The sequence below is a fragment of the Miscanthus floridulus genome, chromosome 1, assembly GCF_019320115.1.
Source record: "Miscanthus floridulus cultivar M001 chromosome 1, ASM1932011v1, whole genome shotgun sequence".
Taxonomy (NCBI): Eukaryota; Viridiplantae; Streptophyta; class Magnoliopsida; order Poales; family Poaceae; genus Miscanthus; species Miscanthus floridulus.
In genome coordinates, this window is record NC_089580.1 from 6,956,860 (window position 1) to 7,028,948 (window position 72,089).

The 72,089-nt window shown below is 45.1% G+C and overlaps 1 protein-coding gene across 1 annotated transcript in view; it reads right to left on the reverse strand.

Moving 5' to 3' along the window:
• LOC136536190 (zealexin A1 synthase-like) overlaps positions 1-2,018 on the reverse strand; it is a 3,274-nt gene extending 1,256 nt beyond the window's left edge. The window contains exon 1 of the mRNA XM_066528586.1: positions 1,055-2,018. Within this exon, the coding sequence (XP_066384683.1) occupies positions 1,055-1,969 (915 nt within the window). The 5' untranslated portion in view covers positions 1,970-2,018. The remainder of the gene's footprint in view (positions 1-1,054) is intronic.
• Between the last annotated feature and the right edge of the window lie 70,071 nt (positions 2,019-72,089).

A 72,089-nucleotide genomic window follows, 5' to 3' on the forward strand; every position in this document is an offset into this window, starting at 1 on the left:
AACACTAACTTAAAATAAACATACGTGTTGTGCATACACTTTCACTAAAGCACATACCTCAATTAACAGTATAATTGTAATTAAGCATCATAATTTTCGTTAAAATAATTACTAATATAATTTATTAATAAAAAAATTAACATCTTTGAGGAACGAAGGAGGTTGGATACACCAAAGCTGTCTTGTGGATATGACACCTCTGGTATTCAAGATCCTTTTATAGTAAACAATGATTACTGTATATCCTATTGAGGTTAGCATCTACTTCGTTAGCCTCTCCTAGATTTTACCTCAAACTCTATCGTCGATTTAATTTTGTGTGTCACGGTGCAACATATTAGTAAATACTCCCCATGTTCTGTTGTTCAATCTTTTATAGGTATTATTTTTTGCTATGCACTTAAATATAGATTATATCTAGCAAGCCAGAATGACTTATAACTTGAAATGAAGAGAGTAAGAATGGATTTTATTACGACCTAAATTCTTTTTTATAAAACTACAAAAAAAAGTTCTAACGAAAAGGTAAGCACAAGATATTTGACTTAACTTGATTGAGGATTAAAAAATATAGCAACTAACAAAATCAAAATTTAAAGTCAACAACTCAACACGTAGATCTACGATGTCTCGTCATATGGGCTCTGTTCGGCTGGTTGGAAAAACGGTTGATGCTGATACTGATGCTGATTTGTTGTGAGAGAAAAATACTGTTATTTCGTTGAAACGGTACGGCTAATAAGTTCAAGCGAACAGGGCCATGGTTTGCAATAAGAGACACCGAGATTTAAGCTATAGTTTTAACTAAATGTATGAAGCCAGATGGATGTGCCCCGCACAGGGAATGAATACGGATAGGAAAAAAAATTGTCTTCACAACCGTATAAAGATAAAGTATATCTATAATATTGTGGTAGAAAATAAATTAAAATAATAGCACAACATGACCTACTAATGTTTAGTATAAAATTTCATTTGCCTGACGCTAAATTAGAACAAATAGAACATTAAAGAACAAAGTATCATAGGCAATGGAGTTTTAAGCAGATCTTACGAAAATGACGGTGCTGACTATCTCGTTGGTGAGAGCAAACTGCAGGCCACCTTCTCTCTGCAGCCTCAGGAGGACGCCGAGGAGGTCCTCGTCTCGCTCTGGCGTCGGCATGGCTTCACGCTCCTGGATGATGCTCTGGATGATGCGGTACATGTTCCTCTGGCACCTCCTCGCGTCCTTCGCGGCGGCGCTGAACCTGCGTACCAGCCGCGAGGACGGGTACAGGTCCGCCAGGTTGAACCCACCGGCCAGCCGCACCACTTCATCCAGCTCGTGTATGTATTCATCCCGGTACTCACACCGGTTGCCGACGACCGTGCGCGCGGCGACGTCGTTTATCATGCGGCAGATCCCTTCGGTGAGGTTGACGGGCTGCTGGCCACCGCCGCTCTCGTCGGAGATGGAGCGGAGGAGGCGCGCCACCTCAGCTTCCCGGACGGGCCGGAACGAGAGCACGCGCCGCTGGCTGAAGATCTCGAGCGTGCACAGCTTGCGGAGCTCACGCCAGTGGGCGTTGTAGGGGGAGCAGATGATGTCCTTGCCGCCGCAGCTGATGGTCTCGAGGGTGACGCCCAGGTGGCGGTTGCAGAAGGCGAGGTCGTGGGTCCTCATCACCTCCCTGGCAGCCTCGGAGGAGGAGACCACCAGCGTGGGCACGGAGCCGAAACGGAGCATCATGAGGGACCCGTAGGTGCCGGACATCTCGCGCAGCGCCCGGTGAGGCAGGTCGCTGAAGCGCGACAGGAGGAGGTGGTGCAGGCTTCCGACGAGCGGCAGCTGCCATGGCCCTGGTGGCAGCCGAAGCGCTGATGGTGGCTGTGGCTTCGTGCGCGATGATGTGACGTAGCTCCGGATGAGCTTGAGAAGGATGGCGAGGAAGACGAAGGCCACAATATACAGGATCCTGATGTCCATTTTTTGCCAGGGGATGGGACAAGTTTGCAGCCAACTGCGTCTCGACGACATCTCCAGGAGATGACACACATATAAATAGATACAGACTTGTTATCGGACGCAAAATAAGAATTGTAGGTAGTATCACAATCATGTAGGTACTAGTACTCTTATATTTCAGGGTGTTCGCCTAGTACACAAAAGCACCGTATACCGACGGGTTCCGAATGATTTAATAGCATTCTATGAGAGAGAATGAGCTAAAATAAACCAAGACAAGAACAGCCGAAAAGACCTCTCCGTCTTTTATTAACTGTCGTTCTTGTTTTTCAAAAAAAAAATATTTATGATATATATAATAAATTTATTTGGATATATAAATATTACTATTTTTTTATAAATCTAGTTAAACTTACGGCAAGCAAACCAACAACCACAAATATTTAAGACAGAGTGTGTATTTTTCATTTGAAGTGTTGGCTATCCTTTGACCTTAGTGTCCCGAGGAGATATTTATTTTGCGCACGCTTCGCGCGAGCCTCCAAGATATTAACTCTGTATTTGTTTGTACATGCTGATGATAGCTATGGGCAACGGAACAGACGAGGGCGTGTTTGGTTACCTTCTGAGATGAGCCAGGCTGTACGTGGGCACCCAGGCTGCAGGTAGCCAGGCCAAGCGCATGCACAAGCCGGTGTTTGGCTATTCGTACTCACGGAGCCTGGCTGTTCGGAGTTTTTGTTTGGTTCACTGCATGCGAGCATCAGCTGTCTTACTGACATGTCCGGTCTGCATGCTTACTTGGCTCGCGCGAGCCTGGCCGCGGAGAAACGACGATTTTGGGCGTATGAGTTGAGCCTGGCTCACGAAGGGATCTTGCACCGCATGAGACAGGCCCAAACCTCCAACCAGCCAACCAAACGCTCGACTGCTGCATCCGTAGAGCCTGGCCGCGGCGTATGCAGGCAACCAAACGTGCCCGAAGTTGTGGTTAGATAATTGTGCAGAGCAGCATGTCTAGTAGAACCGTCCAAATTATAGCAATTCAGGTGCACCACACATTGTTCTTCCAACTTTAGACTGGTAATCCCGGTAGCCCATTAGGTGTCTTTAGGGATCCCAATCATCCGCTTTTTACAACTTATACCATTATTCACACATATAGGATTTAGAGCATCTCCAATAATATTACCTAAATCAGACTCCATACTTATCGATTTAGGTAGCCACCTATTTCAATACTACTTAGACTGTCTCCAACAATGGATACCTAAATCCAATACTCATTTACTGATTTGGGTCATGTACAGAGGAAAAAGGTTCGTACCCAAAAATAACAACTCCAACAGCGAAGGCAAATCAGCCCTCTTCTTCCTCGTTCTCTCCGTAGGTGGCCGGCATCTGCAGGTGGCGGTGGACCGGTGGTGGTGATGATAGTGGAGCAGCGGGTGTCCCTGTCCCTGCGCGCCGGCGGCAGCGTCCCCGACCACGGCGGAGAGGTCGAGCAGCGGGTCGCCCCCGCAACGGAGGCGCTCGAGCTCCGCCACGCCGAGCCCGCGCTGCGGCGGCTTCTTGGCTCCGACGACACCACCGCCCGCCTCCTGATGCTGCTGCTTCTTCTTCCCGGACCCGGAGAAGTCCCGGCGCAGACGCGGCCGCGGCGCCGAGCTCCGGCGAGACCAGCGCCGAGTCCGTCGCGGCTGTCGCAGCGGCCGACGCTGCCGCCGTCTCCAGAGCGCTCGACTTGAAGATGCCGACGCCGGAGTCGAAGGCCGCGAGGGAGGTGGCGTGCGTGTCCCCCCAGAGGAAGTAGGGCTTGGTCGCATGGGAGCTAGGAGGAAGCCAAGGAGTGCCTCCACCCACCGGCGCCATCCCTCCCCTTCTTCTTTGCTTCCTCTGGTTTCTCCTCCCTTCTCTCTCTCTTGTCTTGTTCTGCGTTGGGGCAGAGCACCGCCGGAGCCACCCTGCGTCGCGGTGTCCCTCCGCGCCCTGGCTGCCGCCTCCGCTCCGCCGGAGATTTGGGTTGAGGAGAGAGAAGACGGAGGGTGGACGCAAATTTGGGATTCCTCTCTCCATCTACGCAAAATAGGTTCTTGCTATGCCTGCTCTGTTGGACTTCGGATTTTTCGTGTTCGCGACGCATTTTGAGTTTGCGTCGGTGTATGGGTAGGTTGTTGGAGACAGTCTTATTTTTTTGTTGTTTGCACCAGGAACGCTACCTAAATCAGGCCACCTAAACTCACCTTAGCATGGAATGACATGTGGGCCCTGCTTGTCATCCTCTCCCTCATGTTGTCTTCTTGGCTAGCTCCGACACCAGTATAGGTGCTCCGGCCGCGGGGCACCGACGTGCGGAGAGAGGCCGGCATCCAGTCACAGGCATGGGGGAGGGAGGCCAGCATCTAGCCGCAGGCACCAGCGTCGGGAGGGAGGCCATCACACGCCCAAATGCAGAGTCGCGTTGCCCAGGGGCGGGTCCAATGGTGGGGCGGGGGGCGGGGGGCTCGAGCCCCCCTACCCATACCGAAGCAGTGGAACCCCCTATGGAGCCCCCATGAATTTTTAGGCAAAGTTGTATAGTGTAAATAGGGCTAAGACATAAGATCGAGCAACAGTTGGAGATATGTGTTGTTCAGCCCCCCCCCTGAAATTATTCCTGGATCTGCCGCTGGCGTTGCCGTATCGGACAAAGCAGAGTCCGCCGACAAACTCCGTGTCGGGCAGGGCCACGTCGGCAAGGAAGAAGGTGGTGCTGAGCAGGAGGAAGGCCGCCGGTGGACTCTGCACCGGGCAGGGCCGCCAGCGTCGAGCAGGCGGCACTAGGGCAGGGCCACCGCGTCGGGCACGGCCGCCGGTGTCGGGAAAGACCTTCGCACTGGCCAAGAAGCGTCGGCGTTGGGGTAGGGCCGCCGCGTCCGCCCATGAAGTGCCGGCGTGGGGCTTGCATGCTCGTGCACGGAGAAGGAAGAAGGGGAAAATTTTGGGTAGTGGAGTAGGCGGCCAACAGAAATGGGTAGTGAGAGGAGAAAATAGAAGGCCAACAAATCTAGGGTTTAGTAGGGGGCCTGCTAGAGCTGGTTTTTTTACCCTCACTATCCAAATTGAAAGCAGGGAGTTAAGTAGGGGGTGTTGCTAGAGATGCTCTTAACACGGGATGTCCCAGCTCAGGCATTAAAAAAAATTGCATAAACAATTATATGTTAGAGCAAAAGCAGAAGCATTACAAACTTAAATAATATATACCATTGTTTAGCCACTTCCAACTCAAAATTAAAACTTTTAAACTCACCAGGACACGTAGCACAACAACTAGCAATTAATTAAACAAGTACACTCTCCGTCCTAAAAAGAATACAATTCTAGATTTAGCATAAGTCAAACTTTCTTAAGAGTTTATTGAAAATAATATTAACATTTAAGTCTCCAAATAAATTTACTATAAAAATAAATATATTTCATAATTAATCTAGTAATACTTTTTTGGTAACATAAATGTTTGTATTTTTCGTATATATTTGGACAAAGTTAACACTGTTTTTTTGCGGAAAAAAAGTTAACACAGTTTGACTCTTGACAAATAAGAATTGTATTCTTTTGAAGACGGAGGAAGTATTGAAGAAAGAATTTTAGACCATATCGTATCCACATAACAATGTGAAACAAATGAAATTGTGTCCTTGACAAATGAGAATTGCATTCTTTTGGTCAAAGTTAACAATGTGAGGCATTCTTGTGAGGACAGAGAAAGAACTTTAGACCATATCTCGACCATGGCAACACAAGGAATGGTGTTGCTTCATGTGTGCACATGTAGTACAGGTAAAACTCCATGTAATTAACGAACAATGTGAAACAAATGAAACTGAGGTTAGATAACTATGCATGTGGGGCACAAACGTCCAAATTATACACGAATTGTCATTGTTCTTGAACTTCTGGCCAATATCCTTTACATAAATAATTCTACATTAGAGCAAAAGTGCCGAAACAATACAGACTTAAGTTATACAAACCATTGTTCAAGTACTTCTAAAAGTACCTAGGATGCCGCCTAGGGGGTGAATAGACGTTTCTGAAAATTAACACCTTTAAATACAAAAACAATTAGAAAAGGGAGTTTCCAATATGAAAACTTCAAATTAAGAGTAATACCACCCCTCACAAGTTAGTCACAGAGTAAACAATGTATAAAGAATATATCTAGAACTCACAACCCCGCAACACAAAGTTAGAACAGAGAATGAATATATTCAGCACAGGCAGGAAATACCGGACGTGTCCGGTAGGTATACCGGACGTGTCTGGTATACACGTGTTCTGCAGAACAGCCTGACACAGTGATCAATACCGGACGTGTCCGGTATACACGGTTTCAGTGGAACAACCCTAAACTTGCTCCTTTCAATTTCTACCTTCAAATCAAATTGCAGGTACCTACTAGATATGACAATATACACAGATAACCTACACAAGAGCAAGATCAACACAAATATCAAATGAAATATGAATTGAGACATGATATTTGTTTTACCGAAGTTCGGACTCGTTCGAGTCCTCCTCTCCGTTGAGGGGGCTACGGGCGACCCAACGAAGGTCAGCCCTAGAGGGTACCACGAAGTCACTCTAGCCGGAGTCTTTTCCAACTCCTTTTCCTCCTTCCACTAGTTGATTCCGAGGCGGCGAAATCGATCGTTACAAACTTTTCGAGGCACACCACAATCTCTTGGGTGCTCTCCGGCGATACCTAGCCGTCTAGGACCAAAGAGTCCAAGAGTAACAAATGCGAATCATGAAATAGACAATATCACACAACAATGAAATACTAAGGACAAAGAGGCTGCAAGCTGTCTCTGAAAGCTAAGATCACTCATCATCATCTTCATCTCCACCAACATCCTCATCATCTGAGTGTGGAACACTGGCAGGATGAGAACCACCCGCATCAGATGGGTCATAGCCACTAGACCCGTAGTAGTCGAAACCACCTGTGAGGTCACTCCACCAGTCTGAAGCATACTCGTCTGCTGCACTGGGACGTGGCTGAGAGTGAGTAGGCACACGAGCCTGTAGTGGTAAAGTGTCAGGGTGCTCTGGTGCCTGCTATTGTCGCTGAAGGAACTCAACAAACTTTGTGTCGTACCTGCCCTGCTGCTGCTCCTCAGTCTTAGGCTCACTAGCTGCCTCATCTGATAGTGGAGATCTAGGAGGATCAAGCTCAAGTCTAGCAGCAATCTGCTTCAGAGTCTAAGTGTCCTTCCTCCTAGCCTCCCTCTCCTTCTGCTGACAGGTCCGTATATCCTTGCACATCCCAAAGATAGCACTGAACATCTTGCAATAGGAGACGGAGGACTGCGGTGACGTGAAGAAGAATGTGAAGGAGCATGTGGTAGAGGGGAAGCTCGTCCTACTGCTGCACCACCTGTAGGCGCATCTGCCTCTGGTGGTGCTGCTGCTCCTCCTGGTCCTGCTGGAGGTACACCAATCTCAGGTAGATCTACAACAATCTTTAGGGCCTTATGTACCTTGTCATATTCAAAGGTATGCCCTATGACCTGCTCAATCATGTGCATGATGTAGGGAGCAAAACCACAGCCCTTGAGAGGCCTCTCGCCAACGCTCCTAATCTCGCACCATATAAAGTCAAAGACACTAAAGGGTCGTGCATCAGGTGCCATCCTGTGGAGCAGGTTCCTGGAATAATCTGCAATGTTTCCCTTATCTCCATCCTTGCAATCAATGGTCTTCCTGAACATCCTGTTTTGGTATCTGTAAGTAGGGTGAAGACCTAGAACCTTCCCCACTGCTCCTCTCTCACCCCCTGGTGGATACATATAGGTGAGCTACTCTGGAGGCAACACCTACTCTGTGTGGATCCTATCTTTCTGAAGATCATCATCTGAGAAGCCAAGTAGAGCTGCAAAAGCATCATAATCAACACTGTACCACTAGCCCTCAAGCATCCAGTGCATACGCCTCTCATCCTCCTCAACATATAGGGTGGCGTAGAACTGAGCTACCACTTCTATGTTCCAGTCATGCTAGAACTCTATGATCTCATATACCCCTGTATGCTCACAAATAGCAATAGCATGATCAATGGAGGACTTCTGCAAATATCTGATGTACTGCCAGTCAATCCACTGAGACCTAGCAATCACTGGGTTCCTGGTGAGGATCACACTAGTGTAGAAATCCATATGAAAGGCTATATGAAATCGATGATCAAACTAAATCCTAGACAAGCCCCTTGGATCAATTCTCCTCTCATCTATGGCTCTTCTGGTCAGACCTTTCCCTCGATAGTCAACTCTAGACACATAAGAGGGTACACTAGGTGGATGTGTCTCAAGTAATCCATAGTGCATACCCTGGCCTGGCTGGTGCTGAGCTAGAGGTACTGCCTACTCCTCCCCAATCTCCTACTCATCATCTGAGCTGCCACTATCTGAACCTCTGTCAGTGCTCTTCCTCTTCCTGGTACTAGGCTCCACTCTATACTCTTCTATATCTGTGTCAGAGGAAGAACTGTTGTCTCCCTCTTTGTACTGTGGAGCACCCCTAGTAGCCCTAGAGAGTCCCCTGCTGCTGCCCTGCTCCTGCTGACTATATCTGGGATGCATTTCTTGTCTTGCCTTCTTGTGTTTCTCTAGTGCTAGATCATGCCTATGCTTGGACCTAGGCTCCTGTCTTCCGCTCATGGCTGCTGTCCTGTATCCAAAGATTTACAAGGAATTTTAGATACATGCCCAAACGATAGCTTATTTTAGTTGAAATATAAAAATAAGAATAATCATCCTATGCTTTGCAATCACCTCAACCAAACTAGGTCACAAGGTTCACAAAACACAATAGACAATTAAACTTAGTCCTATGAATCAACCACTAAGAAGATTAAAACAAGGGAGCAAAACCTGCTCTGTTGTCCCATACCGGACACATCCGGTATGAGCGGACAGCAACCCTAACCGGGGTCCTTCGCTCAATCTTCAATCAATCCAATTTAAACTTTGGGCATTGCTTCTAGATAGGTAATGTAGCATCTTTACCGAAGGGATTTCAAAATCATGCCCTAACCGCTTAGATCGGATGAGGTCTGGGATTAGGGTACCTTGAGAGAGTGAATGAAGATACGATTGGAAATCCAAATCTAGGAGCCTTCGATCTTGATGCAAATCTCCTTCGATCCAATCTCCCTCTCTTCCTTTTCACGGTGGAAACTCGAAATCACCAATGAAGGTCGAGGAGAGGCGGCTGGGTTGGCTGGAAGGAGGAAAAACTAACTTGGCTGAAGGGGTATCGATCGTTTTATAACCCCGCTCATATTGCATACCGGACACGTCCGGTATTTGCGGGCTAGCTGTTCTTGTTCCAAATTTCATTCACTTAATTCCAATCCCCTTCTCTATCATTTCTTGATCCAAAAATATGTATATCCTTGATCCAAATAAGGTGAAATTACTTTTCTTATCCAAATGCCATGAGTATCACTACTCTTTTCCAATTATTTGGCATATATAGATTTTGATTACTTGAGAGAGATTGTGAGATATAGTAGATTGTGGACTTAAGAAAGCCATAACATGTGTAATTAGCCAATCAAACAATCAAGGAAAGCTATAATTATCACATGACAAGGCTAGGTCACAAAGACCAAGATTCAAATAGTTTTTCAAATTCACACCACCTACACATGCTAGTTATGGGTTTTGAAAAACATCTCTCCTATGTCACACAAATACGCATTCTCACATATAAAGGGCCTTAGATGCACTTACAATGCATGTATGTAAAAACATACCTTTGCCTTGAGCCCATAAGAATACCACTAAGTAGATACATAGCATGATAATCTTTATGTTGACCTTAATTGCCAAATAATCATGCTATATATGAAATCAATTTTTCATCCAAAGGACTACAAAGAATGGTAGATAAATTTGTTAGTCCACAAGGTACAAAATAAAAACTGAGCTCCCCCTAAATAAGTGCTTTAAGTAATTTAAATGACTTTCAACTAGCATTTTATTCTATTAAGAATTTGGGAGTCAATTTTCTATTTTGAACCGCAACCAAATAATTTGTCATATTTAAATTTAAGTTCAAGAGATGCTCACAGTTCACTTAGATTTGGTAAATCACAAGCTTATGAGTAAAATAATGATATATGAAAATATATGGATCAAAGACTCAGTTGCAATCCTATTAATGTTCTGGTTCCTGCAATATCGGATACGTCCGGTAGGCATACCGGACACGTCTGGAATATGTAGAACAGAAACACTTTATTTCTATCCCTGGCCACACCGGACATGTCCGATAGTAATACCAGACACGTCCGATAGGTGTAGGACAAAAATAAATAACCCGCTGCTTGTGATTCTTCGTTTTAACTATAGTATTTATTTTATGCCCTGCATCTCAACAAATAAATTATTCTACTAGAGAGCCATTAAAAGCATCATATGGCAAAATAAAATACTTTTCAATTGAATCTAATTAGCCACTTTCAATATTTCACAAATATGCCTATTAGTGAACTATTTAGCACAAAACGAACAAAGTGGCTATCCTATAAGGTTTAGGTACTTGTTACCAATGGTGAGGATGAACTAGATGATATATTCATTAAATTATCTTTGGGTTAACCATATAGGAGATTATGATGAGAATTGATCGATAGATTGAGTGAATATTTTCAATTTACTTGCTCAATCACCCCAAAGCCTTCATCTCATCACCAAGTACCTACATCATTAACCTAAGCACACTTTGGTACCCAACTCTTGTTGGGTCCTTTTGAGTTAGTCAACAAGTGCTTAGGCACCCAAATGACTTTAGCACTAGTTTGTGGTGAACACATCACCTTGCTAGTGCTAACTCCATTTGTGGTCATCCTAAGCATATCATTATAAACAAATATGTTCGGCTTAGGAGCGTTGCCATTTGGGCATTCATAGCTTAGATGTCCCTTTCTTCTACAAGCATAGCATATGCGGCCTTTGTTTGCTCTATGCTTGTTTTGCTTGTATGGACATCTATCAACCTTGTGGCCCATCTCATTGCATCCATAGCATCTTCTTATTGCAACTTGGGCTTCCTTTCTTACCACTTTGTACATTGGGCATTTCTTGATAGAATGCCCCAATTTCTTACTCATGAGACAAGTGCTTTGCCCATCACTTTTCTTTTGATTGGTCAACTTGTTTGAGGCCTTTTGTTCGGCCACTTCACACTTGTCAGCCCAACTCTTATGTGGACACATGGCCCACTCATGTCCATCTAATCCACAACCATAGCATAACCTTTTTCCATGTTTCTTGCTCTTGGTTGTGTTGGCCTTACTTGAAATGTGATTCTTTTGTTGGGTTTTGGAGGAAGCAAGGTTTGAACCCTTCTCAAGCTTCTTCACCATGTTATCACGGTTAACTTGAGAAGGTTGTGCTTTCTCCTTACCCTTCAACCAAATCACATCTTTCTTTAATCTTTTCACCTCTTTTTTGAGCTCTATGTTTTCTATGAGATTTAGCTCAATCGAAGATTGGCTTGCTTGAGGAGCACACTCATTAGTACAATAAATATTTAATTGAGATGGTGTACTAGTGAGTGAATGTGTAAGAGGTTGAGAAAATTTTACCGATGTAATCACAACCTCATGAGCTACCTCAAGCATGATGCTTGATTCTACTACTTCCTCATGAGAGCGCTTTAGATGAACATAGTTTGCTTATAGCACATTATATTTGCTTGATAGTTCATCTAGCCTTGCCTTGAGCTCTAAGTTTTCCTTCTCTAGTTGTGAAACACTAGAAGAGAAGTTAGTAACTAAAGCATGCTCAATTGACAATTTTTCATACCTTTCACTTAGATCCTTTAGTTCTTCCATCTTAGAGATGAGAAACAAATCTTGCTTTTGAAGTGATTGCTCTTGCTTCTCAATTTCGTCTTCAAGCTCATCATTCTTTTTAACTATCTTCATGATGATGAACTTGTCCTTGCGGTTGAGATGATCAAGGTTGTAGTTGTCTTCAACTTCAACATCACTCTCATCTTGATCATCTACTTGTGCTTTCTTCTTTTCTTGATCTTTCTTGTTACTCTTCTTCTTGCTTTTCTTGGCCATGAGACACAAGTGATGAGTATCATGAGATACTGAGGTTGACTCATCACTTGGTCACCACTGGGCTTGAGCATCGTTGCAAATAGCTGTTTGCTGCTCTGCTACCTCGACCATACCGGACACGTTCGATAGGCATACTGGATACGTTTGGTATGTGTAGGCAGATAGCAGGTCATGCGCTGCTTGCACTTCTTGCTCCGGCTCGGCGCTCTTGAGGTCTTGTGAGGCTTCTTCGCTGTATGAAAACACAATGGACATACTTTCCATTGACTCGATCTCAAGTGCATCATCACATTTAGATTTTCCATATAACTCAACAAGCCTAGTCCAAATGAGATGAGCACTCTCTGAATGTGGTTGTCCATTGAAGATTGTCTCATCTTGAACCTCTACACTCAATGTACTCAAAATGACATTAATAGTTTGAGCATTGAGTTGCACGCATATCTCTTCCTCTTTTGACAAATTTTTATAGTTGCTCCAATCAACTATAGGAAGAGATATGCTTGGATCCACAATATGCTCAACAAGAGGACTAATATCTCTAAAAGCATTGAGTACATGAATTGACTAAGGTAGAAAGTTTGAACCGTCATTTTAGAGAAGCACCGGCTCCAACACGATAGGCGTCGACATCTTTTTCTCACGGCGGTAAAGATTTAGGTGAGAACCTTGCTCCGATACCAATTGAAAGGACCTAGGATGCCGCCTATAGGAGGGTGAATAGGCGTTTCTGAAAACTAACACCTTTAAATGCGGAAACAATTAAAAAATAGAGTTCTAATATGGAAACTCCAAATTAAGAGTAATACCACCCCTCACAAGTTAGCCACAGAGTAAACAATGTATAAAGAATATATCTAGAAGTTACAACCCCACAACACAAAGTTAGAACAGAGAATGAATATATTCAACATAGGCAGGAAATACCGGACGTGTCTGGGATCTATACCGGACGTGTCCTATATACACGGTTTCAGTGGAACAGCCCTAAACTTGCTCCTTTCGATTTCTACCTTCAAATCAAATTATAGGTACCTACTAGATATGACAATATACCCAGATAACCTGCACAAGAGCAAGAGCAACATAAATATCAAATGAAATGCTAATTGAGACACGATATTTGTTTTACCAAAGTTCAGACTCGTTCGAGTCCTACTCTCCGTTGAGGGGGCTACGGGCGACCCAGCGAAGGTCAGCCCTAGAGGGTACCACGAAGGTCACTCTAGTTGGAGTCTTTTCCAACTCCTTTTCCTCCTTCCACTAGTTGATTCCGAGGCGGCAGAATCGACCATTACAAACTTTCTGAGACACACCACAATCTTTCGGGTGCTCTCCGACGATGTCTAGCCGTCTAGGACCGAAGAGTCCAAGAGTAACAACTGCGAATCATGAAATAGACAATATGCACAAGTGCTCAAGTGGTGGCTTGCTCTCTTTTTGAATTTCTCTTAGCCCACTAATTGATTTGGCAATTTGGATCACACACTCACTAAGAGAAGGTTTGAGAGAGTTGGCAAGGCTAAAAAACGTGTATTGCAACCAGCAGAATTAGCAGCCTCCAAAGGTGGAGGCTTGGGGGGTATTTATAGCCTCCTTGGAAAAACTAGTCGTTTTATAGCCGTTGCCACTGCGCCAACGGTAACTGAGTTAAGGTATGTGAGGTGTCGGAACTCCCGACGCATGCCGAAACTCCCGACCGTCAGAACTCCCGACCCTCAAGGTATTTGAAAACTAGCTGTTGGCCTCTGGCCATTCATACCGGACACGTCCGGTATGACCACCACAGTGAACTCTCTAAGTCAGTTAAGCGTGAGACGTTGGAACTCCCGACCATTGTCGGAACTCCCGACTCATGTCGGAAGTTCCGACGAACCAACCTGAGATCAACAATATTACCATTGTTGCCAGACCAGCAAAAAAACAGGTTAGCTCTTTTGTCTCTCAAACACTCAAAACTCACATTGGTTGACTTGAGCACTTATAAAACATTATCTATCAACATGATGCATCCCTCTTAATAGTATGGCATACCTATTAAACTCAAGGTCAAATGAAAAATAAATTTATACCGCTTGAGTTGATCTCTTTCGAATTGATGTCGTCTCTTTTAATCTTCATCAAGTGAGGGTGCCAACATGTCAACTTTGATCTTTATCATTTGAGCATAGCCATCTTGAGCGCGTGACTTGATTCCATTCATTAAATATGAATAATTCCAAATGCATCAAGTCACTTCCATCAAACACTCCAATAGTGATTTGATCCTCCACATTAACATGACCATCATAGCTTGATTAGTACCTCAACTAAATGCAAGTACTTTCTTCTTCACCCTAGCTAGGTTCTTCGGCTGCCAAGCCGTCGCTTGCCCTTCACCTTTACTTAGTACCTCGAAGCCTTTCTTTGTTATCTTTATCATCTCAAGCCATCAAGTCACATCTTATGTTGAGTCATCTATTCATTTGTATTGTTATCTTTTCATTTTATTTTAGCAAGCTTCAAATATGAGACCATTCCATATGCAATCCCTCATATCTCATCAACTAATTTTTACCAGGCTTACTTTCACATAGTATATGAAAATCCCACAATAAATAAGCCTTTGCATGAATTCTATTTGCATTATTGTCTTGTGCTTGAACTAGATTGTTTATACAACAACACATTATTTTGGCTTTCATTAAGTACCTGTGAGATAACCTATTACCTGTCCGCACTTAGCAAATGGGTTAGACCTTTAATCACGTTGTCATTCAATCATCCAAAACCCACTAAAGGGCTAGATGCACTTTCAACTTCCAAACTCAAATTTAACTTTTTAAACTCATATGAGTAGGGAGATAGCACAACAACAATTAATTGAAGAAAGAACTTCAAGACCATACCATACCATGTCCACAGACATGATCTCGACCATGGCAACACATCGCATGCAGGGTGTTTTTCCTCGTGTGTGTGCACGGTATGGGCAAAGCTCCACGTACAACATGCTCACGTGCAATAGGAGTACTTAACAAGACTTATCCAACTATATATTGAGTAACACATAATTAAGATTAATTACAAGGTTACGAAGGCTAAACAGAATTCAAGGTAAGCTGGCAACAAAAACTGAATCAAGATTTGTACTCCTTCAGTCCCCAAATAAATCAATGCCTAGAATCCGTGCAAGTCAAACTATCATAAGTTTGAATAACTTAATGAGCATATTATGAAAATATATTCTATGGTTTATCTAATGATATATTAATTTAATGTCATAAATCTTGATGGTTTTTTTTTAAAAAAATCGGCCAGAGTAAAAAAATTACTTAAGACAACTCTAGAAATCTATTTATTCAGGGACAAAAAAAGTAGAAAAGCTTACACTGCAGTATATCCTTACTTTCAAGTTTTAGCTGAACATTAATCTTCACCGTAAGCACACATTTGATTAACCATCCCAAGTCATATTGCATTCATCGTCTTCTTCATCTTTTTACTACGACTTATAAGTCGTAGTCAAATCCAAGAGGTGCGGCCATTCGAATTAATTTACATCGACTTGCGTGAGCCTAACCAATATGCACGTCAAAAGATGCATATGGCAACCTTTACCGCACCTACGTGATATCTCAAAGCTCAAAACTGGCTTGGTACCTAAAACTTTCCTTAGTTATCCTATTTTATAAAAGGCAAAATAGCCGAATTCGTCCCTGAACTATCGTGCTGGGCTCAATTTCGTCCCTCAACTACGAAAACGTCCGATTCAGTCCCTGAACCATCGTACTGGGCTCAATTTCGTCCCTCAACTACGAAAACGTCCGATTCAGTCCCTGAACTATCGTACTGGACTCAATTTCGTCCCTTAACTATAAAACCGTCCGATTCAGTCCCTGAACTATCGTGCTGGGCTCAATTTCAAATTTAACACAGTTGCTTTTTTATTTTTAAATCTAACCAGGTTAATATACTGCTAAAACTTGGTTTTTTTTTTCTGAGCATCTTAAAGACCTCAAATTAAAAAAACTTAAAACTAGAACGTTATAGATCTCATCAAGAACTACAATTTTCATATATAAAGTATCTCCATTTGACCACATATATGAGAGATACGATTTTATCGCGTACACGTGCTTATCGCATTGGAAAAATCGTATCTCTCGTATATGGGGTCAAATGGAGATACTTTATAAATAAAAATTGTAGTTCTCGATGAGATCTACAACGTTCTAGTTTTGAGTTTTTTTTTAATTTGAGGTCTTTAAGATGCTCAGAAAAAAAAACAAACCAAGTTTTAGCAGTATATTAACCGGTTAGATTTAAAAATAAAAAAGCAACTGTGTTGAATTTGAAATTGAGCCCAGCACAATAGTTCAGGGACTGAATCGGACGGTTTTATAGTTGGGGGACGAAATTGAGCCCAGCACGATAGTTCAGGGACTGAATCGGACGTTTTCGTAGTTGAGGGATGAAATTGAGCCTAGTACGATAGTTCAGGGACTGAATCGAACGTTTTCGTAGTTGAGGGACGAAATTGAGCCCAGCACGATAGTTCAGGGACGAATTCGGCTATTTAGCCTTTATAAAATAAATAAATAAATATACATTTCATCTACTATCTCTCCTATGAGGTAATAGGTGATCGTGACCATCTGATCGAAATAAATGGACGGGTTACAGTTATTTGAAATACCACGGCAAAGCCCAAATGTATAAGGCATGAATATATGCGTATGTTGCACGACGAAGAGTGCAAACCTTCATTCCAAACAACTTAGACATGTGCTGATTAGTTTAGCCATAAGATCATTATTAGTTTAGCTGTAAGATCATTATTTATACGTGCCTGCCCCGAGGGACGCTACCCAACCAGCAAGTTCTTCCGGACATCTCTCGCAGCGTGCCCGGCAGCCGGCAGGTGCACGTACCTACGCTGCCGATGATGGGCGGCAGCTGCCATAGCCCTGGCGGACAGCGGGGCACAGGCCAAACGCTGGGGGCTTTGTGCCGTGCGAACATGTTCGGTCCATGCTTGGCTGATGTTACTTTCCTCTGTTTATAGTAAATTTAATTATCTATTTTTTTTAATTTTAGATACTTTAATGTATATAATATTAATAAAGTATGTACACTAAAGAATCTTAAATGTGAAAACTAACGGACGCGGTCACCGTGACGTCGACGGAGTATTAATTGTTGCTAGGCAGCTAGCTATAGCTAGTGACGGGACAAATGTGCAGCCAACTACATGACGACAAAATCTCAAGGAGCTGACACAGATGCGTATATGGACTAGAGTTATCGGATTCTGAAAAATAATACGTACTCCATCAATAATGTAGGGAATGGTATATACTCTGTACTATAGTAGTACTGTATATATATATATATATATATATATATATATATATATATATATAATCAATGTGAAACCGAATAAATCTTCTCCATCGTTAACAAGGATCTTTTTCCATGGTTGTGTTTGATATTCCCACGCAACTACAGTACAGGTTATCACTGGCGTCGCTCCACGTCGCCTTCGTTCAAGATATATTAATTCTGTATTGTTTGTATATACGCTTATATAAGACAGCGATAGGCAACGGAACATATATATAGGAAGTACACACGAACAAAAGGCAATGCCACCGGTAGAGAAACAACCTTTCTTCCATAGCTTAGTGTCGCTTTCAAAATTGCACCCGTGAGTAGAGGGAGGACCGGACATTTAGTCTCGGTTTATAATATAAACTCGGACTAATTCCATCATTTAGTCCTGGTTGTAACGTTTATCGAGATGTGTCAGAGATGTGTCGGTGCGAAAAGCTTTAGTCTTGTTTTGAGACACGGACCCGAACTAAAAGTGTGACTTTTAGTCCGGTTTGGGACACGAACCCAGACCAAAGGTGCTTCCACAGTGAATTTAAAAGAAAAATGTATCTTATCTAAGGCCCCGTTTGGCTGCTGCGGGCGGCTCCGGCTCCTGCGCCGAAATCACTGTGTCATATATACGTATTTCACTGTTCATCGAAGCCGTTTTTCTCTCTCCTTTCCTCCCCTCTCACAGACGTCGTCGCAGCAGCCGGAGCCAGAAATTCGAGCTTCACCGGCTCCGGCTCCCGCAGCCTCCTGTCGGCCGCCCAGCGGCCGACACCCTGCTACAGTGCCGGAGCCGGAGCCCGCAGGAGCCCGGCCAAACGGGGCCTAAGTTAGATGTATGGTAGGAGGTAAGATAGTAACACGCGCAAGAGCTAAAGTGGAAAGTCTTGAGTTTAAATCTCCACAACCACACCTTTTTTTTATCCAAAAAAACACATCTAGTCCCGGTTGTAAAAACCAACTAGGACTAAAAATTAAAACCTTTAATTCCGACTGTATAGTCCACCCAATGAGGTTGGAACCGAGACTAGAACTAGCTTCAGCATATATATATATATATATATATATATATATATATATATATATATATATATATATATATATATGCACACACGGAACATATATAGCTACGTGTTGTCACCGAGATCAGCTGATGACCCCTATGACTTTTACCAAATCCTATACAAATTTTACTGTTCAACAGTAGATTTAAGTCATGATTTAGTACAACTGACCCGGGTGATTTTGGCCCCCTAGCTCCGCCCCTGGCGGGTGACGGCGGCACGTCCGGGGAGAAAGAAGACGGTGGGAAAAAAATCTAGTGTTATGGGGAGCCAAAACACTCGGGCGACGGTAGATTCTAATCACATGTTCGTTGGAGCTTATCAGCAATGCTTATCAGTTATAATATAGTGTTTTTTTTTCATAACAAAATAACATCAATCAGTTTATAAATAACAGAAACGATCAGCGAACGCGGTAAATAACAACAACATATCCAAAGTATGGAGGCGCTGCTGTGTTTGTTATTCCCATCCTACAGGTAATCCTTGGTGTCCGCGAGATATTTATTTCGTTGGTGCCTCGCGAGCCTCACCATATATATCAATTCTAAGGCCCAGTTTAGTTTCGAAAATTTTTGGCTTTTAGCTACTATAGTATTTTCATTTTTATTTGGTAAAAATTGTCCAATTATGGACTATTTAGGCTTAAAAGATTCGTCTCACGATTTCTCGGCTAACTATGTAATTAGTTTTTTTTCCGTCTACATTTAGTACTTCATGCATGTGCCGTAAGATTTGATGTGACGAAGAATCTTGAAATTTTTTTGTTTTTGGCTGAGAACTAAACGGGGCCTAATTTGTTTTCATCTACTACTCCGTACTAATTATATATAGTATACGATGACAAGACAGCGGAACAGACGAAGGAAATCCTATTTTATGGCTTGGTCGCCAGCACAAGTAGTTGCGTGGGGCTTCGCCTGCTACAATGTGGAGAACGATGTCAGAATCTTCTCTCTCATTTTTTAGGCACCACTCAAGCATACACTGTGGATAGCCTTAGCTTCGGAGAAGAAATATTTTCTAATCTTCGCACGGTAGCTACTCTCTCTGTAAAAAAAAAACAATACAACCATAAGTTGTTGGTTCATATTTGATCAAACTTCTAATAAATTGTATTCATATTTATAGCTCCAAATCAATTAATTATAAAAATATATTTTATAACTATTTAATAGTATTTATTTGATATTATAAATATTAATACTTTTTTATCTATAATCGGTCAAACTTATCGGATGGCAAAACATGTGCTAAAATTGTCTTCTTTCTCGGTGGAGGGAGCATATGATACGGTGCCCAACTTTTCATAGCTAGCAGTCGCGCCACAGCACATTGCACATATATCTGCTCTTCTTTCTCTTTCAGCCTAAAACTTTTGCACCACTTTAGAAACATAGCTGTCATAAGACGTAACATCATTTATATTAAGGCATCTCCAGTTGCTCCTCTTTAATTTCTCTTATATCCTATAAATGTAAATGTAGGCCCTGTTCGCTTTTCTTATAATTCGTCTTTTTTAGCTTGTTTTTTTCAACCAGAATAGTGTTTTTCTCTCACAACAAATTAGCCGGAACAGTGTTTCGGCTTGTTTTTTCAGCGAAGCGAATGGAGCCGTATAGGGGAATCAAAGGATAGCTGCTCCAGTAGTTCCCCTGTAATCAATCTCCTATAACTTTAGTTTCTCTCCCCTTTTGCATATATTTTTCTTCTCCAAATTCTATTTCAACATCATAATAATTCAAAGTCACGGCCATACTTAATTGAAAAACGTTTCAAATATGCAATGTGAAATTCCAATTTAAATTAAATTCAAAATTCAAACATAACATATCAAGGTCCAAAATCACCAAATAATCAGCATAAACACGTTGACACCCATGATCAATGCAAATGCATTGCAAACTATGCATTTAGCTGATTAGGTTTCTTCGTCCAGATTTAAGTTTTGGGTGCTCGTAGTTTCCTAAATTTATTAAAGGATCTAATGACACTATTTTTCCAGTGATAGGCAACGTGCTTGTTGAAAGGTCCCCTTGAGCAACCAAGAGGGAGGTGATCAGGTGAATTAGGTGCCTAATTAAAAACCTTAATCCTAGGGCCCAGATAAAACTACCACTAAAAATCCATAAACTAGTTTTAGCATGATGTGCAGCTACACCTTTTCTAATATGCTCCAATTTCCCCTAAAATGTACAAGTAGTTTTGCAATCTAAAGCCAATCCTATTAACTAGCCTAAACTAGTTTAGGAAGGTGAAAGGTGCTACTGTTCAGGGTCAGCGGGTTATCTAGTGCTACTGTTCGTAAAGGTGCTTTCATGTGGACAACACCATTATCTTTTTGTGTGCTCTATGGCTAAAAGCATCTAGGCCCCCATTTAAGTTTTGGGTAATGATAATACATGTGGTGGTGTGGACTACAATTTTCATGTGAGATATGAAAGATAATGGTGTAGTCTATGTCGAAGCCTTGAGGAACATGGATGTACGAAAAGTCTCTAGCTTAGTTTTGGTAATTAAGTGACAACTAGTGAGCTAATTCTTTACTTGAGTTGATAAGCTAGGTTAGTCCACAAAGGCAAGGCTGAACAAAGCATGGAGCGTGGTGGAGGAGGTGATGATCAGCAAGGAGTTGTAACCCATTGGAAGCGTTGCAAGGAGTTGGAAGAAAAGGCCTGAAGCCAACGATATATTTGTAGAGCTTTGCTTTTGCCGTTAAAGTGCAATAGAGTGCAGGATTATATATTTAGGATAGATAGCCATAGTATTAAGATGAGATTTTCTAAGCTAATATTGTTATCTAGTGCCACTAGGTGAGGACCAACAATGCATATGTGTTGACCTAGTGACGTGGTGAGGAAGCAAGTGAAAACCTTTGAAAAACGTTTTGAAAATGCTAACTTAGTGCTAAAGGGTCTATTGTCCCGTGAGCCACATATGGGAGTTAGCATATTTGAAAAAGGGTTTGAGATACGAGCTTGGTGAGGTGGCTTCAACAGTCACCGAACGAGTCCAATGGTCATCAGAGAGGTACCACTGGAGCTTAGGCAACCCCATTGTAACTAGTCCAGTCGTGAGCCTATCTAACTGTGTAGTGGTGAAAGGTCCTAATGGCTAGGGGGTGAATAGTCTATTAAAAATTTCTACAACAACACTTAGCAAACCGGTTAGACAAATATAAGACGAAGCGAGTGTTGCGCTAGCCTACTAAAATACAAGCCACCCACCATAATTCTAGTTTATATAGTCTCTATCCACACAATGGCTATGTCACTACACTAAGTGAGTGTGCTCTCAAATGCTAACTAAAGAGCCACACTAACCAAACTAACAAGCTCTCACGACTAGCTACGCTAAAGAGCTTGACAACTAGTTTGCGGTAATATAAAGTGAGAGTGAGCAAGATGGTTATACCACCGAGTCGAGGAATGAACTAATCAATCACAAGGATGAATACCAATAAAGACCAATCACCTTGGAATCAAATGATGACACAATGATTTTTTACCGAGATTCACTTGCTTGCCGGCAAGCTAGTCCTCGTTGTGGCGATTCACTCACTTGGAGGTTCACGCGCTAATTGGCATCACACGCCAAACCCTCAATAGAGTGCCGCACAACCAACACAAGATGAGGATCACACAAGCCACAAGCAATTTACTAGAGTACCTTTTGGCTCTCCACCGGAGAAAGGTCAAGAACCCCTCACAATCACCACGATCGGAGCCAGAGACAATCACCAACCTCCGCTCAACGATCCTCGCTGCTCCAAGCCGTCTAGGTGGTGGCAACCACCAAGAGTAACAAGCGAATCTTGTAGCGAAACACGAACACCAAGTGCCTCTAGATGCAAACACTCAAGCAATGCACTTGGATTCACTCCCAATCTCACAAAGATGATGAATCAATGATGGAGATGAATGGGAGGGCTTTGGTTAAACTCATAAGGTTGCTATGTCAATGCAAATGGCTAAGAGAGTGAGCTTGAGCTGGCCATGGAGCTTAAATAGAAGCCCCCATGAAATAGAGTCGTTGGCTCCTCAGTTGAGTGAAAATCGAGGCGACCGGATGCACTGGTCGGTTTGACCGGACGTAAGACCCCAGCGTCCGGTCCTTAGATTTTTGCCACATGTCCCATGCATCAAATGCTGATCGCCCGACTCAACGATCAACAGTACACTTAAGTTGTGATCGGATGCTCGACAGTGTAGAACCGGACGTAGGACCCCAGCGTTCGATCACTTCTAGTAAGGTACCAGTCACGACTGGACGCGTCCAATTACAAGTGATAGAACATAGACAAGCCATAGTCCGATCATTTCTAGAGAGCTCCCCGAACCTCTATTTTGCGACCGGACGCGTCCGCTCCTGTACGACCAGACGCAGCACCTGAGTCCGGTCATTCTCCAACTGCCATGTGTCACTGTTGTTCCTCACGCTACCATGTCAGCGTATGTCAGCACTAACCAGACGCAGGCCCTGAGCGTCTGGTCACTCTTCACGCCAGCGTTCGGTCATGAGACCGAGACTATGTGCTCACTGCTGCTACTGACCGGACATAGGGTCAGAGTCTGATCACTGCATGACCAGCATCCGATGCACTCTATGAAACCCTGTCTTTTCTATATAGGGCACCGGTGGCACCGTCGGACTGTCTGCACTTTACGGGCGGATGTGGCAGAACCACCTAATCTAATGCCTCCCGGGAGTACTTGTCTTCTATTAGACACTAAGTCCTCAAGGGAGGACACTAAATTACATGGTTCTATTGGGCACACCTGAAAGGTCCTAATATGGCTAGAGGGGGGGGGGTGAATAGCCTATTTTAAAATCTACAAATCAACTAGAGCAATTTGATTAGTATGACAAATAGCGAAATGAAAACTTGCTCTAGCTCTACAAGGGTTGCAAGCCACCTATCCAACAATTCTAGTTGCAATGATAGCTAGACACACAATTTGCTATGATACTACTCACTAAGAGCTCTCAATCTTTCTACTCTAAAGAGCTCCACTAAGCAAACTTAAATAGCAAAGCAAGCTCTCAAATCTAATTAGACTAAAGAGCTTGCTACAACTAATTTGCAAGAATGTAAACGAGTGAGTAGGATGGTTATACCGCCGTGTAGAGGAATGAATCAATCGCAAGATGAATATGAAACCAATCACTGGGAGAATATCAAATGGCAAGAGACAACTGATTTTTCTCCTGAGGTTCACATGCTTGCCAACACGCTAATCCCCGTTGTGTCGACCAACACTTGGTGGTTCGGCGGCTAAGAGGTGTTTCACAAACCTCGTCCACATGATAGGACACCGCAAGAACCTACCCACAAGTGAGGTAACTCAATGACATGAGCAATGTACTAGAGTTACCTTTTGGCGCTCCACTGGGGAAGGTACAACTCCCCTCACAATCACCGGAGACGGCCACAAACAATCACCAACTCGTGCCGATCCTCCACCGTTGCACCAAGCCGTCTAGGTGGTGGCAACCACCAAGAGTAACAAGCGAAATCCGCAGCGCAACACAAATACCAAGTGCCACTAGATGCAATCACTCAAGCAATGCACTTGGATTCTCTCCCAATCTCACAAAGATGATGAATCAATGATGGAGATGAGTGGGAGGGCTTTAGCTAAGCTCACAAGGTTGCTATGTCAATGAAAATGTGCAAGAGTTGTGAGCTACAGCCGGCCATGGGGCTTAAATAGAAGCCCCTATGAAATAGAGCCGTTATACCCCTTCACTGGGCATAACACGGGCTGACCGGACGCTGCAGTCCAATAGACCGGACGCTCTGATCGTGAATACCGGACACGTCCGGTTGGCATACCGGACGTGTTTGGTAGCCCTAGACTGCCACGTGTCCAGTTCAAAACAACAGAGCCGTTGCTATCCTTTCTTTCATGCGATCGAATGCTTAGACCGGACGCAGAACAACGAATGACTAGATGTAGAACCACCAAGTCTAGTCGAGTCCAGTAAGCCACTAGCCTGACTGGATGCGTCTGCTAGAAAATGACCGGACGCTGAGCCTCAGTGTCCAGTGGATTACAGTAAGCATCCACCGACGACCGGACACGTCTGGTGATACCGGACCGGACGCTGCCAGCGTCCGATCGACTGCTCTATCGAACACTGCCTTTTCTGATTCACACCGGACACGTCCGGTCGCTGAGTCTGTCACCAAAATACCAGACGTGTCCGATCACCATACCGGACGCGTCCGGTCACTCTGTAACCAGCGCGACTAACTCCTCTTCGACTCTATCTTCTTCACCCTTGCTCAAATGTGCTAACCACTAAGTGTATCACCTTGTGCACATGTGTTAGCATATTTTCACAAACATTTTTAAGGGTGTTAGCACTCCACTAGATCCTAAATGCATATGCAATGAATTAGAGCATCTAGTGGCACTTTGATAACCGTATTTCGATACGAGTTTCACTCATCTTAATAGTACGGCTATCTATCCTAAATGTGATCACACTCACTAAGTGTCTTGATCACCAAAACAAAATGGCTCCTACATTTTATACCTTTGCCTTGAGCCTTTTGTTTTTCTCTTTCTTCTTTTCCAAGTTTAAGCATTTGACCATCACCATGCCATCACCATTGTCATGGTCTTCATCATTGCTTCATCACTTGGAGTAGTGCTACCTATCTCATGATCATCTTGATAAACTAGGTTAGCACTTAGGGTTTCATCAATTAACCAAAACCAAACTAGAGATTTCAATCTCCCCCTTTTTGGTAATTGATGACAACCCTTATACAAAGATATGAATTAAAGTTCATTTGAATCCATGTTGCTTACCCAAGCATATTTACCATGTGTAAAGGATATGGACAAGTTTCATGAACTCCATATGATAGCAATTGCTCCCCCTACATATGTGCTAAGAGTTTGGATTGAAGCTTTGCACATATGATTAGATAGGAAATATAGGAGACAATTTCTACCAAATGATGCTAAGGTATAAGAGATGGACCTTTGAAGCGTGATACCAATCGGAGTGCACCAATATACCATCCTTAGCACCATGAGTAACTAGACATACACAAAAACTAGAATACCTCATGAGATCAATATTACAAGCAAGGGTCTAGTTTCCATAGGATGAACATAGGTCTAGTTACTTTAGTCTATGCATGCTAGTTTTTCATTTCAACATTCAAACCTACAACTAGCATACACCACACAAGCATGGATATTTGAAATTAAAACTTATGCCATGCAAGCAAACATATGTAATGCACATTCAAATGCACCATATAAGTTCATGAGCTTGCTCCCTTACTTGTATGCTCAAAATTTTAATTGATCCCCTTCCTTTGTCATTTATCTCTCTCCCTTTGTTTCTTTGTTGTCTTTTCACTATCTTTGTACACTATTTCTCCCCCTTTGTCATCAATGACCACAAAGGCTTAAAGTATAGATAGGGTAGGATTATCAATGTCAACAATTAGCACAAAAGGTGACCTCAAATTATAGATAGGTTGGGGTGAAACCATGTGAAATGAGGATTATTTTCCCAATTTGGTTCAATCTAGATTACTTGCAAAAGATATTTAACTCGGTTTGATCCAAGGACAAGCTTCTTCACACCTCCAATAAGGGTTATCTTGTACCATGTTGAGTTAAACACTTATAGCTCATTTTTCTAAATCAAACACGAGGTTTACAAGCCCACAAACATGTCATATGCTACCACTAGATCATTTCAAACATATAAGCAATAGTGGTACCATACAAGCATTAAATTCATTTGATTTTCATGAATGAGCCTAGGACATGATAGGAATGACTAGATGCACTAAACAAGTCCTTAGCAATGGATGGATGACATGTCAATCAACTTTACCTTGCTTGGCTCGAAGGAGAGGCATGTCATATAGTGGGGTGCATCAACACATATTTGAGAAGTCAAGTATGTTCAATTCATTCCTTAGCTTGCAAAACCTCTTCTCATCAAGTGGCTTGGTGAATATGTCAGCAAGTTGATCTTTGGTGCCCACACTCTCTATGCAAATGTCCCCTTTTTGTTGGTGATCTCTTATGAAGTGATGATGGACATCTATATGCTTTGTTCTTGAGTGTTGAACCAGGTTGTTGGTGAGATTTATGGCACTTTCATTGTCACATAGCAATGGCACTTGCTTGAACCTGATTCCAAAGTCACTCAAGGTAGCCTTCATCCAAAGTAATTGAGCACAACAACTACCGACCGAAATGTACTCCACTTCGGTGGTTGAAAGTGCTATACTATTTTGCTTCTTTGATGACCAAGACACAAGTGATCTTCCCAATAGTTGACATGTGCCCGATGTGCTCTTTCTCTCAACTTTGCATCCCGCATAATCAGAGTCTGAATATCCAATCAACTCAAATCTTGCTCCTTTGGGATACCATAATCCAACATGTTGTGTATGCTTCAAGTACCTCAATATTCTCTTTGTTGCCTTCAAATGACTTTCTTTTGGTGAGGCTTGAAATCTAGCACACATGCATACACTAAACATCACATCCGGTCTTGATGCGGTCACATAGAGTAGGCTTTCAATCATAGATTGATACATCTTTTGATCCACCATGTTGCCACTAGTATCACTATCCAAGCTTCCACTTGTCCCCATTGGTGTACTAATAGCTTTACTCTCATCCATTTCAAACTTCTTGAGCATGTCCTTGATATACTTGCCTTGACTCACAAATGTGCCGTTCTTCATTTGCTTGATTTGAAGACCAAGGAAGTAACTAAGCTCTCCAATCAGGGACATTTCAAACTCATTAGCCATCATTTTGCTAAACTCCTCACAAAATTCTTGATTTGTTGACCCAAAAATGATATCATCAACATAGATTTGCATTACAAACAAGTCATTTCCAAGCTTCTTGGTGAAGAGAGTGGTGTCAACCTTTCCCATCTTGAATCCCTTAGAGAGTAGGAAGTTCCTCAATCTCTCATACCATTCTCTAGGTGCTTGCTTCAATCCATACAAAGCCTTTCTCAACTTGTAAACATGGTTGGGTTCTTTTCATCTTCAAAACCGGGAGGTTGCTCAACATACACAAGCTCATTGATGTACCCATTGAGAAATGCACTCTTCACATCCATTTGATACAACTTGATATTGTGGACACAAGCATAAGCTAACAAGATCCTAATTGCTTTCAATCTTGCAACCGGGGCATATATTTCTCCAAAGTCAAGACCTTCAACTTGAGTGTAACCTTGAGCCACTAATCTTGCTTTGTTCCTTATTACTATCCCATATTGATCTTGCTTGTTCTGAAAGACCCACTTGGTTCCAATCACATTATGATTCTTAGGCCTCTCAACTAAATCCCATACTTGGTTTCTTGTGAAGTTGTTTAGCTCTTCATGCATAGCATTGACCCAATCAACATTATTCAAAGCTTCATCTATCTTCTTAGGTTCAATGGATGACACAAAAGAGAAATGCTCATAAAATGAGGCCAATCTTGATCTTGTTTGCACACCTCTTGAAATATCACCAATGATAGTGTCCAATAGATGATCTCTTGCAACATTGGTTGGTTGAAGCACTTGCACTTGATTGCTAGCATTTGATTGATCACTTGGTTGAGATGATGAACTAGCCATTTGTTGATCTTGCACATTGCCATCACTAGTGCTTGTTTGGATTTGATCATGAGAACCACTAGCTTGCACATTTGAGTTAGAGAGCACTTGATTCTTGTCATCTTCAACATCAATCACCTCTCTATGCCTTATATCACCAATGTCCATGTTCTTCATTGTATTGATCAATTGAGTGCCTCTTACATCATCTAGATTCTCATCTTTCTCTTGGGAACCATTTGTTTCATCAAACTCCACATCATGAACCTCCTCAAGAGTACCACTAGCCAAATTCCAAACTCTATAAGCCTTGCTAGTAGTGGAGTAACCAAGCAAGAAACCTTCATCACATTTCTTTTCAAACTTGCTCAATCTAGTGCCTTTCTTCAATATGTAGCATTTACAACCAAATACCCTAAAGTGTGCTATGTTGGGCTTTCTTCCATTCAATAGCTCATAAGGTGTTTTCTCCATCATGGGGTGACAATAGAGTCGGTTGCTATAGTAGCAAGCCGTGTTGATTACTTCGGCCCAAAATGAATGACTCATATTGTACTCACTCAACATTGATCTTGCCATATCAATCAAGGTTCTATTCTTCCTTTCAACTAAGCCATTTGATTGAGGAGTGTACTTGGCCGAGAATTGATGTCTAATTTCAAATTCATCACACAACTCATCAATTCTAGTGTTCTTGAATTCACTACCATTGTCGCTTCTAACTTTCTTGATGGTTGTTTCAAACTCATTGTGAATGCCCTTGACAAATGATTTGAATGTTGCAAACATATCACTCTTGTCACCAAGAAAGAAGACCCATGTATATCTAGTGAAATCATCCACGATCACAAATCCATATTTGTTTCCACCAATGCTAGTGTATGTGGTTGGTCCAAACAAGTCCATGTGCATTAACTCAAATACCTTAGATGTGCTCATCATGCTCTTCTTAGGATGTGTGTTACCAACTTGTTTTCCGGCTTGACATGCACTACATAGCTTATCCTTCTCAAATGTGACATCTTTCAAGCCTCTAACTAAGTCATGCTTAATCAACTTGTTTAATTGTTTCATTCTAACATGACCAAGCCTTCGATGCCATAACCAACCCATGCTAGACTTAGTGATCAAACATGTTGACAATTGAGCTTCTCTAGCATTGAAATCAACCAAGTATAGATTCTCATATCTAAATCCTTTGAATATCAAGTTAGAGCCATCTACACTTATGATTTCTACATCATCCACACCAAATATGCACTTGAAACCAAGATCACATAATTGAGCTACCGATAATAGGTTGAAGTTCAAGCTCTCTACTAATAGCACATTGGAAATGCTCAAGTCATTGGATATTGCAATCTTATCAAGCCCTTTGACCTTGCCTTTGCCATTGTCACCAAATGTGATACTATCAATCCCATTGCTCTTGTTTTCATTGATTGAATTGAACATTCTTAGATCACCGGTCATGTGTTGTGTGCACCCACTATCAAGCACCCAATGCCTTCCTCTGGCTTTATAATTTACCTATAAAAGAAGATCAATTCTTTTTAGGTACCCAAACTTGCTTGGGTCCTTGTAGGTTAGTTACCAAGGTCTTTGGTACCCAAATGGCCTTCTTCTTTGGGCCCACAATTGGTGTACCAATGAACGTAGCCTTCACACCATTGACACCCTTATAAAGCATGTAACAAGAATCAAATTTTATTGAGGATACATTAGGTAGCTTGTTCTTGTTAGTCTTGCAATTTTGCTCTATATGCCCAACTTACTTGCATCTATTGCAAAACCGACCATTGCCCTTCACAAAGCTAGCTTTGGGAGTGACAAAGGCCGCCTTGCCTTTTTTGGGGGTATATCCTAATCCCTCTTTGTTGAGAGAAAATCTTTGGCTACCCAAGCACTTTAGTAAATGGGCTTCTCCACCATAGGCATTGCCTAAGGCACGAGTGAGCTCATTCACCTCCTTCCTGAGGTTCTCATTTTCCACCATAAGTGAGGCATCACAAGTGAGACCATTACTCAAAAGTGAAGTGGAAGTAGTAGTGCTACAAGAAGTGTTAGTGGGAGCAACAAAAATAGATTCATTAATAAGATCACATGTTAGTCCCACATCACATGATGTGATCACTTGCTCCTTCTTGGCTTCCTCCACTTTGACTTGCTCAATGAGAGAGGAGTGAGCCTTTTCAAGCTTAGAGTGAGCTTTGCCAAGCTTCTCATGGGCTTCCATTAACCTCTCATGAGTAGCATTGAGCTCATCAAGGGATTGCTCAAGAAATTTGACTTTCTTGTTCAATTCCTTGCACTCCTTTCTCTTCATCTCAAAGCAAGTATGCACTTGCTCACACCTGTCCATGAGCTCCTCCTTGGAGTACTCCTCATCATCATCATCATCACTCCTACAAGCATCACTTTCACATTCATCATCATCACTCACATCATATTTTACCTTGGTAGGTTTTGCCATGAGGCATGTTGATGGAGTGTCGAAGATGGAGGGCTTGTTGTTGATGGCGATGCTTGCTAGTGCTCTCTTGATAGATTTCTTGTCATCATCACTAGAGCTATCACTATCCGAAGAGCCATCACTATCCCATGTGACCACATAGCCTCCACCCTTCTTCTTCTTTTGGAAGGTCATCTTCTTCTCCTTCTTCTCCTTTTCTTTCTTATTCTCCTTGTGCTTCTTCTTCTCATCCTCATTATTGTCACTATTATATGAACAATTTGCTACTACATGATTGGGGCTCTTACAATTATAGCATCTTCTCAAATACTCTTTCTTCTTGGTGTGATCTCTTCTCTTTCTTGCACCATAGCCCTTCTTCTTCATAAATTTTCCCATCTTGCGCACAAAGAGGGCCATAGCTTCATCATCAATATCACTAAGATCATCATCATCACTTGATTCTTTCTTGGACTTGCCCTTGTTCTTTGATGATGATGAGCTAGCCTTGAATGCTATGCTTTTCTTCTTTTTCTTTCTTGTCATCCTTGTCATCCCCCTCCCTTTCCAAACGATATGTCTCTTGTGTCATGACATCACCTAGTACTTGGTTGGGGGTAATATCCTTCAATCCTCCTCTTATGATGAGCAATCTCAACATCTCAAATCTTGGAGGTAGGCACATTAAGAACCGATGAGAGACATCATCATCCTTGATCTTTTCTCCCAAAGCCTTCAAGTCATTGACAATTACTTGTAGCCGATGGAACATCTCTGAAATGCTCTCATCATCCTTCATCTTGAAGCTTGTTAATTTGTCCTTGAGAATGTATAACTTGGCACTCTTCACCGCCAGTGTGCCCTCATACGTTTCCTCTAATCTTGTCCACACCTCATTTGCTCTTTCATAATCCTTGATTTGCTCAAACACCTTGGAATCAATGGCATTATATATGGTGTTAAGAGTCATAGTGTTGCATTGCTTGTTAGTCTTATCTTGGTTGGTGGGATTGTCGAGATCAATGATAGCATAGTCATTCTCGGTCACTTCCCATACTTGATCATTGATTGAACCAAGATACATTCTCATCTTTCTCTTCCAATAATCATAGCATGTGCCATCAAAGAACGGTGGTTTGCCCCCCACATGGTTGAACACAACTTAAGCCATAATTTGACACCGAGGTTGTTAAGCCTTCAATCAAACGGTGACCACGGCTCTGATACCACTTGAAAGGTCCTAATATGGCTAGAGGGGGGTGAATAGCCTATTTAAAAATCTATAAATCAACTAGAGCAATTTGATTAGTATGACAAATAGCGAAATGTAAACTTGCTCTAGCTCTACAAGGGTTGCAAGCCACCTATCCAACAATTCTAGTTGCAATGATAGCTAGACACACAATTTGCTATGATACTACTCACTAAGAGCTCTCAATCTTTCTACTCTAAAGAGCTCCACTAAGCAAACTTAAATAGCAAAGCAAGCTCTCAAATCTAATTACACTAAACAGCTTGCTACAACTAATTTGCAAGAATGTAAACGAGTGAGTAGGATGGTTATACCGCCGTGTAGAGAAATGAATCAATCACAAGATGAATATGAAACTGTCACACCCAATTTTAAGGATAAAATTGAATGCACAAAACTCGGGTGTGCCTAGGGATCAATGACACACACAAGCTGACAAATTACATAAAGTATCATCACGGTGTCTCTTACATCAGATCCATAATATAACTTAGTCTTACATCACACAGCGGAATATAAAATGGGTAACTCTTTCGTGGGGCTTCATCACAGGGAAGGTCAACTGGTTGACCACAAGCCTAAAAATCCTCAGGGAATTCCTCATACCCGTTGTCATCTGTTACCCATCTAGGATTTTTATCTAAATAAAGAAAATAAACAAGCGTAAGTACATCCCATACTTAACAAGTTAACATGGGGTTATGAAACTCAAAAAGGTTGACACTGGTTTACTGCAGTTAGCATTTTTAGTAAATCAAGCTTTTATTCTCAGGTATTATCAAATTATGCTTAAGCTCCCATTTAATCCCATATGAACAGATATCAGGGTCAAGTGTATCAAATATCATCATAGAACAACTTAAATGATCATCAACAAGTAACCAGTTATTCTGTGAGTTTTCTGGGCCGCTCGTGACCGTGAGCACGGCTATTATAACAGTTTGTTACCCTCTGCAGAGGTGGTGCACATTCACTGTGAGTTATGATTCCCATATGCCTGGGTTAATTACTCCCATGTCACTGCCAAGGTGAGTGGATAGGGTACACTATGAAGCCATTTCATAGGTTTCTCTAACAAGTTAGAGCCGCTAGGTTTCCTCGGCAGGCAGATGTAGGAACCCCCCTTTCCTATGGCACATATCCATCGTGGCTACACACATAGGAACAGAGGCAGCCCTATATCCAACGTGGCAAGCCCCTTTTGCGCCATAAAGGTAACCTCTAACTAGCTAGAAAAGGTTCTATTACTGAGCTAAAGTCAGAGCCATATGACTCTCCCGGTTGCACTATCAGTCCCAGCTTTTGCCGACAGATAAGTCCTTATGGAGGGCCAGGAGCAACATGATCAAAAGTCATTTGCCCCTTCGCCCTATGGATCAGTTGTTATAAATCATGTTATACTTTTGGTTCCATAGAACCATTCATCATCATGTAGATCATGTTCAGTTAGAGCACTAGCAATCTACCCATATGCAATTACCCCATAGGAGTCAAGGGAACAAGTCATCAAATGTCTAGAATGTCCTTAGGGTTATCAAAATTAGACACATGCACATGAGTAAATGATTAAACTGAATAGGACATCAAGGTAGGCCCATGCTATACTTGCCTTGGTTCACAAACTCTTGCAGGTCCTGCTGGTCGTCGAAGTATTCTTGGTCTCCAACGTTCTCCTCACCGTCTAAACGCGACCAACACGGCAACATACAACATTCCAAAGGCATTCATGTAAAGCAAACATTCCTATAATTAGAATAGTATAGAAAACAAGATAAAATATTTATGAAAATAATCTACGTCTCGCTACGATCACGTCAACGCGAAGTTCACAAAAAACGGAGCTAAAATGCGAAAGTTATGATTTAAACAGGATTTCCTATATCAATATATTTAATTAAATCTAACCATGAAATTTAAAAGTTCCAAACTTGACTAACAGTGGTTCTAACATGTAGATTATGAAATTACAAAGCTAACACAATTTGAACGGATCAATTTGGAGCTAAAACGATGATTTTATAAGCAAAATAGTTCAAATGGCATTTCTGTAAATACTAAAAACGTACTTTGAACTAAAACAGTTAACTTTACGCTTTCAAAACGAGAAAGCGTACACGGGGAAATATGCTAAGGACGGCAGGTTTTATTTTGGGAAAAGGGAGGGGCTCTTTAACAAATTTGCCACGGCGAAAGGGTATCGGCCATCCAGGGCCTTTGATCACACGATGGACGGCTAGGATTAAATCAGAGGAGAGAGAACAAGGGGGGGCTGGTCGGAACAGTGTTCCCGGCGGCCAGGCGCCATGGCCGATGGCGAGGACTCGCCGGCGAGCTCGGTTAGGGCCCCACGGGCCATGAAATGCGTATCCGAAGGCACCGGGAAGTTGCGGAGGAGCATGGGATCTCAGCTAGGCCAAAAAGGTGGCCGGTGGGGAAGGCCGAGGCGGCGATCGCCATGGCTGGCGGCCAAGTGCTATCGGTAGTCGCGGCTATGGCGCTAGAAGCCACCAAACTCAAATTAAACGGCATGGGGAGGAAGAGGGGAGCACGGCGAGGCTCACAGCGGGGAAAATCAGGGTCGGAAACGGCTCGGGGAAGACGGGCGACGCGGACGGCGGACGGCGGTCTTCGGTGCTTCTCCGTGCGACGGTTGCGGCCTCTGATGCATGAGCGAGGGCGAAACTAGAGTGGGGAGTGAGAGAGGGACGCGCGGGGGGCTTGGCTTCGCTTAAAAAGAGGCCGAGGCATGGGGAGGGGGGCGCTCCCACGACGCGCGTGGAGCGGGCGCGGTTGCGGCCGCGGCTTGATCGGGAGCTGTGGTTGCAGGAGGAAGGGGGCGGCACTGACGTGCGGGCCCGGGCGGTCAGCGGCTAGGTGCGACGGTTGCTAAGGTGAGCAGCGCGACTGTGGTTGGGCTGGCGCGGAGCTGGGCCGGCTGCGGCGCTGGGCCGGCTGGTGCTGGGCTGGGTCTCGCCCAGAAATGAGAAGAAGGGGGGAGGGGAGAGGGAGCTGGGCTGGCGGGAGGAGTGGGCCGAGAATCAAGGAAGGGAGGGAGAGGGAAAAAATAATTCTTTTCCTTTTTCCAACAATTTTCCAAATTCATTTTCAATTAGATTTTGAATTCATTTGGACTTTGAATCAAAACCATTCATCACAAAAATAAATATGCGCGTCATGTATGCATCACTTGTAGCTAATCTTATATTTGATTTTAGTTTTATAAAAATTATTACTTTCCTATGTTTGAATGCTCACATAAATGCTTTAGATAAATCAATTTAGCTATTCTTGGAATAATGCAAATTTTAGGGTGTTACAATTCTACCCCCCTTAAGATGAATCTCGTCCTCAAGATTCGAGTGATTGCTTACTCAAACAGTTGGGGATAAGTCTTTCTTGGATCCTCTTCTCTTTCCCAAGTAGCCTCATCCTCTGTATATCGATTCCACTGCACCTTGCACATCTTTATAGTTCGGCTTCTTGTAACTCTTTCGGCAGTTTCCAAGATCTTTATCGGATACTCTTCATAAGTAAGATCTTCCTTGACAGCAAGTTCTTCCAAAGGAATTTGCTCTTCTGGTACCCTCAAACACTTTTTCAATTGGGAAACATGGAACACGTCGTGCACACCTGATAAACTCTCAGGCAGTTCCAACTGATAAGCTACTTCTCCATATCTCTCTAGGATCTTAAAAGGTCCTATATACCTTGGTGCTAACTTTCCCTTCATATTGAATCTTTTCACACTTCTCATTGGTGATACTTTCAAGTACACATAATCACCAACTTCAAAAGTCAGCTCTCTTCTACGAGTATCAGCGTAACTCTTCTGTCGGGACTGAGCCACTCTCAAATTGTCTCTAATCATTCTCACTTGTTCTTCCGCGTCTCTAAGGACATCGGGTCTAAACACTTGAGTTTCACCAGTCTAATTCCAGAACAAAGGTGTTCTACATTTACGTCCATACAACGCCTCGAAAGGTGCCATCTTGAGACTCTTCTGATAACTGTTGTTATACGAGAACTCTACGTATGGCAGACTCTTATCCCAACTATCACCATACTGAAGTGCACAAGCTCTCAACATATCTTCCAAAATTTGGTTGATCCTTTTAGTCTGTCCATCAGTTTGCGGGTGGTAAGCAGAACTGAAATTCAACTTTGTCCCTAAAGACCTATGTACTTTATGCCAGAATTGCGATGTAAACTGAGTGCCTCTATCCGACACAATTTTCTTGGGAACACCATGTAAGCACACTATTCTTTCCATGTACAACTCTGCTAGTCTTGCACCCGTATAGATAGTCTTGACTGGTAAAAAGTGAGCAACCTTGGTGAGTCGATCCACTATTACCCATATTGAATCATAACCTCTTTGAGTGTGGGGCAAACCTACGATAAAATCCATACCAACTTCTTCCCATTTCCATTCAGGAATCTTCATTGGTTGTAGCAACCCTGTAGGTCTTTGATGCTCAGCTTTCACCCTTTGACAAGTGTCACACAAAGCCACATACTCTGCCACATCTCTCTTCAAAACATACCACCAATACTTCTCCTTGAGATCCAAATACATCTTGGTACTTCCGGGATGTATAGAATAAGCAGACTCATGGGCCTCTTGTAGAATTGCATCACGGATAGCCTTCACTTTAGGTACACATATCCTTTTTCCGAACCAAAGAGTGCCATTCTCATCCATTCTGAATTTGGGTGCCTTTCCAAGCACTACATTCTCTGCTATCTCCTTAAGTTTTTCATCCTCCAATTGACCTTTGCGTATCTCTTGCTCCAAAGTAGGCTCTATCACCAATTCCATTGCATTAGTGACAAAACTCAAGTTGAGATGCTCCATTTTAGCACACAACTCTGCTGACATAAATGTCATCCCAAGTCCATTAGCATAGCTCTTCCTGCTAAGTGCATCAGCTACGACATTTGCTTTTCCCAGGTGATAATGCACTTCCAAGTCATAGTCTTTGATCAATTCCAACCAACGACGTTGTCTTAGATTCAGATCTGATTGGGTAAAGATATACTTTAAACTCTTATGATCGGTATAGATATCACTCTTATGTCTAATTAGATAATGTCTCCAGATCTTCAAAGCATAAACCATATCTGCCAATTCCAAGTCATGAGTAGGGTAATTCAACTCAGGCTTCCTCAATTGTCTCAATGCATATGCCACCACTCTTCCCTCTTGCATAAGCACACATCCAAGGCCCAAACGGGATGCATCACAATATATAGAGAAGTTCTTGCTTAAATCAGGCAAAATTAATACCGGAGCTGTAGTCAACCTCTTCTTTAACTCATCAAAGTTTGCCTGGCATTTATCCGACCATACATACTTAGCATTCTTTTCCAATAGAGCTGTCATAGGCTTAGCTAGCTTGGAAAAACCTTTAATGAACCTCCTATAGTATCTAGCCAATCCCAAAAACCTACGGATCTCACTTACATTGGTTGGTGGTTTCCAATTCAATACATCTTGCACTTTGCCTGGATCCACTGCTATTCCACCATTGGAGACAACATGACCCAGAAAAGAGACTTCCTTCAACCAAAACTCACACTTGCTCCGCTTAGCGTACAACTTATGTTCTCTAAGCTTTTGCAAGACCATCCTTATATGTCCAGCATGTTCTTCTTCAGTCTTGGAGAATATCAGTATGTCATCTATGAATACCACCATAAATTTATCCAGAAACTCCATGAACACCTTATTCATCAGATATATGAAGTATGCAGGTGCATTGGTCAATCCAAAAGACATAATGGTATACTCATACAATCCATACCATGTAGTGAATGTTGTCTTGGGTATGTCCGAGTTTCGAATCTTTAGCTGATGGTACCCTGAGCGGAGATCAATCTTGGAGAACACATGGGCCCCTCTCAACTGATCAAACAAATCATCAATCCTAGGCAAAGGGTATTTATTCTTGATTGTAACCTCATTAAGTAAACGGTAATCCACACACATCCGTTGACTACCATCCTTCTTATCCACAAAGATCACAGGTGCGCCCCATGGGGAAGAACTGGGGCGTATGAAATCTTTTTCTTCCAACTCTTTTAGTTGTTTCTTAAGCTCTTCTAATTCATTAACCCCCATTCTATATGGACGTTTAGCTATTGGTGCAGTTCCAGGTAATAATTCAATAATGAATTCAATGTCTTGGTCAGGTGGCATACCTGACAAGTCATCGGGGAAGACATCCAGGAACTCCTCCACGACACGATCTTGTTCATTGGCTTCACCATCTAGCTGGTTCACTGTGGCTGTAGGCTAAGCTTGCACTACCACTTCTACATAGATTCTATCTCCATTGAGTGATGTCACAACCATAGATTTCTCTTGACACTGAATCACTGCCCGGTGTTGTTTCATCCAATCCATTCCCAGAATAAGATCAATTCCCGATGTTCTTAACACAATTGGTTTCACTTTGAAGTCTACCCCCTTAAGGAAATGCTAGTTGAGGGACTCCAATATGAAGTGGGCATACTACCTCCCGGTGAATTTACTAGTATGGGGTTTTTCATGGCACACAAAGGTATGCTATGCATTCTAACAAAAGCTTGGGAAATAAAAGAATGCGAAGGACCAGAATCAAAAAGTACTATAGCAGAGATAGAGTTGACGCTGAACGTACCCAACATGACCTCTGGCGTCTCTTGGGCTACATCAGATGACACATAGTTCACCTTCGTAGTGTGAGGTGGTCGGGCGTTGAACTTCTGATTGCTAGTCTAGTTCTAAGGTGCTTGTCGGTTCTGCTTCTTAGGACATTGATGAGCATAGTGACCTACTTCTTCGTAGCGGTAGCAAGCATTGGGGTTATTGGGTGCACCACTCTTCATAGGAGCATTGTTGGATGGTCCCTGGCGTGTTGCCGGATTGCCAGTCTGTTGCGGGGGGCGCTGATTACCATACTATTACTGGTACTGAGGGCGTTGCTGGAACTGATTTCGTTGAGGATACTGACCACGGTTTTCCTGGTTAGATGGTCCTTGATTCCTTTGTTGAAAACCCTACTAGGGATAGGCACGTGGGTGGGTGTTACTTCTAGAAGCTTGCCCTTGAAGCCTCCTCTTCTTGGCTTCCATCTCTTTGCGCTTATCGTCAATCACAATAGCGTGGTTCACTAATGACTGAAAGTTGGGGTAGGTGTTGGACATCAGTTGAAGCTGTAGTCCATCATAGAGTCCCTTGAGGAAACGGTGTTGCTTATCCTTGTCCTCAGCCACATCATTTGGAGCATAGCATGACAGTTGAGCAAACTTGTCACGATACTCCACCACAGTCATGGATCCTTGTTTGAGGGACCTGAATTTCTCCTGCTTCAATTCCACGAGTCCATCAAGGATATGATAAGACCAGAAATTATCCTTGAATTCCTGCCAGGTGATAGTAGGAGCATTGTTGGGACGTCCATACTGGAAAGAATCCCACCAATCCTGAGCTGCTCCCTGGAGTTGACCAGAAGCATACAACACCTTCTCAAGATCATTGCATTGTGCTATGTTAAGTTGCTTCTCTATAGCACGTAGCCAATCATCTGCCTCCATAGGGTCTGAGGCATGAGTGAACACTAGTGGACGACCCTTCATAAACTCTCCACGCTTATCTCTGACCCAAATAGGCGGTGTTCCTCTTGCAGGTTCATTGTCCAAGCGCTGCATCATAGCTTGCATCAACTGCGCTTGCATTCCCAATATTTGTTCCATGGTCACAGGTGGCAGTGGTGGTGGATTTATGAGAGCATCACATCCACGACCATGGCCTCTGCCTCTTCCTCCTCTTGCGGCCATCTGTTTTCCAACAAATGCGCAAAATTTAGAGATTTTTCAAATTATAGAGAGCTTACAAAAGATAAGAAACAATGCTGAGAATTTTCTGGACAAGATTCAAATTCAGCAGTTTAGTAAAACTATTATAACTCGAGTTTCAGAGATCCAACAGAGGTGTACCAAGAACGGTTGGAAATCTTAGGAGATCAACTACAACTTTTATTTAGATCACTTTTACAGATTCTACCACACACATGGTCAAAAGTAGAGCTAAACCGAATCTATTCTGGGTTCCAGACTGCGCAGGAACATCAACTTGTGATAGCTAGATCTCACAAACCTGAATAGCTATTGACGTGATTCTAGAGACATTTGAAAGATACAGAAGTCTAGTTATCTCCACAAAAAATTCAGAATTTTTGACAGCCCAGATTTTGAGATACCAGATAAAGAACACAGGCTGCTCTAGAAAACAACACAGTAGAGATAAGATAAAGCAAACCATCTGCATTAAGATTTCATCTAATCTTAAGGTTCCAATCTAAGGAAGTTGTGGACATACCCACAAACTTCCAGCAATCAAACAAATACCAAATCAACCAAGTTCACAAATTAAAACATCTAATCATCCAAGTTCACAAGACCAAACAAGACTAAATATGAAACACGAACTAATGACGTGGTAATCTAAATCAAGGCACCTAACACCTATGGAGCGGTGTCAATCATGGAGAAGGACTGGCACTTCTTCTTGTAGATTGATGGCTGCCCAAGTTGAGCTCGAAGTTCATCCACTTGCTTCTGGAGGCGTCTCTCAGCCCTCTAGGATGCACGTAGTTCTCCTTTGACTTCCTCATCCACCCCCTGCATAGCATGGACATGCTGCACCGTTGCTTCTAGAGTTGGGTCACTCTCTAGTGGAGCCAAGACCTGCCAAACACCCTCATGATCATTGTGAGGAAGGAACCTAAAACGATCCTCCCTCATGGCCTCAAAGCGACGACCATGGTAGTGGATGTAGGCGTCCTGTGCTGCATCTTCCATGCCATCCAAGGCATGGGCCCTCTTGGCAGTGGCACAGTGGACAGTCTCCACCTCATGTCCATTCTTGATGTCATTCCAAGTGGTGACCACCAGCTCTACCTTCCAGAAGGTGGCCTCCAATGGATGCTGGTACTCTACACAGTGGTAGCTGATGGAGGCGTGTAGGTCGGGGTAGTAGTCGTCCAGCACATGAGTGAGGAGGGTGTGGTAGTAGGCCGTCTCCGGGGCTGGCTTGAAGTAGTACTTGCACTTCCAGCCTATCTCCTCATCCACCACAGGGACAGCTGAGGATGGTGCAGGTGTAGGGGAAGTAGTCGTCGACTCATCAGGTGTAGCTACGATAGGATAGACCGGTGCGACAGCTGGGGTAGGAGCAGGTGCAGGTGTCGGGGTAGCCATCTCCTCATCGTCGGTGATGATCACAATCTCCTTCTCCACCTGTGGAGCTCGTGGGGTGAACAGGGCACGATAGCCAGCAGTGCTGAGTCGGACAGTCTTTGGGTTATGAGACATCTATAGATTTAAAGTGAGATAGAATTAGAATCAATAATTTTATATAACAGATTAAGGTATGAAAAGCATAAATGTTTTAATAAAATAACAAGAATAAGACAGTAAGCAAGAAACTAGAGGAGCAAAGATGCTAAAACGACCGTTTTCTAACTAGGCTTGCATCCTACAGTCAACACGGCTCCGATACCAATTTGTCACACCCAATTTGAAGGATAAAATTGAATGCACAAAACTCGTGTGTGCCCAGGGATCAATCTCACATACAAGCTGACAAATTACATAAAGTATCATCACGGTGTCTCTTACATGAGATCTATAATATAACTTAGTCTTACATCACACAGCGGAATATAAAAAGGGTAACTCTCTCATGGGGCTTCATCATAGGGAAGGTCAACTGGTTGACCACAAGCCTAAAAATCCTCAGGGAATTCCTCATACCCGTTGTCATCTGTTACCCATCCAAGATTTTTATCTAAATAAAGAAAATAAACAAGCATAAGTATATCCCATACTTAACAAGTTAACATGGGATTATGAAGCTCAAAAAGGTTGACACTGGTTTACTGCAGTTAGCATTTTTAGTAAGTCAAGCTTTTATTCTCAGGTATTATCAAATTATGCTTAAGCTCCCATTTAATCCCATATGAACAGATATCAGGGTCAAGTGTATCATATATCATCATAGAACAACTTAAATGATCATCAACAAGTAACCAGTTATTCTGTGAGTTTTCTGGGCCGCTCATGACCGTGAGCACGGCTATTATAATAGTTTGTTACCCTCTGCAGAGGTGGTGCACATTCACCGTGAGTTATGATTCCCATATGCCCAGGTTAATTACTCCCATGTCACTGCCAAGGTGAGTGGGTAGGGTACACTATGAAGCCATTTCATAGGTTTCTCTAACAAGTTAGAGCCGCTAGGTTTCCTCGGCAGGCAGATGTAGGAACCCCCCTTTCCTATGGCACATATCCATCGCGGCTACACACATAGGAACAGAGGCAGCCCTATATCCAACGTGGCAAGCCCCTTTTGCGCCATAAAGGTAACCTCTAACTAGCTAGAAAAGGTTCTATTACTGAGCTAAACTCAGAGCCATATGACTCTCCCGATTGCACTATCAGTCCCAGCTTTTGCCGACAGATAAGTCCTTATGGAGGGCCAGGAGCAACATGATCAAAAGTCATTTGCCCCTTCGCCCTATGGATCAGTTGTTATAAATCATGTTATACTTTTGGTTCCATAGAACCATTCATCATCATGTAGATCATGTTCAGTTAGAGCACTAGCAATCTACCCTATGCAATTACCCCATAGGAGTCAAGGGAACAAGTCATCAAATGTCTAGAATGTCCTTAGGGTTATCAAAATTAGACACATGCACATGAGTAAATGATTAAAGTGAATAGGATATCAAGGTAGGCCCATGCTATACTTGCCTTGGTTCACAAACTCTTACTGGTCCTGCTGGTCGTCGAAGAATTCTTGGTCTCCAACGTTCTCCTCACCGTCTAAACGCGACCAACACGGCAACATACAACATTCCAAAGGCATTCATGCAAAGCAAATATTCCTATAATTAGAACAGTACACCAATAGTATATAAATCAAGATAAAATATTTATGAAAATAATCTACGTCTCGCTACGATCATGTCAACGCGAAGTTCACGAAAAACGGAGCTAAAATGCGAAAGTTATGATTTAAACGGGATTTCCTATATTAATATATTTAATTAAATCTAACCATGAAATTTAAACGTTCCAAACTTGACTAACAGTGGTTCTAACATGTAGATTATGAAATTACGAAGCTAATGCAATTTGAACGGATCAATTATGAGCTAAAACGACGATTTTATAAGCAAAATAGTTCAAATGGCATTTCTGTAAATACTGAAAACGTACTTTGAACTAAAACAGTTAACTTTATGCTTTCAAAACGAGAAAGCGTACATGGGGAAATACGCTAAGGACGGCGGGTTTTATTTTGGGAAAAGGGAGGGGCTCTTTAACAAATTTGCCACGGCGAAAGGGTATCGGCCATATTGGGCCTTTGATCACGCGATGGACGGCTAGGATTAAATCAGAGGAGAGAGAACAAGGGGGGCTGGCCAGAACAGTGTTCCCGGTGGCTAGGCGCCATGGCCGATGGCGAGGACTCTCGTCGGCGAGCTCGGTTAGGGCCCCACGGGCCATGGAATGCGTATCCAAAGGCACCGGGAAGTTGCGGAGGAGCAGGGGATCTCGGCTAGGCCAAAAAGGTGGCCGGAGGGGAAGGCCAAGGCGACGGTCGCCATGGCCGGTGACCAAGTGCTATTAGCGCTCACGGCTATGGCGCTAGAAGCCACCAAACTCAAATTAAATGGCATGGGGAGGTAGAGGGGAGCACGACGAGGCTCACAGCGGGGAAAATCGGGGTCGGAGGTGGCTCGGGGAAGACAGGCGACACGGACGGTGGACGGCGGTCTTTGGTGCTTCTCCGTACGACGGTTGCGGCCTCCGATGCATGAGCGAGGGCGAAACTAGAGCGGGGAGCGAGAAAAGGGACGCGCGGGGGGCTCGGCTTCGCTTAAAAAGAGGCCGGGGCACGAGGAGGGGGCGCTCCCACGACGCGCGTGGAGCGGGCGCGGTTGCGGCCGTGGCTTGACCGGGAGCTATGGTTGCGGGAGGAAGGGGGCGGCACTGACGTGCGGGCTCGGGCGGTCAGCAGCTGGGCGCAGCGGTTGCTGAGGCGAGCAGCGCGGCTGCGGTTGGGCTGGCGCGGAGCTAGGCCGGCTGCGGCGCTGGGCCGGCTGGCGCTGGGCTGGGTCTCGGCCAGAAATGAGAAGAAGGGGGGAGGGGAGAGGGAGCTGGGCTGGCGGGAGGAGCGGGCCGAGAATCAAGGAAGGGAGGGAGAGGGAAAAATAATTCTTTTCCTTTTTCCAACAATTTTCCAAATTCATTTTCAATTAGATTTTGAATTCATTTGGACTTTGAATCAAAACCATTCATCACAAAAATAAATATGCAGTAACATGTATGCATCACTTGTAGCTAATCTTATATTTGATTTTAGTTTTATAAAAATTATTACTTTCCTACGTTTGAATGCTCACATAAATGCTTTAGATAAATCAATTTAGCTATTCGTGGAATAATGCAAATTTTAGGGTGTTACAGAAACCAATCACCGGGAGCAAGAGACAACCGATTTTTCTCCCGAGGTTCACGTGCTTGCCAACACGCTAATCCCCGTTGTGTCGACCAACACTTGGTGGTTCGACGGCTAAGAGGTGTTTCACAAACCTCATCCACATGATAGGACACCGCAAGAACCTACCCACAAGTGAGGTAACTCAATGACACAAGCAATTTACTAGAGTTACCTTTCGGCGCTCCACCGGGGAAGGTACAACTCCCCTCACAATCACCAGAGACGGACACGAACAATCACCAACTCGTGCCGATCCTCCATCGCTGCACCAAGCCATCTAGGTGGTGGCAACCACCAAGAGTAACAAGTGAAATCCGTAGCGCAACACGAATACCAAGTGCCACTAGATGCAATCACTCAGGCAATGCACTTGGATTCTCTCCTAATCTCACAAAGATGATGAATCAATGATGGAGATGAGTAGGAGGGCTTTGGCTAAGCTCACAAGGTTGCTATGTCAATGAAAATGTGCAAGAGTTGTGAGCTACAGCCGGCCATGGGGCTTAAATAGAACCACCGAGTCCGGTCGAGTCCAGTAAGCCACCAAGCTGACCAGACGCGTCTGCTAGAAAATGACCGGACGCTGAGCCTCAGCATCCGGTGGATTACAGTAAGCATCCACCGACGATCAGACGCGTCCGGTGATACCGGACCAGACGCTGCTAGCGTCCGATCGACTGCTCTGTCGAACACCGCCTTTTCTGATTCACACCGGACGCGTCCAGTGTGACGACCAGACGCGTCCGGTCGCTGAGTCTATCGCCAAAATACCGGACGTGTCCGGTCACCATACCTGACGCATTCGGTCACTCTGTAACCAGCGCGAATAACTCCTCTTCGACTCTATCTTATTCACCCTTACTCAAATGTGCTAACCACCAAGTGTATCACCTTATGCACATGTGTTAGCATATTTTCACAAACGTTTTCAAGGGTGTTAGCACTCCACTAGATCCTAAATGCATATGCAATGAATTAGAGCATCTAGTGGCACTTTGATAACCGCATTTCGATACGAGTTTCACTCATCTTAATAGTATGGCTATCTATCCTAAATGTGATCACACTCACTAAGTGTCTTGATCACCAAAACAAAATGGCTCCTACATTTTATACCTTTGCCTTGAGCCTTTTGTTTTTCTCTTTCTTCTTTTCCAAGTTTAAGCATTTGACCATCACCATGCCATCACCATTGTCATGATCTTCGTCATTGCTTCATCACTTGGAGTAGTGCTACCTATCTCATGATCATCTTGATAAACTAGGTTAGCACTTAGGGTTTTATCAATTAACCAAAACCAAACTAGAGCTTTCAACACCCCAGGGGAGAACCGAAAATCCACATTTTTCTAGCATGATCACAAATGAGAGAATAAAGCTTACAACATCTTAGCGATTTCTTACATCACTTTTCATGCACATCAGAGTATAATATTTATTCTTATAACAACGGAATGCAATCATGTTATCAGAGTTATGAACAATTTAATTTAACAGCAGAATATAAACATGTGATCAGAGTTATAGCAGAAATAATTATCTATTCATGACATGATAAAGCATTGATATATAAACTATGACAACAGATTATAAAACTTCGATTTGTAAAAACATTTAGTAAGAGTTACAAATAAAGACTATGATCGCAGCGTAAAGGAATCCTCTCTGGGCCCACCAGGAGGAATCCACACACAATGGTCAGCTCTAGCATCCGCCTGTCACCTGCAATAGAGGGAAATAAAACCCTGAGAACTCAATTATACTCAGCAAGATTTATCCGATAGGAGAAAAGAAAAGACTCCAATGATATGCAAGGCTATCTGGCTTGTGGGTTTATTGCATCTGCAGGAGCATAACTAAATGTGCGTCCTTATATTTGATTTTATTAGCAGTCATCATTAGTTCATTAACTAACCATTCTATGTAAGCACATGTGCTACTTTCAAGGAGGTGGTAAGCAATCAAAATTATTTTTACCATCTTTCATCTTCCAGTTCTTACTACGTTGCCAGACTATAGACAAGCCATACCGGATCACCCGGTGATTCACGAATCAATATGCCCAGCTGAGTACCCGAAACATACGCCCTGCTTGTACCCCAGGCACAAGCAGGACCAACCCACTACCCTCCTATCACAGGGTCTAGGTCCTCGTCCAAACTTGGACTCTAAGCCTCCGCCCCTGAGTCCCCGACTCAGTGCGGTGCAAGGATCTCCACCCAAAAACCACCCTGAAAGTTGGTCCGAAAAGAGCCGAAACCCATGATAAGAGAGTAATAAGTCTTCCCTGCGCCCATACCCAAGTATATGCTCGGGATAATAAGTCTGTGACCTGTCTAGAATCCAATGCAACGGTCGGTCCTTAACCGACACGGACAGGGAAAAAGTGTAACCAAGCTATACCCTGTTGCTCGCAGGACACAACCTCTTACACCCACCAATACCCATACCATATCCCTACCCGGTCTCTATTTTTCTTTTCCACCATTTTATCATGAGTGATAATAATATAGTAACAACAATAATATATTTCCTATCTTTCGCAAGTGACAGGCAATCACTCGACTTCTATCGGAGTCCTGTAGCATAGCAATCTACACGATCCTGTCATACTAGTAAGACTCATAGGATAAAGATTTATATATGCAAATGGGTTTCATTTAACTCCTTTAAACTTAATGCACAAATATAATTTAAAGTACAGAAGAGTAGGAGTTATGCACCGGGGCTTGCCCGGGTAAGATATATACTAAAAAGTTAGTATCTGCATCTTTAGATCGTCCACCATCATCTGAATAGAAAGCCCATTACATCATCTCCTGGAGAGAATACCATTACACCATCTTTAGATTCCTAATCATCCTTCAATTGATTCGTTGATCCATCATCATACCTATATGATATGCATTTATGCAAATGATGCAACAGATAATTAACAAGACAACAACTCTTAAAATAGAGTACATACTATGAACTAACAAGCTAGCTCTAATGACTAACGTACTAATCTATGTATCAACATCGTTGAGAAAGGTGTCATCTCCCAACAAGTGTTTTAGTTATACAATTCCAAGGTGTTTCTTTATTTCATTCTATCGATTTAATCTTTATTCAAAATAGGGCATCATTATTTATCTAGCAAACTAATTATTCTGGTGCTACAAAAATTACATTTAGCAGCTAATAATATTAGGAATCTACTATAAATTTTTTAGAGTTAATACAATCACCGATTTATCACAGAAATTCCTACAAGTTCACATTTTAACAACGTTAAACACTTTAAAACAATTAGAGGAACCCTAAAAACATAAGGAACCTATGCGAATGAAATACCCTATCAGATAGATCATGACTTTAGAAACTCAACAAAACTGGTTTGACATTTTTATGATTTTTCTAAGATTTACTATGAATTCCCAAGCATTCAGCCGATTATTAAAATTACAAAACACCGAAAAAGAAAACAAAAGAACCTTGGGCCCCCCGAAGCGGCCCAGCTCAGCCTAGTCCAGCGGTCAAGGTAGGCCAGACGGGCAGGGCGCGCACGCGGGCATAAGCGGCCTAGCACGGCGGTGATACGCCAGCCTAGCGGGGCGCGCGGTCACGGGCGCGGGCGGCCTAGACACGCAGGCAGCGGCCCAGCCACCAGAAACGGCTGGCCCACATGTGGCCCAACACGGATGAGCCCAAGCGCAATGATAGTTTTGCAAAAACATCCCCATGTTTCTATCTATTTCGTATTCTGCTGTTCATGTGAGTCATAGTTTTCACACCTACCCCCCCCGAAAAACTTCTAATTACACATTCTCACCTTCTCCTTCCTACGATGAAGCAGAGAAGCAGAAGATGGCGGCTCTGACCGACCAAATCCTGGCATCCAACGCACCCGCCGGTGGTGGGGAGACGGCGCGGGGCAGTGGTGGACCTAGACACGCACAGGCGTGGCCAAAGCTCTCCCCACCATGGCCCGTAGAGACACGACCGCGTGTAGCGGTGGGCGCGATGGCCGATAGCTGGCAGCAATGGTGCTATGGGGCATGGTGGCTGGCAAGGCCGGGCTCCCTGGCACCGAACGGACATGGCATGAAGGCGAGGCGGTAGCTGCACAACGGCTGGAGCTCGCGTGATAGCCGGGCAGTGAGGTGGTGCGGAGCTCAGCGCGTGGTGAGCGCGAGCCTAGGGCGCATGGCGTGGTCGGGGCATGAGGAGCAAGCCAAGGCAATGTAGGCGCCAGCAGCAGGGTGACCCGACATGGATGATGGCGGGGTCGGTGGTCGGTGGTCGAGGCATGGAGGTAAAGCGACACGGTCCGGGGCGGTGGCGCGACCACGACGGGAACACGCATGCGGGGCTCGGGTGCGCTTGCACGTGTGGTGGCCAGCGACGGGAGCGACCACAAGGGCTGTAGGAGGGCAGCGCCATGGAGCAGTAGGTCCAGTGTGGGGCCGAGGGGGCGCACACGTGGTGACTAGGCGACGACGGCATACTCAGGGTGGGTACTCGCGCGAGGCAGTAGGGAGCAGGGAGACTGGTGCTGTCCTAGAAGCACATCCAGGCGTGGGCGCACACGACGGCATGCGACAGCAGCGCGAGACCGTGGGGGCAGCAGCCGGCTACGACGGCTAGTTGCTTGGTGGGTCGCAACCGGGTCAGGGAAAGAAGGCAAGGCAAGGCCATCTTTCTTTAAGGCAAAAGACAATGGCCACGCGACATGGGTTGCGGTAGGGGTAGGTGAAACGAGCGGCAGCTGTAGGTCGGCCTCGGCTTAAAGGCGCATGAGACAACTGATAGACATTGTGGCAAGGACACGGGTCGCAACAGAGTAAGAGAGGAAGAGAGAGCAGTATGCGACAAGGCTAGCAAAGGGAGGGAGAGCAAGCAGCCGACAAGGCCAGCTAGCTCAGTTCTATCTCATAATGCGCGCGTTGTACCGGCGAGGTAGGCGAGACGAGTGGACAGCGGCACTTCCATTGTTATTTTTAAACTAACAACATCACATTGACACTCGAACAAGCATACAAACATATTCATGATGTTCATATCTTGCAGATGCAATGATTTTTCTATTTATATTTTATATTATTTTAGCTTCTAAAAATTCATTTTCTAAAACAATTTTATGCATTTACAAGCATAACTAAAGCTCTAAGGTTTTATTATTTAGCAAATTTTACTTTCAATATTTTTTTTATAAAAAATGTTTTTCATGCTTAATCAAATAAACAAGCCATTCGCCCTTTTATTTGCTATCAGACATTTTTAAGCACTAGTCCATACGTCATACTAACTCGTAGAAACAAAACATCTTGGAACTAATTAACCCGTTGTTCAATATAATTCGCCAAAATTGACACTTTTAAACATAAGTTAAATTTTAAAATTCGAGAAAATCGTTTCAGTAAATCCTCTTAGGTCTAAACCTTGGTGCTAAGCAAGCTCGTAACACCAGAGGTGTTATAGCGGACACTCCGCCGGCGAAGTTTCGAACCCTTGCTCCCAAGTGCTAAACACAATGTGTATCATCTTTGTGCATGTGTGTTAGCATATTTTCACAAACATTTTCAAGGGTGTTAACACTCTACTAGATCCTAAATGCATATGCAATGAGTTAGAACATCTAGTGGCACTTTGATAATCGTATTTCGATACGATATTCACCCCTCTTAATAGTACGGCTATCAAACCTAAATGTGATCACACTCGCTAAGTGTCTTGATCACTGAAACAAAATGGCTCCTACCGCTTATACCTTTGCCTTGAGCCTTTTGTTTTTCTATTTCTTCTTTTCAAGTCCAAGCACTTGATCATCACCATGGCATCACCATCATCATGTCATGATCTTCATTTGCTTTATTACTTGGATTGTGCTACCTATTTTATGATTACTTTGATAAACTAGGTTAACACTTAGGGTTTCATCAATTCACCAAAACCAAACTAGAGCTTTCAAGTGGGCCATTAGAAAAGTCCAGTGCCCCTAGGTCTGAGCACCAGAGTTTAGGCTCCTTTAGTAGGGTTAGTTGATTTAAATGAAAAGTTCAGAGGCAGACCTATTCTTATGGTGCTACCATAGAGAAGGGCACCGGAGAAAAGGTCACTGGACACGTGGCGGCAATCGACGATGGTTGTAGACCATGCGACGTTTAAAAGGGTCCCGAAATCCTCCAATGTGGGTCACCAAAGTATTTGGGTGGGTCTAGAATCTCTCTGGATGCGCTCTTTAGACCGCACCTGAGTAGTCCAGCGGTAGGTGGAAGGATCGAGGAAGGCGACTAGAGGGGGTTGAATAGTCATTTCTAAAACTAAATCGTGAATCTTAGCCAAACAAACATCCAAAATAAACCATTTGTCACTTCCCACTGTAACAACAGAAGTAAAATAATAGAGATAAATTATTTTTTATAACAATAACAGTAAAAGGAACATACTTATTTCCTCCCTTCTGAAAGACCTGGTTGGGATCCACTTATTTTTCAGAAGCTTCTTTGATAAGTCAACTTTTTATCACTTTCCACTAAAGCTCACTTATTGAAGAATATAAGGGGCGACTGGTTCACGACTTCACTTCACGTATGAGTCGTGGCTTGTATTTGGGAACCAGGCCCTGTGGAACAAGCTGAACGCATATAACACTATCGTGTTGGGTTGTGTGTATCTACTTAGCCTCGTTGAGAACAAATATTGTTTGGTTGCTTGTACGAAGATATGTTGCATGAGATAAAAATAATACAATGTTATGGCGATGGTTTTTATCTTGTACAAGTATATTTTAAAAGTTTTTATTTTATCTTATTATGTATTTCTTAACACCAAAACAACTTGTTGCAAGAATCATACTCATTTGAACAAGGCTTCGGCCATTGTTCTACCAAATTTTGGTGTTAACAGTATTAAACTTCTTTAAAACCCATTAATATTAATATCACTTGAAACATACTAATCATACACTAATAACATCATTACCTAAATAAGCACCTACATCGAGCGAGTCTGGCTCCCCATAAATGCTTAAAATTTGCATATCTGTAGAGCCAGATTTGAGAGGCCTATTTTGCATCCCGCAAGCCAGATCCAAAAGGTAGTACAGGAAACCAAATAACAAACAATAGAAACGTACATCCCACCAGTCTATTGAGAAATTTGCACCCCACTAGTATGGCTGGGCTATATACATCCAACCAATCACACCCTAAGTAATGGTGTTTGACATACCTATATTTTCACTCCTCTCTAGTACCCATCCCCCTTGCCTTTGACAGCCTCAACCCCCTTGCCAAGGCCACCCCCTTGACGTCAGTAGCACCAGAGATCCAACAAGATGCTCGCATTGCCCAACTGCAACCCGCGATGGTTGTGGCATCATGGAACTGAGCTCGCGAGGCCCTCACCAAATCTCGTCTAAAGCAAGGTCGACGGCGGCGCTTAGGCCAAATCTAGTCAGCGACGGACGTGAGTAAGGTCGGCGTCGGGAGTTACGGGCAATGTCGATGGTGACGCTCAGGTGAACTTTGGTTGACGGCATTCACGGGTGAGCTCCGATCGGACGGTGCTCCGGCGAGTGGCGCTTGGGCGTAGAGTTATGGCTACACTACGAGGATGGAGGCATGCGAAGGGTCGCAACCGCACAACGAGGATGGAGTCAACAGAGAAAGGGTGACGTGTGGGTAGGACGACAACAGGTTTGTACCCAATAGGTATCACTCACCCATACATATGCCTAACAAAAAGTTTTGTGCTCATGAAGCAATCCATGCCTATATGTGTGTGCAATTTTGTACCTATACCTGTGTCCATGTGATAGTACATACCCATTTGTAGGTTGATAGTAGGGCTAGATATCGAGCCAGTTCAGCTCGTTAATATTACGAGCTAGAGGGGCAGCTCGGCTCGGCTTGTTACTGAGCTTGAGCTGACTCGTTTAGCTCGCGAGCTACTAAAAAAAATAGAACACACATGTTTATAATGTTTATGCTACATTAATTTCAGAAGGTGACATTCACCGTTATGCAACCATACATGATTAATACATATCAGGTTCACCAAAAGTATCAACCGTGAAACATAGCTGGTCCATCTATGATCATACAGTTCCAATATACTAACTAGTTGCTTGTCACCACAAATTTAGAAAAGTCCATAGATTCAATGTTAACATCATCGTCTTCTCCTGGAAAAACAATTCATAAAATCAATATTTAAGTAACACAACAATTATAAAATCAAAATTTATATAAAATAGCTGAAAATAAGGATTATATATCTCAACATCATTGTCTTCGGGATTCACGGTCGTGGCTGCCTCAGCTCGTGAGCACCATGGAGCAGCAGCGCGACGCGCATCTCCTCCACGTCGACCTCTGGCTCTGCGTGCTCCACAGCACCCCCATGTTGTCGTCCCTTCGGCGCATCTGCCTCCACCGACGATGACGACGCATCCTCGAGCTTCGTCGCGTGCCGCCTCCCTCACCCGCTCACGGCGGCCTGCGTAGTGGTGGCGCCTGTGCCCGCGGCCTACGTGGCTACGTCCGTGGCGACCAGGGGCTGGCCGGGCGGCTGTGGAGTGCCGCTGCCGCTCAGTTCTTGCCCGGGGAGAGGCACGCACAGCGAGCGGCGGGTCGCCGACTCCGAGCAACACGGCCTTGAAGGAGCTCCGTCCGGAAGCAGCGTCGGGGGTTGTCCATGGAGAGGTGGAGAGATGGATTCGCCGTCGACAAGCTGGCATGTGACGGCGGTGTTGCTCATGGCGAGGTGGGGAGGATCGGAGGGGGCGAAGCGGGATTCTTGGGAGAGAGGCGAGATTACGAACCAGAGGTGACGGCAACACCCTCCCGTGGCTGCAGCAGGCCTAGCTCTGGAGGAACAGAAGTTTTTTTTGTTTCTTCAGGTTCAGCATCTTCGCTGCATTAACGTGTGTGCGTGCGGGGCGGGCTGGTGGGCTAGGTCAGGCAAACAAACAACCGGAGTTGCATCTGGCGGGGCTGGCCGACCATTTGGGCCAGTGGAACAAACGCGCCCTAAATAAGCCCACAGTAGAAGGGTAAAATTTATCAGGTTTTGGCTCTAGTACCCATTGTCATCCCTACATGCGAGGGTGGGAAAGCTGAAGAAGCTTCTCTTCGTGGGCTTCCTCCAAGTGTCCACCTAGTTCATTTCCTAGACACCGGAAAAAATAGAATAAAAGTCTATTTTATCTCCCTAATCTATTCTCAAAGTCTAGTTTTCCTCTCTGAACTTCAAAACCAGGTAAACCACCTCCCTCAACTTTTAAAATCGTCCATTTTACCTCCTTGACCCGGTTATATGTGGTTTTCAAAGACGGTTTTGTCTTTTTCTTTTTTTATTTATTTCGGCTAAATTTTTGAAAAATCATAGTAAATCATAAAAAAATCATAAAATAGAAAATCTATTTTTCTGAGACTCCGCATGAGTAGATATACACAGTGAATATATAATATGGTATGCTTTAGTACAAAGTTTTTACTGTAGGTTTAGATCTATGCTTTTATGTAATTAATTGAAAGTTGCAATTTCTATGGTCCAATTGTGGTGAATTTTTATGGTGGGCTAATTATTATATGATTTAAATCTAGTAAAGATTTCATTCTCATTGGATCATGTATAACTGAGTTATAGATTTATTTAGTTTTATGCTTGTTAAATAGTTTTAAAATAGTTAAAAGTGTGTAAAAATAGAAATGAGTATGAAATTTTTACTATAATTAAAGCATACAATAATTAGACCACCATAAACATTTCACCATAATTGGACCATAGAAATTGCAGCTATGAATTAATTACATAAAAGCATAGATCTAAAGCTATAACAAAAACTTTGTACTAAAACATATCATATTATATGTTTACTATGTAGATCTACTCATGTGGAGTCCAATAAAATTGGATTTTCTATTTTATGATTTTCCTATGATTTACTATGATTTTTCAAATATTCAGTCAAAATAAATAAATAAATAAATAAGATAAAACCGCCTTTAAAAACCTCCTATAACCGGGTCAGAGAGGTAAAATAAATAGTTTTAAAAGTTAAGAGATGTGTTTTACCTGGTTTTTGAATTCAAGGAGGAAAACTAAACTTCGAGCATTGTTTCGGAGGTAAAATGGACTTTTTTCAAGAAAAAAAAACTACTGGAGAAGCTAGGCGTTTGGTCGTGCGCCATGCCTAATCCTGGGCCGCTGGGACGTGGTGAGTTGAGGCCGGCCCATCGGCGGTCCTACCAACTGTGACTTACAAGGGCTACCCGTGCCGACTGAAGAAAGGCTACTGGGCTGCTACTACCGTCGTAATTAGAGTAGTCGTGGTCCATCTGGAACTTAGCTTTTATGTTCAGCCCAATAAACCACTTTAAACAGGGTCGAAGCCCAATGAAGCAGCTGGCCCAAAACCTGACCCGATTCTCTTCATACTCTAATTTCTGGTGTTGGAATTGGAGTTGGAATTTGGACGTGGTGGCGACCGCCGGGCGGCGATATCTGGTTCAGAGTGTGCGTTGATTCGTGGAGAGCAGCTGGTGGGGCCCATCCGCGCAGTTGGCTCGGCTTGGCCGCTGCTGCCTGCGAGGCTTTCATTAGTGTGTCGTTATAAAAGTTTATAATTGCTCGTTAAAAAGTTTGAGCGGTCACATATTCTATTGATCGAAACTTTTTTGGCCTCAACGTTATTCCATCCACATTGGATGCTAATGGTGTCAAACTAAGCTACGAAAAGACTTAAGTACCCTTATACTAGAGAAGTGAGCTGAAATTTAATTTTTCTCCTGTGCCATGAGTGTTTTGGCGGGACGAAGCAGGAGAGAGTTCAGTTGGACAAGGACCGTCGTGCCTATCATCTCCGAAAGCGAGTACTTGTACTGACTGATAAAAAATAAAAACTGCATAGAACTTTAGCATAAGACATCACAACAAAAAATTATAGTTAAGAGACAAAATACATCACAATAATCTTTTTTAGTGTTTACTTATATAGTGTTAGCAGGAACTTCAATTGCATGTACGAAGCATATATATATTATTATATTTCTCAAAATATGTAATGGAGCTAAAACTCATTTAAGAAAGAGAGCCCACCAGACATGCGGCCACTATACATGCCGTCGTCTATATTTATTTACGGGGGTTATTGATCACAGACTAACAATGCAAGAAGCTAGCTAGTAACCAGAATATATAAGCATTCACATATTTGCCCTATAAAGAAAAGATGCAGGATGCATGAACTAATCGCCTACGTACGTGAGGTGTGCCAGAAGAAATAGGCTAGCAAGTTGCATGTGTGTATCATGTACGTATATATAGGTATGCGATAAGCTAATAGAAGTATGTACACGTATATGCAAGTAGCAGCAGTAAGCTTCTTCAGTCACCAGAAAGGCGTACGTGCACCTATGCAAGCCGGTTGCCCGGCCGTAGAGACAACGCGTTCGTCAACTTCTTCATTATCAATGCAACAACTCCTTAAATTAAAAAAATGCAACAACTCTATCAACAGAATATCGTCGACAGTCCTCCGAGGGGTATCCCACGAAGGTAGATTGATCGGTAGAGGAGCGCGAGATCAAGAACAAGAAAGTAACAGAGACACACGAGTTAGACAGGTTCAGGCCGTCAGTATGACGTAATACCCTACTCTTGTGGTCTGTTGATTTGTATTAGCTATCGTATGATATGCCGTGATTTTAGAGGGGGTCCCTGCCCGCCTTATATAGTCCGAGAGACAGGGTTACAAGTCGGTTAGATCTGAGAGATAACCGGAAAGTAATAACTGATTACAGGAATCTTGGGATCATACATATCCTAACAGATCTCGTAGTATCTTCAGGATATCTTCCCGATGTCTTGTGGAAGGCGCCGAGCAAAGTCATACTTCGCAAGGCTTCTTCTTGTGGGCTGGGCCACCCCTAGGGGTGCAGCCCATGTGGTCTGCCGTGGGTATCCAAGGTCGTACCCCCCACAGCTAGTCCCCAAGCGCCTTGTACCCGTTGTGCAACGCTGTCTTGAGCTTGTCCGAGCAGGTGCGAACCAAAGCCGAGCAGTCTAACTCATGGTCCGACCACCGTGATGAGTCACCGAGCAACTGTGAGCAGTTAGCGAGCGGCGTGCATCATAGCCGAGCAGCGTGGACCATCGCCGAGCAGCATGCCCCAAGCACGGATTGCCATAAGGGTGTAAGGAGCTCAAGTCTAGAATTGAAAATTTACTCTTAGTGGACCAAGTGTGCCCACTTAGAGTCCGACCACGAGGAAATGAGATAATCTTCTTCGGTTTCTAGAGTAACGGAGTCTTCCAGAAAAATCAAGCACATTCACCGCAAGGTGAAGTGTGCCCACTTAGTCCCCGAGCCTGATAGTAGATGGCGTAGTCATGTGGTGCTAGGGTCCAAAGTAGAAGAAATAATAGACGACCAGCTGAGCAGTTAGCCAATCCCCGGGCATAGCTCCGAAACAAGACAAAACACATTCACCGCAAGGTGAAGTGTGCCCACTTAGTCCCCGAGCCTGATAGTAGGTGACGTAGTCACGTGGTGCCAGGGTCCAAAGTAGAAGAAATAACAGACGACCAGCCGAGCAGTCAGCCAGTCCTCGAGCCGCAAGCGGATATACCGGAGCAATCAAACCGTGGTGAAAAATTGGAGTAATGGCTGTACAGTAAAGGTTACTGAGCCTCGATAAATTGTGGAGAAATCGGCGGTTATTCGGCGAGTAACAACAAATGGCAGCGATAAATGAATGACGTGGGCTATGGTTGGAGAATTTGGAGCAGCGCAGATCGCAGGAATGGTTTCCCAAAAACCCTCGGATGCAAAAAAAGGTGGGGAAATTGCTTTATAACTGCGTCGCCGCAGTCCCCACTCGCACCCTTGACGCTTCGTCTTTCTCCAATCCTCCCGCATTTCTAGATTCACAGGCACATCTGCCTCCACCGCCAAACCCTAATCGGAATCTGAAGGATGGCATCGAAGAAGGGAGCCGTGAAATCGAAGAAGACGAGCCTGAAGAAAGCGGGCACCGAGGCCCGGAGGGATGAAGAGTGGGTGCCGTCACGCACTGGAGAGGTAGAGCTGAATAGATTGGTTGAGGCAGGCATTCTTCCTGACCGCGTGACCGCCGGATGGCGGTTGGCCCTTGGTGAGCCCTTTCCAACACCTCATACCGATGAAGTTGTGGTATTTGAAGATTACTTTTGGCATGGGTTGGGATTCCCTATTCATCCATTCCTTAGGGATTTGTTGGAGCTATGGGTAGTCAGTTTGTACAATATCCACCCAAATACCATTCTTCACATCTCTATCTTTATCCACTTCTGTGAGGCATTCCTTGGTATCCTTCCCCACTTCAACCTTTTCTGTTATCTATTCTGGCTTAAGAAGAGAGGCGAAGGTGGTTCCAAGGTGGTCGGCGGAGTATACCTTCAACTGCATGTCAGAATGGCAGGTGAATATCTTACTGTGCCACTGAACACATCATTGAAAAACTAGAACACAAGGTAGTTCTACATAAGGCAGAATGACCCAGCCATCCGCTGTGACCCTGATCACATCCCGGAGAACCAAAAGAGCTGGTCGAAGATGCCAAGAAACGCTGATATGGACCAAGTGAAAGAGCTTCTTGACTTAATCCGGGGTGTGAATATCAATGGCAGATTGGTAGCAGTGAGTTTTATATTGCGCCGCGTTCAACCCTGCAAGGAGAGAGCCCATCCTGCCTTTGAATTCAAAGGGAAAACTAACGGTACCCGAGAGAAACTGGATATGCTATTGAAGGAGGTTATCGAAGAGCGAGCTGCAGAGATGTTCACTTCGCATGTCTCGTTCAACATGCCAGGGTATTCAAAACCCTTTAACTGCAGAAACCAGCCACCCCAGGTAAACATCTCAGCATTATGTTCCTGATGCTTTTAATCTATCGTCATTTCCAAACATCTAGACTCATTCACCTATAAAAAGATCCACTCGTAGGATAGAGTCGTATACTTCTCGGGTGTACCAAGGAGTGAATGGCCGATGGGAGTAGACAGCTGACGACCACCGCAGCCCAAAGAGGAGGGGCTGAGCACCTCGTCGGATAGTGTGTCCCTAGTATCAGAGAAAATCCGTGGGAAAAGGCCAGCGGTAGACGAGCCGGCTCGGAAGAGGAGAAAGACGGCGGGCACCGCTTCCTACAAATCGGGCGGCATCTCGCTTGGTGATGACCAGGCTACTCGACCATGAAGGACTACAGTGTTGGAGTGGTCTAACAATGATGAAGACCTGACAGCGCCTCCACCGAGCACGAAGGAGCCACCACTCTGTGCTGAAGTCCCCGTTTAGAGGGCGAAAGAGATTCCTGCACAACCGATGATGGAAGTCTCGGCGGTGCGGACGACCGGAGTCCCCAAGCAACAAATAGGAGTAACCTCGGAGCAGCATGTGGAGAGGGCTCTGGAACACCAAATGGATCGGCGGTCTTCTGTAGAAGAGCGGGAACCTCCCCAGCAGAGCACTGAGGCAGACCACGCAGTTGCTCTCGGAGGATCGGGCAGATATCGCCAGTTCAAGAAGTTAAACCGGAAGACCAAACCGTGAGTATATTTGTCTTGTAGTAGTAATGTTGTTCCTTGACCTCTTTTGAATACCGACAAGCCGACATTATGCAGAGCAACGCTGAGGACCGCACCCATGGTAGAAACAACACCGACTGCTCTCGTCCCGGAGTCCCCGAGTGCTCAGCAACCAGAAGAGAGGTCAGCTGCCGCTGCCGGCGGTCCCGGTGATGGCGAACCATTGGCGCAAACAACAGGCACATCGGCGACAGCGACCGATGCTACGACTGAAACCGTCGGTACTTTGGGTGCGGAAGCTGCAGCTTTTGTTGATGCGCCGGAGGCTAGGGGAGCAACTCCGACGATGGCTGAGGAGCAAATTGTACCGCCCATAGCGACGCCAGGAATGGTCAGAGCCACTGTTCGGCCACAGAGCCCCCCAGTGGTGCCTCGAGCGACGGTGGAAGAGGACGAGGTTGAGGAGATCGAGCGAGCCGAACCTCAACCCTAGCCTATCCAGATTATATGAAAATGCGGGGAAGAAGTGGTAGTTATCGAGGAAGAAAACACCACCAAGGAGATGAAGAGGCTAAGATCCACGGTAGCTAGAGTAATGACTCAAATCGAGGTTAGTACTACAACTATAATATTAATAAATGGTGTTGGAGATCAAAGTTCATCACTAGCATTGTACATCCACAGGGTATAACGCGTACAACCGAGCAGCGGCATCAACTGATAAAGAGGATGGAGCCCCTTGCCGAAGAGAACAAGAAACTCCGGGAGGCAATGAACCTATATGAGAAAAACACCTAGAGGGCCCGACGCGAGCGAGACCTTACAGAGTCCAATTCGTGGGACCTGGAACATCAGAAGGGCGTTCTGTTTGAGCAGTTGGTAGCTACAACCGAGCAGCTACAGAGGAAATCCGATCAGCTGGCAGCAGCATCCGAACAGCTATAGAAGAAAAATGAGCAGCTGGCCGTTGTTTCAGAACAACTGAAAATGCTTTCGACCAGTTGGAAAAGAAAAACTAGCAGCTGAAAAGCGTAACTGATCAGAACACAGGTTGATTATCGGCGAATATACTTTGTATTTGTTTGAACAACCATCTTTTAGGTGATAACTATTTTTCTTGCAGAGCGAGATCCAGAGCTCGGCCAGCTTCGCAAGACTGTCGAGCAAATCCAACAAGAGAAAGTAAAAGAGTCGGAGCAAGCAAACAAATTGGCTGAGGAGCTGAAAGGTGAATACCTGCTGGTCAGAATTACTGCTGAAGTATTTTTCTGGTATGACGGAACATTGTAACGTTTGCAGGTTATTGTCGTAAAGCCAAGGCACAATTCGATGTGCTGGTGTAGGAAGCCTAGGTCCAAAAAGACAACTTCAATGCTGTAGTTACCGCAATAAAACCAGTGCTTGACTGCGTCGACCTAGAAACGGCACCCCGACTTGACGGTAGGAGGCAAGGGTCAGATGCCATCATCTAGAGGTGCAAGGCAGCGTGGGAGAATTTCAAGATATTCAACCGCGACGCCATTATGACCGTTGCTACTCATGTCCTTGCGGTTGTTCGGTCCCACTACCCAACCATCGACGTTCAGTCGATAGGGGGCGGTTTTGCCGAAGGACTGAGCGATGCGGAGACCCAGAAGCTGGAGGATGAGGTGGAGGACGCAGCGAAGAAACTGGCCGGTGACATAGATCTATTTGGTGAGACGGATGGCAGTGACGTAGCCCAATGATCTGCTTGGCTGATATCATCTGTAATTTCTGCGCAATGCAATTAGAACGCGCGAAAGCGCAAGAACACTTATATATACGATAAATGTTATAAAAGTGCATGTGTATGCAGTTAGATTATATTTCGGCGAAAAAATCTTCATAGTTATGACCATAAGATATTTATACGAAGTATAAGTGGAGTCCAAGCAGTTAGTTTGCTACTAATTCCTATGGCCTCAGCTAGCCCATAGTCCATGACGTCGAGCGCGGAGCCCGAGCACGTGTAGGGGGAACAGGCATGACCAAGGTACCGTAGCCGACCACCCATAACGCAGAGCGTGGAGCCCGTAGCACATGTAGGGAGAAATCAGAAACTGGGTCTTCTCCATAGAGAAAAGAGCAAAACATATGCTGCTCGGCAGTTATCAAAATGACTGTAGATGACATAAACGGCGATCGAGCAATAAATTCTGCTCTGAGCTTTCAGCCTTGGATAGCCCATAATCTATAACATCGAGCGCAGAGCCCGTGCACGTGAAAGAAAAACAGGCGTGACCAAGGAACCACAGCTGACCACCCATAACGCAGAGCGCGGAGCCCGTAGCACGTGTAGGGAGAGATCGGAGGCTGGGTCTTCTCTGAAGAGAATAGAAAAGAAAGTAGGCTGCTTGCTGATCAGTGAAATATCTTTAAAGGTTTACTGTGAATTATTCGGCGGTTTGGAGAAAAACATATGGCGAGACACGTTGGCAATTTGGAGGAGATGTGTTTGGAGAATAATTATTTGGCGTTTTTGGTGAAAATGTGTCGGCGTTTTGGATAAAACGTTAGGCGTTTTTTGGAGAGAACCGTTCAAAGATTTTGGAGATTTGAAGAACTTTATTCGGTGAAATCGTGGTCGGCGACTTGGAGAAATCGTTCGGCAATTTTGGAGAAAATTGTTCGGCGATTTTGGAGAAAATTATTCGGCGATTTTGGAGAAAACTGTTCGGCGATTTTGGAGATCGTAATGGAGTATCGTAATGCTCGGCGATTGTATGCGGAGATCAAAAGTTAAAGGAGACAAAATGGAGACAAATTATGGAGACCAAAACTTTATTCATCATAAAATGGATAGTACATATCTAGAGCGTTTCAAGGGTAGAAACGTATAAGGTGCTCGATGTGCCATGAGTTTGGAATATCAACCCCATCTAAGTCACATAAACGATAAGATCCTGGTCGGGTGACCTCTTTGACAACGTAGGGCCCTTCCCAAGGGGAAGAAAGCTTGTGCAACCCTTTGGTCTTTTGTTTTCTGCGGAGAACGAGGTCATCGACGGTGAATGAATGACCTTTTACGTTGCGGTTATAGTACCTTCACAGATCTTCTAGATACTTGGCTATGCAGACATAGGTGATCAGGCGTTCTTCCTCGACTCGGTCAATGTCCTCTGTCCGAACAGCCACGGCTTGCTCTTCAACATAATTTTCCACCCTGGGTGCTCGGAAGGCAACATCTACTGGTAGTATGGCCTCTGAGCCGTAGACCAAAAAATATGGAGACACACTGGTACTGCGACTAGCTTGAGTGCGCAGTCCCCAGACCACATCCGGTAGCTCTTTGAGCCATCTGCCTAGATGCTTTTCTTCTTTCTGATATAGCCTCTTTTTGAGGGCGTCAAGGATCATACCATTAGCCCGCTCAACCTGGCCATTAGCTCTAGGATGAGCAACGGAAACGTATTTAACGGAGATGCACCGGTCTTCACAGAAGTCCCAAAATGATGGCCGGTAAACGTGGTTCTGAGGTCAGTGATAATGCTATTTGGGAGACCGAACCTATGTATGATATCTTCAAAGTGGTTGACTGCTTTCTTTGCAGTAGCTGAAACGAGAGGTTTGTACTTGATCCACTTGGAGAACTTATCAATGGCAACATATACATACCGGAAACCTCCTGGCGCTGGCTTGAAAGGCCCAATCATGTCCAGTCCCCAGCATACGAAAGCCTAAGAAGCTAGGATTGTCTGCAGTTCCTGTGCCGGTACATGTATTTGCTTGGCGAAGAACTAACATCCTTCACAGCGCTGGATGAGGTCTTCTATGTCGAAGATGGCCGTGGGCCAGTAGAAGCCAGCTCGGAAAGCTTTGCCAACCAGGTTTCTTGAGGCCGCGTGATTGCCACAGGAACCAGAATGAATTTCGTGAAGCAGCTTCACTCCTTCGTCTTGAGGGATGCACTTCTGCAATACCCCTTCCTTGGCACTCTTCCTCATCAAGTTACCGTCTACCAACATGTAGTGCTTACTTCGGCGGATTAGGCGTTCGGTGTCGGTCTTGTCGACGGGTACTTCAGAGTTGGTGAGGTACTTGATGAACTGCTCCCACCAATCGGCGACCGGCGAAGGCACCGCAAGTACCAACTACTCAGTAGGGGGAACCTCCTCAACCTCCTTTTCTTCTTTAATGGATGGCACCAGGAGATCTTGCATGAAGACCCCCGGTGGAACCACGGTGCGAGACGAACCTATTTTTGAGAGTTGGTCGGCTAGTTGATTTTGATCTCGTACCATGTGGTGGTACTCTACACCGTAGAACTTCCCTTCAAGCTTCCTGATTTTGACACGGTATGCATCCATCATCTCACTAGAACATGACCAATCTTTGTTAAGCTGGTTGATAACCAGCACAAAGTCCCCATACACCATAAGTCGTTTGACACCGAGCTCGATGGCTATATGAAGACCATGGAGACATGCTTCGTATTCCGTGGCGTTGTTGGAGACCGGGATGTGTATCTGAAGAACATAACGTAGCTTATCCTTAGTCGGTGTAATGAACAGAATGCCCGCACCAGCACCGTTGATGTTAAGGGCACCATCGAAGTACATCACCTAGTGTTTAGGGCAAGCAGCGGCGATGGGCTCTTGGATCTCGGTCCATTCAGCGATGAAGTCAGCGAGCGCTTGTGACTTAATGGTAGGTCTACTTCTAAATTCAATGGAATAGGTGCTGAGCTCTACAGCCCATTTAATGATGCGGCCATTGGCTTCTTTGTTGCGAAGAATGTCCCCTAGGGGGAACTCAGTGACCACGGCGATCTTATAGTATTCGAAGTAATGCCGAAGCTTGCGCGACGTAATTAGAATTGCATATAACAGCTTTTGCACCTGAGGATAGCGAGTTTTTGGCTCATTAAGTACTTCACTGATAAAGTAGATCGGACGTTACACCCTGTAAGCGTGCCCGGCTTCCTCGCGTTCGACGACGATAGCTGTACTCACGATGCGAGAAGTGGCGGCGATGTATATGAGCAGAGTCTCATCTGGCCTTAGCGCTGTCATGATCGGTGGCTTTGTCAAGAACAACTTGAGCTGCTCGAAAGCTGAGTCTGCCTCCTTCGACCAGGAAAAGTGCTCGATGGCCTTGAGGAGCTTGAAGAAGGGTAGCCCTTTTTTGCTGAGGCATGATATGAAGCGGCTTAAAGCAGCCATACAACCTATAAGCTTTTGTATATCCTTGACACATGTTGGTCGTTTCATATTGGTGATGGCGGAGACCTTGTCCGGATTAGGCTCGATGCCTTGAGCACTGACGATGTAGCCTAGCAGTATATCGGATGGAACTCCAAAGATGCACTTTAAAGGGTTCAACTTCCATCGGTACTTGTTCAAGTTGGCGAAAGTTTCTTCGAGGTCGACGATAAGGTTGTCGGCAGTCTTGGTTTTGACGACCACGTCATTGATGTAGGCTTCGACGTTGCGGCTGATCTGCTGGTCCAGGCACATCTGAATGGCTCTTTGATAGGTAGCCCCAGCGTTCTTAAGTCTGAAGGACATAGTTTTGTAGTCGTATGCTCCGAAAGGTGTAATGAATGATGTCTTTATCTGGTCTTCTTCCTTGAGGGAGATCTGATGATAGCCGGAGTAACAGTCAAGGAAAGAGAGTAGTTCGTAGCCGGTGGTAGAGTCTACAACCTCGTCTATCCGAGGCAAGCCGAAGGGGTCTTTAGGGCAGTGTTTGTTAAGATCAGTATAATCAACGCACATTCTCCATTCTTTATTCTTTTTTCAAACGAGAATAGGGTTTGCTAACCAATCTGGATGATACACTTCTTTTATAAACCCGGCAGCTAAGAGCCGTTTTATTTCTACCCTAATAGCCTCCTTCTTGTCTGCCGTGAATCAGCGAAGTTTCTGCTTGATCGGTTTGGCGGTCGGTGAGACATTCAAGGAGTGCTCGATCTTCTCCCATGGTACCTCCGGCATGTCTGCAGGTTTCCAAGCAAACACATCGGCGTTGGCACGTAGGAAGGAGACGAGCGTGCTTTCCTATTTGGGGTCAAGGTGAGCCCCAATCTTCACGGTCTTGGAAGCGTCATTGAGGTCGAGGCCGACCTCCTTGATTTCCTTGGACTTGGTGGAGGCGCGGGGAAGCTCTAGCTCTAGAATTTCCATGTCATCGGCGGGTACTGTCTTAGCTTCGGCGACCATGCTAGCCATCTGGATGGAGAGGTCGGTGGCTTCGGCGAGGGCGAGACTTTCTGTCTCGCGGGCGTAGGTGACAAAAAGGTTGGCCCGCAGAGCCAGGACTCCTGCAGGTGAAGGCATCTTCAACACTAGATACGCATAGTGCAGTACGACCATGAATTTGGCCAGAGCTGGCCGGCCAAGTATGGCGTGGTAGGTGGTGTCGAAGTCGGTGACGTAGAAGTTGATATGCTCGATGCGGTAGTTGCTTGCCGTGCTGATCTGTACTGGCAGGGTGATCTCACCAAGTGGCCTGGTGAAAGGTCCTAATGGCTAGAGGGGGGAGAATAGCCTAATAAAAAGTTCTACAACAACACTTAACCAAATGGTTAGACAATTATGAGGCGAAGCAAGTGTTGCGCTAGCCTACTCAAAATGCAAGCCACCTACCACAATTCTAGTTTAGATAGTGTCAATTCACACAAGAGCAATGACACTACCCTATGTTAGTGTGCTCTCAAAGACTAACTAAAGAGCCACACCAACCAAGCATGCAAGCTCTCACAACTAGCTACACTAAAGAGCTTGTCAACTAGTTTGCGGTAAAGTAAAGAGAGTGATCAAGAGGGTTATACCGCCGTGTAGATGAATGAACTAATCAATCACGAAGATGAATAACAATGATGACCAATCACCTCGGAATCAATGATGAACACAATGATTTTTACCGAGGTTCACTTGCTTGCCGGCAAGCTAGTCCTCGTTGTGGCGATTCAATCACTTGGAGGTTCACGCGCTAATTGGCTTCACACGCCAAACCCTCAATAGGGTGCCGCACAACCAACACAAGATGAGGATCACACAAGCCATGAGCAATCCACTAGAGTACCTTTTGGCGCTCCGCCGTGGAAAGGTCAAGAACCCCTCACAATCACCACGATCGGAGCCGGAGACAATCACCACCCTCCGCTCAATGATCCTCGCTGCTACAAGCCATCTAGGTGGTGGCAACCACCAAGAGTAACAAGCGAAATCCACAGCGAAACACGAACACCAAGTGCCTCTAGATGCAATCACTCAAGCAATGCACTTGGATCACTCCCAATCTCACTAAGATGATGAATCAATGATGGAAATGAGTGGGAGGGCTTTTGCTAAGCTCACAAGGTTGCTATGTCGATGAAAATGTGCAAGCCCGTGAGCTTGAGCCGGCCATGGGGCTTAAATAGAAGCCCCCACAAAATAGAGCCGTTGTACCCCTTCACTGCACTGAACACGGGCCGACTGGACGCTCTGGTCATATTGACCGGACGCTGGACCTCAGCGTCCGGTCGTGCGATGTGCGCCATGTGTCATCAGCTTCAAACGTTGTTCGTCAGATTTCAACGGCCACGAAGCTGACCGGACGCTCTGGCAAAACTGACCGGACGCAAAAGCCTCAGCATCCGGTCGTTTCCAGTAAGCTCCCCGAGGCGTATTTCTTTGATCGGACGCGTCTGGTCCACCTTGACCCGACACAGACTAGCGTCCGGTGCAAAACCCTCAGTACTGTGCAGACACATCAGTTTGACCGGACGCACGCTGCCAGGGTCCGGTGCTTTCAGACCCAGCGTCTGGTCAGTTGACCGACGCCAGCGTCTTCGCGATCAACTCGTTTTCACTTCTAACTTCTTCACCCTTGCTCCAATGTGCCAACCACAAGAATTTGCATCCGGCGCAATAGAAAATAGGCATTCCATTTTCCCGAAAGCGTAACACCACCTCCTTTGTAGATGTGCCCACACCACCAAGTGTATCACCACCTCCTTTGTAGATGTGCCCACACCACCAAGTGTATCACCTTGTGCACAAGTGTTAGCATATTTTCACAAACATTTTCAAGGGTGTTAGCACTCCACTAGATCCTAAATGCATATGCAATGAGTTAGAGCATCTAGTGGCACTTTGATAACCGCATTCCGATACGAGTTTCACCCCTCTTAATAGTACGACTATAAAACCTAAATGTGATCACACTCTCTAAGTGTCTTGATCACCAAAACAAAATAGCTCCTACAAAATATACCTTTGCTATGAGCTTTTTGTTTTTCTCTTTCTTCTTTCCAAGTCGAAGCACTTGATCATCACCATGCCATCATCATCATCATGCTATGCTCTTCATTGTCTTCTCCACTTGTAGTGTGCTACCTATCTCATGATCACTTGATAAACTAGTGTCGGTGTTTTGTACGAGCACCGGCAAGTAAATTTATAGTAATACGCGTTAGGCTCGGATGGTGCGCTAAAGGACACAAGATTTATACTGGTTCGGGCCGAATGTCCCTACGTCCAGTTTGTTGCTGCTCGTGTTATTAGCACCATGAATGGTCTGTAGTAAGGGGTACAAATGATCGAGAGAGGGACTGGTCCCAAGTCTCTGATGGAAGGGTTGAAAGGAGGTCAAGAGCTTCATAGCAACTTGATTGTGTGTATGTGTGTCTTCCTATTCGGTTCAAAGTCCATCCCCTTTGATGGAGGAAGCGCATCCCCTTTTATAGAGGAAGGGGCTGGCTTTTACAAGGGCGAGGGTTTAGGATGTATACTCTACTTAGTCTTGTGGCTCACGTCTACCTAGCTTTGTTCTTCATTCTAATGAGTACGAAGGAAGATAAGCGCCTACAATACTGTTGATGTCTCTGTAGAATGTCAGGTTGATTACAGAATGCTGCCCTACGCAGGGTGTGGGCTGTAGTACAGTGGTTTTGACTTATTGGCCTCTCCCAGCCTTGCTCCACACGCCTTCTGGTTCCTGTGAGTCTTTGTCGGAGGGACGAGGGGTCGGGGTTTGGAGCAACGCCATGGTCAAGGCCTTCTGACTTGCCGGACCTGAGGGGTTGGGAAGCGGGTGCCGCTCCCTCGGGTCCATAGCATGGTGATAGAATGTTCGTCATGTGTGGAGATAGTAAATCCTTTTCTGGAGCATAGTAGTTGTCGTATATCTTCATCGAGTTCCGTGTCCCAGGGCTGAAGGCAGCGCCTACAACTCTACAGGGCGAGGAGCACGCACATGTACAACCTTTCGGGCTCTACGGCGCCCAGAAGGGTCTAAAGCACCTATCTCGTCATCCCCTGGTAGTACTTTTCCTGTCAGGGCGCAGGGTATGGTCCTTGGAGCCACGGTTGACCCAAACGTCTTGTCCTACCCTATACCTATCATCTTGAGGGAACGGAGAGAAGTTGTCAGGTAAGATGAATCCGGTCTTTAGATATGGAGCAGGGTGAGGCTCGTTCCTTGCCGTCGTGCAAAACGGAGACCAATCCCTATCTCTAGGGCGAGACCATCCCTGCCCCTCCAGGGTCAGGTGAGGTGGAATCTATCCCTCAGCCCTCGGGCGAGACCGAGCCCGCCCTAAAGGCGTCGGGCGAGACGGAGACTAGCCCTGAGCCCTTGGGCGAGGCAGAGCCACCTCAAAGGCGTCGGGCGAGATGGAGTCTAGCCTTGAGCCCTCAGGCGAGGCCGAGCCACCTCAAAGGCGTCGGGCGAGATGGAGACTAACCCTGAGCCCTCGGGCGAGGCAGAGCCACCTCAAAAAGGCGTCGGGTGAGGCGGAACCAAACCCCTATCATTCGAACAAGGGACGAAACGGCGCTCTTGTGCGTCCAGAAGTTTTTAACGTTCGGTGGTTTTTGGTTCCACCTTCTGGGGTACCCCGGTATTAGGTCCCCGACAGTAGCCCCCGAGCCTCTAGGTGATTCGAGCAGAACCACCTAGAGGGTGTTTTTTGATTTCATCGGAGTTACTTTGCCGAAGGGTGCGCACGAGCGCACCCGATGGGTGTAGCCCCCGAGCTCCCGGGTGATTCGAGTAGAGTCACCCGAGGGGTTGTATCGGTCCCTTCGCGGGTAAGACTGAAGGACTTAGTTTTTCGTCAACTGGATGTTTTTTCGAGAGGGTCGTGGCATCCCGTTCACGGGGAACTCATTCAGGGCTGACCTAACTGGTGCTTGTGCCCTTGATTTCGAATCGTTCGTGGACCCTTCCTTAGTTGGGCCGGCCGCCGAGCTTCTGGGCCCTAGGTGGGCCAAAGAGAAAAAGGGGCCTTCATGGCTTGCGTTTCCTAGGTGGGTAGAGAGTCCAGATTCGCCTGGGGAAGGTGAATCGTCCACCGAGATTTTTGGGGTGAGAGGATAGGGACTACGGGCGCGTGTCCCGCGACGTGACATGGTGGCACATGTCCCGCGACGTGATGTGATGGCATGCGTGGTAGGCCCAGAGATCGAGGTGGACGGTTGCCCTTCTCGCGTCCGTCACCCCCTATAAAACCATAGGGTTCGCCCCCAAGGTTCCGTATTTCGCTCCCCTGCCTTTGCATTCTGAAACATCCACCGCTAATCGCCCCAGCCTCCTACACCCATATCGTCACCATCGACCAGCTTGCGCTCGTGTTGCAGCCGCCATCAAGCTCGCGCCTGCCCTCCTCCCTCATTGCTTTATTGGAGTTGTGGGGTAGATCTAGCATCACCTCATGGCGTTTGGAGGGCCTCGTCCGCCGTGGCCTTCTCCGCCCACTGTCCGCCGTCCAGGAGTGGCTGCTACCTGGCGACGAGGGTGAGCCGGTGCCGCCCGAAGGGTATGTTGTCTCTTTCGCCATCTTTCATGAGCGGGGATTCGTGGTGCCCGCGCATAGATTCCTTCGGGGGCTGCTGGATTATTACGAGGTGGAGCTGCAGCATCTAACTCCCAATGGGATTCAACACATGGCAGCGTTTGTTGCCCTGTGCGAGGGTTTCCTAGGGATCGATCCCCATTTTGATCTGTGGCGATATTTCTTTAACATTAGTTTGTCGAAGAGGAAGATTGGGGGGAAAGATGTGAACGCGCCGATGGGATGTGCCAGCATTCATCTGCGCCATACCCGGTCGAGGGGTTACCCATACATGCGTCTGGCGACATCCAACAAGGGATGGCACTCGCAGTGGTTTTATGTTAGGGATGATGTGAGTGCCACCCTTCCGAGGTACACTGGACGCCTTATTGTAGATGCTCCGGAGTCGTGGAGCTGGGGCGTCCAGTCCAAAGACAAGAAACACCTCTCCGACCTTCTCTCCGCCCTCCAAGCCCTGAAGGATCGGGGTGTAAAGGGGACAGGGATTATCGGCGCCTATCATGCGAGGAGGGTGGCGCCACTGATGGCACGCGTGCTTCCCCTGCATCGGATGATGCCCGGGATGTCGTTCAAAGGGACGGTGCTCGTTGACGAGGCGCTCCCTTACTCGGAAGTGGCGTAGCGCATCAAGGAGGTGACGGAGCCGACGAAGGATTCCACCGGTAGGGTCCTCGACATCATGTATCCGGTGCCTAGACATCCCCAATGCGGCCGGAGCCTGGGTTCTTTGAATTCATAAGCCTTCTTCTCTCGTGCTCTTTTCTTTTTTCTGAATCTCTATTTTTTGATACTCGCCTTCGTGGCATTGGAACCAGCCGATGGGGCTAGTCTTCAAGGATAGTCCGGTTCTGCTGCCCAAGGATAAGGCCGTGGCGGCGGCGAATCGACTCGCGGCCGAGCAGGACAAGAAAGCAAGAGAGCAGATGAAGAAGGCGAAGTGACTGAAGTAGGAGGCACGGGATTGGGGAGAGGATGTGAGCAGTGAGGATAAAGACGACGACGATGATGATGACGATGAGGTAGCCATCGGCATGGATTGGGATGTCCTGGAGGACGAGGACACACTGACAAGTGGCCACCCATCTATGCAGGGACCCTTCCCTTTCCACACGAAGGGAAGTGAATCGATGAGGTCGGTGGAGGCCGGCGAGTCCACCGCTTCGCAGGCGTGCCGGCCGAGGACCGGTGGGTGGAGGAAAGCGGGCCTGCCGCTGCCGACCCCGAAGCAACGGGGGAGGGGAGTGGCTCTAGTGCCGTGCCCCATGAGACGATGGAGGGGAGCGGCTCTAGTGCCGCGCCCCATGAGACGATGGAGGGGAGCGGGTCTGGTGCCGCGCCCCACGAGACGATGGAGGGGAGCGGGTCTGGTGCCACGCCCCATGAGGTAAGCCTCCCTGCCCCGAGCAGGGGGTAGGCTCGAAATGGTCCTGCCCAGATGAGTCGGGGTAGGGATCTGGGGATCCGTCCCCAAAATGCTTCCGCCGGCCGAAGGACGTCAACGTGAGCTGCTTGATTCCCCTGTTTTCATCCTTTTTCCATTTCTATTTTGGTCTAATGATTAATACCTTTGTGCAGGTTCTTGCGGCCGGGTCACCCCCTGGTGCTAGCACCGAAGAAGAGTCTCGCCATTCAAGTGGGACAGATGGCGTCGCCTGGCGTCACCCCTGTTTTAGGCGGGAGTGATGCCGACGTCGGGGCCACGTTGGCCGACCCTAACGGTGTCCGTGGTGGCTCCCACGCCCGCGGAGGTTACTGAGCGGGCAGGCCTCCTCCATGGCGGATGTGGAACAGCCGGCCGAGGGCCGCATACCACCGGTGGAGGTGGTCATGACCGCGCCAAGTGAGGATCAGCCGGGCGCGGTCGTGGTGGCGCTCGAGGGCGTAGTGCAATCCGCGCCAGCAGGGGCCTAGGTGGATCCGCCTGTGGCGCTCGAAGTGACCTAGACGGAGGAGGGTCCAGCCGGAGGGTCCTCGAGTGCGGCGGTGGTGCCACACAGGGTCAGGAGGGAGCCGCCCCCGGCCCCTTTGTCGGGAGGAAGCCGCTCCCCCACGTGGGGGGAGCCGCCGCTTCAGTGGATGGCCACCCAGGACCCGACGTTAGCTCTGTTCTCGCTCGATGATCATTCTGAGAGCATGGAGTGGGAGGGTCTTGACATCAGAATTTTGACCATGCTGGAGGCCCTGGACCAGGCCAGAGGAGCCCTGCGTGAAATTGTTGTTCCTACTACCCAAGTATTTGCTTGATTTTCTTCTTTCTCCGCATGTTTTTGTGTTTTTGTATTTCTGATTCTAGTCTTCTTCCTCTTTAGGTTCTTGTTGCTCATAGCCAGAATAAATCCCGATTCCTCCGCGAGCAGAAGG